Source organism: Mustela nigripes, chromosome 3 (genome assembly GCF_022355385.1).
Source record: "Mustela nigripes isolate SB6536 chromosome 3, MUSNIG.SB6536, whole genome shotgun sequence".
NCBI lineage: Eukaryota > Metazoa > Chordata > Mammalia > Carnivora > Mustelidae > Mustela > Mustela nigripes.
In genome coordinates this window covers 196,895,876-196,961,753 of record NC_081559.1, presented here as the reverse complement: position 1 = coordinate 196,961,753, position 65,878 = coordinate 196,895,876, and the positions used below count along the sequence as shown (strand labels likewise).

Genomic DNA, 65,878 nt, shown 5'->3' with positions numbered 1-65,878 from the left:
CGTCTCCCAATTCCGGGAGCAGCGTGGGGGCTCGAGGCGGCGGCCGGCGGCTCCGCTCCCGCCTGGGCGTCTGGGCGCAGAGCCAGGGCAGGCGGGGAGCGGCGGCGGCGGCGGGGGGCCGCGGATCCCACGGAGGGCGGCGGCCTGGGCCGGCTGATCCATGGCGGCCCCAGAGCCGGCGCCGAGGCGGGGCCGGGAACGGGAGCGGGAGGAGGAGAGCGAGGACGAGAGCGACATCCTGGAGGAGAGCCCGTGCGGCCGCTGGCAGAAGCGGCGGGAGCAGGTGGGCACGGCGGGGCGGGGGGGGTCGGGGAGCGGAGAGGGTGGTCGCCGCCCACCGCCCGCGGAGGGGCCGAGGAGGACACGCGTGGCGACGGGAGCGCTGGGCAATCCAGGAGGCCAGAAATCTCTCCGGGGCCTTGCACAGGCAGCCCCCTAACTGGCCGGCCCTTGGATCCCTTTGGCCTGGTCCCCACGCCCTGCTGAGGGACCCCCAGTTCCCTAAGGTTCAGTCTCCCCCCAGGACCACCTCCCCATGCCTCTGCGACCAGACCCATGAAGACCATCCTGAATACCCTGAAACCTCCAAACCCCCTCATCCCAGCCCCTAGATACCCCTACTTGACTCGTAGAGGCCACCCCTCCTCCAGTCCCCTGGAGGGGCTGAGGGCCAGCCTCCCATGCTTGCTGTCTGCTCCAAGGATGTAGGCAGAGCCCAAGCCCCCACTCTGTCTCCTGACACATATCAGCACACTCATGTCCCCCACCCCCACTGCCAGGTGAACCAGGGCAACATGCCAGGGGTCCAGAGCACCTTCCTGGCCATGGACACAGAGGAGGGGGTAGAGGTGGTGTGGAATGAGTTGCACTTCGGGGATAGGAAGGCCTTCGCAGCCCACGAGGTGAGGCCTGCCCACTCCTTGAGCGACCGGGCCCCACCCCCCCACCCCGTGACCGCACCCCCCTTCCCAGGAGAAGATCCAGACCATGTTTGAGCAGCTGGTGCTGGTGGACCACCCCAACATTGTCAAGCTGCACAAATACTGGCTGGATGCCTCAGAAGCCCGGGCGCGGGTGAGCCACGGGCACTGGGCGCCGGGGCGTGGGGGGCGGGGGCAGCCAGCCGGGGTGGAGGATGGGGGATGGCAGGGACCCACCTGCAGTTGGCGGAGCCCGCCCCGCCCCGCAGGTCGTCTTCATCACAGAGTACGTGTCCTCGGGCAGCCTCAAGCAGTTCCTCAAAAAGACCAAGAAAAACCACAAGGCCATGAACGCCCGGGTATGGGGAGAGGGCTGGGGCTGCATCAGGGGTGTGGGTGAGGGGCAGCTCTGGGGACAGGAGCGGGCGGGGGCCGGGGCAGGGATGCAAGGTGGCTGAGCAGCGCAGGCCCGGCCGCCTCTCCGGACCGGTCCGATGGAATCCATCCGCCACCAGGCCTGGAAGCGCTGGTGCACACAGATCCTGTCCGCGCTCAGGTGAGGGCCTGGGCTTGCCCCTGCCATGCCCCCATGCCCACGGTGCCCCCCCCACCTGACTGCACCCACTCCCCTTCCCTCCTGCAGCTTTCTACATGCGTGCAGTCCCCCTATCATCCATGGCAACCTGACCAGTGACACCATCTTCATCCAGCACAACGGCCTCATCAAGATTGGCTCCGGTGCTGGCGGGGTTGGGGGGGGATTGGTGGGGGAGGGGGGCTGCCGGAAGCCAGGGGCAGAGGACACCCAACGCCCTGTCACCTTGACGCCTATTCTTCCTCCCTGTGGCGGCCTGTGCAGTGTGGCACCGTGTCTTCTCCAGTGGTGCGTGGGGACCCAAGGGGGCTGGCGGGCACGGGGCTGCCTGGTCTGCTCACTGTCTGCTCTGTCCACAGCGCTCCCAGGCGATCTGCGAAGCCCAGTCCGTGCCCAGCGGGAGGACGTCCGGAATCTGCACTTCTTCCCGCCGGAGTATGGCGGTGAGTCCTAAGACTGGAGGCCCCGCTGTTGAGAATCTCCCCTGCCCAGCCTCATCTGTTCCCCCCTTTCAGAGTTTGCTGATGGCACTGCTGTGGACATCTTTTCCTTTGGGATGTGTGCACTGGAGGTACTAGCCCAGGGGCGTCCTGGCCACCCAGCTAGCTCACCCTGCGTCTCTTCTCCATGCCTGACCTGACCCTGCCCCATAGATGGCTGTGCTGGAGATCCAAGCCAACGGGGACACCCGGGTCACAGAAGAGGCCATTACTCGTGCCAGGCACTCACTGAGCGACCCCAACATGCGGGTGAGCAGCTGGCCTTGCCCCCCTACCTGGCTCCAAGGGGTCCCGGGTAGGGCCGGTGTGGTGCTGAGGACAGGCGGGAGGTTCGGGGGTTCAGTGCCGCGGAGGGATGAGCCAGCCCTCCTGCACCAAGGCCCACCCCCAAGGACAGCCTGACGCATGGTGCCTATGGGGTTTCAGACCTGCAGGCCCTAAAGGTCCTTCTAAGGAAGGAGAGACTAGAGAGAGCCTTCCTCTGGGAGTACTCCTGTCATGTTCATCTTGGAGACAAGAGAGAGGCTCAGAGAGGCTCAGGCATTGGGATAAGGGGTGGAGCCAGTGTTCCACTCCGCGTCCCTGGCTTAAAGCCTCCAGGAAGCCAGCTAGAGGTGACGCGGCCGCAGCTTAGGTTGGGGTTGTGGTGGGGAGGGAGCAAAGGGAACGTGGGGTGGAGGGTGTGTGCACAGTCTGTCTAGGCTATCTGACTTGACCACGCGGCCTCGGGGGATCAGGATCAGACGTGATGGGGCCTGGATGGGGCTGGTGAGAAGTGAAGCCAGAATTGATGTGGGGGCAGCAGAGGACATGTGTGGGGGTGCTGGGGCATGGACCCATCAGGGCATCTCTGGATTTGGGCCTGAGCTGAGGCAGCCAAGGGGAGTGTCTGTGGGTTTATGCTGGGCTGCACAGACCTCCAGGAGCCTGGGCTGATCCGGCCCTCTGCCCAGCACCGTCACTCCCCACCCTCCCCACCCTGCCCAGAACCTCAGGGCAGGGGCTGCCGTCCTCCGTCCGCAGTGCAGGCTTCTCTGTGGACTGCAGGTGACCGCACTGACCCCCCCCCCCCCGTGACTTCTGCGAGCGGTGCAGGGAGTAGAGCACGGCCAGCTCTGGACCCAGGGCCTGACGGTCCCGCTTGTAGATGTGGGTCCTGGCCTGGCTGCTAACAGTATGCCCGCCCTCGCCCCTTCCCGCCAGAAGCCTCCCCCGAGGACCGGAGCCCTGGGGTCTGGGGGCTTCAGGGCCCTGCTCCCCTCACTGTGCACCCTCCTTGGCCTCCCCCTCCACACCCCCAGGAGTTCATCCTCTCCTGCCTGGCGCGGGACCCCAGCCAGCGGCCGTCCGCCCACAACCTCCTCTTCCACCGCGTGCTCTTTGAGGTGCACTCGCTGAAGCTGCTGGCGGCTCACTGTGTCATCCAGCACCAGCGTGAGGCCCGACGGGTGGGGCGGCGGGGGCCTGGGCTCTGGGTGCGGGAGGGCCCCTTCAGCACCAGGTGTGCTCCTGCCACCTGCAGACCTCATGCCTGAGAACGTGGTGGAGGAAAAAAGCAAGGCGGTGGACCTGCACGCAGTCCTGGCCGAGATCCCCCGGCCGCCCCGGCCCCCGCGGCAGTGGCGGTGAGCATGGGGCGCCCCCTCCCCCGGGCCTCCCCTCTCCCCATGGCCAGCCCTGGCCAGCGGGGCAGGGGGGCTGCTGCCCCTCACGTGCCCCCCCCCCCCCCCTGCCGGGTACCCGGAGGTCTCCTGTTTGGAGCTTGACAAATTCCTGGAGGATGTCAGGTGAGAGCTGCCGTGAGTCTGGGGAACCAGGCGCTGCAGGGCCTGAGCCTCCAGCCACCCCAGTGTATCCCCAGGAACGGGATCTACCCGCTGATGAACTTCGCGGCTGCTCGGCCCCTGGGGCTGCCCCGCGTGCTGGCCCCGCCCCCAGAGGAGGCCCAGAAGGCCAAGACCCCAACGCCAGAACCTTTTGACTCTGAAACCAGGAAGGTGAGCCTGGGCTCCTGCTGCACTGAGCCCATCCACAGCCAAGAGGGGTCTCTTGCCAGGGGCTTTGAGTGCTTCCCAGCCCAGCACTCCTCCAGGCTGCCAGAAACCAGGTCCTGTTTGACCCTGATGTTGGGGGTAGGAGATGGAGATGAGCTAGGATACCCCCTTTTTCAGAGGCTCTTTGCCCCCTGCAGACCCTTCCCGAATTCCTTGGTGCCAGCCCCCCGGCCCTGCCCGGGTTCCTGTTTGGGTCCAAGCAGCCGCCAGGCGGGAATCTCACCTGCGTGGGCCTCTCTGATGTCCCCACCCCCGGCTTGCTGATTCCCTGACGTCTGTGTCCCAGTGCATCCTCCAAGGCCTCCCAGACGTTGTGTTTCCCCCACCCTCTCCTCCCGGAAGGCTCCCTCCTGGCCAGGGGCCTGCCCCGGTCAGCCTCAGCCCCACTCCCCCTTCCATGTCCATACCTACTGGGTTCCAGAGGCTCTGACTTTGGCCTTGGGTGTGTCTCCGTGGCTTCCACCCTGATCTCGGTCACCCCCATTTCCTACCTGGATGCTGAGCCAGCCACCCACCTAGCCTCCTCCCTCCAGCCAGGATTCGTGTCCTAACAGCCGGAGCTGCCCGCAGAGATGGTGGGGGTCTTCGGCCTGATCCCCAGGTGTCGCGAGGCCTGGCGTGGCTGGCGCGGCCTCTGCTCCTTCCCCTGCCGGCCCGTCCCTTCCGCTGTTCCTCCTTCTCTCCTGACGCAGCTCTGCTCCCCACCTGGGAAAGCCCTGTTTGTCCTTCAGTGCCCAGCCTTGGTGTCCACCCTTCTAGAAGTGTTCCTGAATCGGCCAGGCCACCTGTAGTGAATGTGCTTCTTGGGCTCTCTTTAGAGCTTTGCCCCCATTGCCAGTCCTTACTGTCCCTTCGGGGCCCCGAGTCGGCCTCTGCACGTGCCACCAGTTGCTGAGGCCAGGCCTTCGTGGGTGACCTTGGTCCACCCTGTCCCCAGGTGATCCAGATGCAGTGCAACCTGGAGAGAAGCGAGGACAAGGCCCGCTGGCATGTGAGCAGGGCAGGGGCTGGGGCCCACCGAGGAGCAGGGTAGGGGGAGGCAGCTGGGGTTGCTGGGTGGACTCTGGGAGCCAAGCACACCCTCCTGCCTCCACAGCTGACTCTGCTCCTGGTGCTGGAGGACCGGCTGCACAGGCAGCTCACTTATGACCTGCTCCCAAGTAGGCCAGGTGGGGCACGGGGCAGGGGCGAGTGCAGGTGTGGGCACAGGTGGTGGCCTCACTCCTCTGTCCCGCCCCGACCATGTCCCTGCTGCAGCTGACAGTGCCCAGGACCTCGCCGCCGAGCTGGTACACTACGGCTTTGTTCACGAGGTGTGCGGGCTGCCCTAGCCAGGCTGGGAGGGAGAGACAGCAGAGTCTGCACCCCTGTCACCCCATGCCTCCTTCCCGCCCTGCAGGATGACCGGACCAAGCTGGCTGCCTTCCTGGAAAGCACCTTCCTCAAGTACCTTGGAGCTCAGCCGTGACCTCGCAGCTCAGTCCCCGGGGACCAGCCCTGGCCTCCCACATGGGGAAGCTCAGCCTTGGCCCAGGGCTCAGGGAACCAGGGGCTGACCTCTGCTTACGTGCTTGGGGGCTGATGACCAGATGCTGGCTAGTGAGGAGCTTCTGCCTTCCATGGCCTTCAAGGAGGCCTTGGAGTGGGGTGGGGAGGGTGGGGGGTGGGGGGCCCATCGGGGGCAAAGGAGCCTGGGTTGGGGCTCAGGGGAGTAGTTGGGCCCCACATGTTGTCCGGATCAGGATCTTCCCACCTAGCCCGCTTGCACAACTCACAATTCCTTCTCATATCCTGTTTTTCCTGGCCAAGAGTTCTCCCGCACCCCAAGATATCTGGTGGGTGATCGAGCCTTCAGCACAGGAGAGGCTGCGCTGCAGGGAGCCACCGTGCTGGGGCTGGGGGATCAGTCCCGGACAGATGCCTGCCCAGGGCAACGCTCCACACCCTGTTGGAACCACAGACCCACCCTGGGAACCCCCCATCAAGCCCGTGGTACCATACTTGCAGGCGTGAGGCACAATGCTGGCAGGAGAAGCCGATGGCAGAGACGTTTCATGAGTCCCCAGCCTGACCCGGCTCCTGCACAGCCCTCCAGCCCCTGCCAGGCGTAGACCCACTTTGGAGACCCCCTCTGACTTTCCACTGCTCTGGGACAGGGACCTGCCACACCCTCTGCAGACTGTTCTGGCCCCCCACAGCCCTCTCCAAAGAGCTGTTTTCCCTCCCACACTGCTAGACCCGCAGGCCTTGGGCTCAGGCACCCTCCCTGCTCTCACTGTGCTTTCTCTCAAACTCACTGCCCCCCACGTATAGTCACTCGGCCCTCCTGTGGCAGCTGCGTCCCCGCTCCCGAGGACAGCAGCCCCGACTCCCCGTCTCCCACTCCACTCCCTCCGCCCCTCCCGGCCCTAGCCCCCTTTCTCCCGGACCGCCTCCCCTCTGTCTCCTAGGTTGAGTTAAGCGTTCTTCAACATTTTAAATTGCATGAACTTACTGCATTCAGGTTTCTTTTGAAGAATGTCTATTGTCAAACCAGGAAAGCTCACCACTGTGTTACTTCTCTGTTGTTGCTAGAAGAATTTACCACAAACTTAGTGGCTTAAAATACCACAGATTTACTGTAGTTCTGCAGGTCAAAAGTCTGGTACAGGTCTCTCCAGGCGTTAGCCAGGCTGCATTCCTTTCTGGAGGTTCTAGGTGAGCCTAAAACTATTGCCTAGGTTTCCATTTTCTGCTTCAGGCTGTCGGCCTGCGAGTGTCAGGGACAGCACGGGCACTGGCCAGGAAGTCATCTTGCAACAGTAAGGCCGAGGTCCCCATCTTCTTGCCTGCTATAAACTGAAGGTCGTTTTTGGCTTCTACAGGCACCGCCATTTCTTGGCTCATGTACTCATCCTCCGTCTTCAAAGCCAAAAACAGCCGGTTGAGTCTTTCTCATGATCCATCTGTGGTTTTCTGCAGCCAGGACAGCTTCATGTAATTAGGTTGGGTCCCCCTGAATAATCAAGAATAATCTCCCCATCACAAGGTCCTTAATCATGTCTGGAAATCCCTTTTGCCATGTAAAGTAACAGTCACAGGTTCTAGGGGTTAGGGCATGGACATCCTGGAGAGAGAGCATCAGTTTTCCACCTACTACATTACCCTAACCAAAACCCAAAATAAAGTTACCAAGGTGTATCAAATAAATTAAATGTACAAACATAGTGAATCTTAAGTTGTCTTAAACACCCCAATGCCCTACAGAGTTACTCCTTCAACTTTAACAAATCTACAGTAACATTCAAGTCTCGCTGGAAATCCCGATGCTGTCTTAAACAATTTGAGTGTCAAGTGCATAACAGGTTGTGTACCCATTAAACTGAACTCAAAAGTATCAATACTATCATTGCTTCATTTAGTCATGCTTAATGAGGTTTTCATTTTAACTTTTATCCAAGTTACACACATAACATTTTAAAAGTGGAATTTTTTTTTAAGCCAACAATAAATGATCAATACAGTCTCCAAGTCTGATCCTTCCCAGATTTAACTCTTAGCTATTTCTTCTGGCATGTAAAATCCATCTCTCCCAAGCTGCACATGCTTTTACTACTTCTTATTGGTTTTTCTACATAAGGTGTCCCTGCTGGTGTCCTTGGCAAAGAGGGGGTCACTGGCCTCAGGGTCCTGACCCAGCATCGTCCCGGTGTGGTATGTATTATTACAGCTTCATTACTGCAGGTCTCAGCAGAGAACAAGCTGTCCTAGGGTTATATTTGGTTTCTTGCACAACTTTTTGTTTCGCCTGGAGTTAATCATTGCCTTTTTTGTTTGTTTGCTTAGTTTTCTGTACACATCTCGTTAACTCGTTCTTAGATTCTCCGGCAGACGCAGAGGTGCGAACCTCTCAATACTTGAGATTCATTGCACAAATGGACTGTTCTGTTTCCTCTTTTCCTGGAGCCGCCACCATGCCAGCTCTCTGCCCCAGGCTGTGTATTCTTGGGCCTGTGGCCCAGCCGCCAGCACGAGTGGCTCCTTTACCAGCATCCTGGAGCGCGCCTTTCCTCCTCTGACTGGATCGCTCACTTTCCTCTTCCTTCCCTCACCCTTTGTTTGAAGAAGAACATCCTCCACGTTTCCGGAGAGAGAGCGTGGGAAGTCCGGGAGTCTTTGCCCATTTGTCCTTAGTCTACTCTTACGTCTGCTCGTTAGTGTAGCGAGGCACAAAAGTTTGCCTAAATTGAAAACTATTTCTTCCCAGGATTTTGAGGGTGTCGTGTGATTTTCTTCTAATCCCAAGACTTCCCATGTCTTTCTGAGTTCTAACCGTGGGTGATTCCCTCCCTCTCTCTTCCTGCCCTTTGGAAATCTCAATGATATTTCTGGATTAAAAACTTCTATTTCATCTGTCGTCCAGAGATCCCAACCCTTCAGTTGTAGGAAACTTTGTTTGGGGCATTTTTTGTTTGTTTTTTGTTTTTGCTTATCCCCCCCCCTCGTTTTGTGGAACCTTTATTATTTAGATGTTGGAATTATCTTTTAAGAGACACAATATGTGGTAGTTAAGAGCACAGGCTCTAGGGCACCTGGGTGGTTCAGTGGGTTAAAGCCTCTGCCTTCGGCTCAGGTCGTGATCCCAGGGTCCTGGGATCGAGCCCTGCCTCAGGCTCTCTGCTCAGCAGGGAGCCTGCTTTCTCCTCTCTCTGCCTGCCTCTCTGCCTGCTTGTGATGTCCATCTGTCAAGAAAATGAATAAAATGTTTTTTAAAAAATAAAATAAAATAGCAGTACCCACTTCATGGAATTGTTGTAAAGATCACACAAAGTAATGTTTGCAAGGTAATGAGAACTGTGCTCGGCACCCAAGCACTCTGAATGCCTTATTATATATCAGTTTCAAATCTCATAAGAGAAGCTACTTCCAGAAGGTGGTGCTTGTGCCCTCCGCCCTCTGCAGTGGTGGTGGCAAGTCCCACCACTTCACTTTGTGGTGAAGTCCATTCACTTCATCCATTCCCCCTCTCTTGTGGAGGCTGGTTAGGCACCAGGTCATTTCTAAGCACTGGAGAATACCGCTCAGTGTGACTGATTGCATTTTCTCTTCTCTACTTATCAGGTTTTGTTTTATACATTCTGGAAGATTTCAACTATATCTTTAAACCCTCCATTTAATTGTTCGTTTTCCTCTCATGTTTTTAAGAAGTCTTTCTCAGTTATTGAACATTCTTTCTTTATAGCTTCTTGTTCTTTTTTAAAAGATTCTTTCTTTCTTTCTTTCTTTCATAGTGAGCTAGAGAGAGAGATCACAAGTAGACAGAGAGGCAGGCAGAAGGCGGGCGGAAGCAGGCTCCCTGCTGAGCAGAGCGCCCAAAGTGGGGCTCGATCTCAGGACCCTGAGATCATGACCCGAGTTAGGCAGAGGCTTAACCCACTGAGCCCTCCAGGCGGCCCTCTTTATACCTTATTGTTCTTGATTTTTTTTATGTTTTTATTTTACTTCCAGTGAGTTAACATACAGTGTTTTATTAGTTTTGGGTGTGCACTATATTGATTGTTGTGACTTTGGACGCCACATCCTCTGGGCTATCTCTGAGGATATGGTTTTAGGTGCTCTTCTTGCTTGCTTGCCTCTGCTCCTTCTCAGTCCCTTTTCCTCTTCCGTTTTCGCTTCCTCCCTCCTCCTTAGGTCTCTGGTGATGCGGGGCTGCTCAGCTGCTTTTAAGAGTGATGTCTTACTGGTGGGGCTTATTGCCTGGTGAGCTCTGAGGCCAGGGGTCCAGCCAGGCCACTCTCCTGAGCACCCTCCAACCCTCCAGCTGCCCGTCTTTTGCGCCAGGAGCTGCTGCAAAGAGCAGCTCTGAGGTGCACGGGCGGCGCACGCACGCGGGCGCTGGGCCTGGGGCTAGGGTGGGGGTGGGGAAAGGGCAGGCATCCCGTGAAGTCCCTCGCTTTGGGAGCGGGACCCCGCTTGGGCAGCCCCCACGGCCGGCGGGAGAGCCGAGCGGAGTCCCCCGGCGCCGCAGCCCACGTCCGGCGGGCTGGACGGTGCCCGCCTGCCTCCGGCTGCTCGACACCCCACTTCTGTGCTCCTGGGATCCCGCCCTTCTGCGACTCCCGCGCTCTCCTTCGGAAGGGACGGGCGCGAAGAGGGTGGCCCGCCGCGTTCCCGAGCCGCGTCTGCCTCCCACGGCGCTGCTCCCGGGGCGGGGAAGCGACCCGCCTCGCGGGAAGACCCTTCGCCGCCTCTGGACCGAACATCTCAGCGCCGAGGCCGCGCAGGCGGCCTCCTCGAGTAGGGCCTGGGGCCGGCGCTGAGCGGCGGCCGCCTCCGCGCAGCCCCACGCCCCGCCGCGGGCCGCGCGCCCGGAAACACGGCGGGGGCCTCGGGGGACGCTGAAGCGGGGCGCGGGCGGCGCGTCCCGGCTCCGGCGACGCTGCGGCCGGCGGGGTCCGCACTCGCTCCGCCTGCGCGCGGCCGGGGCCGGGACGTCTTCTGTGGAGGACGCGGGGAAACGCGGCCGCGCGGCGCTCGCTGAGACGACCCGAGGCGGGACCGGCCCCCGCCGGCGGGGAGGCCCGGGAGGAGCGCGCACACGCACCTGGCGGGGACGGCTGCGCGCGCCGCGGCCCCCGCCCGGCCCAGAGCCGCCCCGCCCCGGCCCGGCCCCGCCCCCGCCCCGCCCCTTTCCGTCCGCTCTGTTACGGGGTCTTAACAGGCCTCCCTCACACCGGAAGCTGATTCCTCCCCCAGCCCCACCCCTTCGAAGGGGAAAGAGCCTTTTATCGCGAGACTTCCGATCTCCTTCGGGCTCTTTCGCCGGCGCCCAGATCGCGCGAGACCGCAGAAGAAGCAGGAGCGTGTGGCGCGCGCGGCGGCCGCGACGGACGCAAGATGGCGACGGCGACCATAGCTCTCGTAAGTGAGCCGCCCGTTACCGCGGCCGCCGCCCGGCTGGCGGGGGGCAGTCGTCGGCCCGGCCAGGGCGTCGGAGGCCCCTCGGACCGCGGCCGTCGGTCCCGGGCCCTCGCGGCTCCTGGTCGCGCGGGGCGGGGGCGGGGCGGGCGTGAGGCGGGGGCCGGCCGCGGCCTCAGCTTCCGGCTCGCGGGCCGCGGCTTCCGGCGAACGGCGTCGGGGCCCGGGCGGCGCGCGGGGCGCGGTCCCCTTCGGGAGCCGCGGGTCTGGCAGGGGCGGGCGGCCTCGGGGCGGCGCCAGGCGGCCGTCGCAGCGTTGTGCCGGCTCGGGCGCCCGTGGCCCGGACCGGACGGCGGGGCTCCTGGGACGGATGGCGTCTCCTCCCGGCCGAGCGCAGGGGCCGCCGGGCGTGCGGGGCCCGTCGGCAGGACGCGGGGCGCGCGGGTGCCCTGCGGGGAGGGCTGGCCGGCCTGCAGGGGCTCCGCCCGGACCGAGGAGTGGGGATCGTGCTGACACACGTTCCTCGAGCCGTTCCTCTCGGGCGGGCACGGGTGTCGGGCCACCGTGGGGAGCCGCAGGCAACGCCTGCCCTGCTGGCGGGTCGGGCGGACACGGAGACCACGGACTGCGAGCCCGAGGGACCTGTGCTCGGGGTGCTGTGGGCACCCACGGGGGCCCGCCCTGCCCCGCTCAGGGCTCACCTACTTCTTGGTGACGTCGAGTGAGTCGCTCAGACGGAGAGCCCTGGTGCCGCGCTCCCACGGCGACGTCTCCGCCTCCTCTCAAATGAGTGTCCTCCTGGCCCTTCACGGCGTCCCTCCATCCCGGTTCCCTGCCACCGACCTGCACCCAGAGGGACATGATGGGGCCTGTCTGTGAAGGCAGCGTTGGCAGGTGGCTGCAGGTTGGCAGGATGGGGAAGACTTGGGGTCACAGAGTCTTCGTAGGCTAGAGCTAGGCCTTGGCCAGGCCCTGAGCTGGGGGCTTGCCCACAGGAGGGAGGCTGGACCCGTGTCCCGGTGGAGAGCAGACCCCCAGGGAAGAGAGGCCCCCGGTTAGGGGAGCCCAGGGTGGGATTCGCAGACCCGGCCATCCCCTTTCTGCCACGTCTTCCCGTTGAAGCCCAGGAGCACGGGACTTGGGCGAGGGGCAGTTAGAGAAGAGATGGGGTGGAGGACTCGGCCGCGTCCCACGTAGCGGCCAGACCCGGCCGGGGAAGCAGGCGGCGGCGTGAAGACGGGGCCCCACGCTCCCGGGAAGGTGTGGAATGTGGAGGAGGAAGAGGAGCCGCCGAGGGTGGGTGGTGGGTGTCCCTCGAGCGCGCTCAGCCTCGGTGGCTGCCGGAGGCTCTGACTGGCAGCACCTGCACAGCTGCAGACGGAGGGGAGAGCGGTCTCTGCCGCGCTGTGGCACAGTGCCCGACGGGCATCCCGGTAGAGGTGGGCGTGGGCACAAAGTCTGAACCCTGGAAGCTGGGGTTTGCAGCAGGGCTGTGTTGCCCGGGAGTGCTCTCCAGAGGGTAACCCGTGCACGTGTCTGTGGGTGTGGGAGGCTGTGAAGATCCGGAATCCAGCGTATATCAGGCTCCGGGCGTGGGCTCCCGGCTGTGGCCTGATCCGTTCCTCTTCTTACCTGTTCAGCAGACAGATTTCCAGACAGTCTGTCTTCTTGTCGCCTTCGTTGGGCTTGCTGAGAACCTGTGGCGTCTTGGGGTCCGGGGCTGCTGAACAACGCCGGTTTCTGCCCTCGGACGGGTTTGGGCTCTTCCGGGAGGGTAGAGTGGCACTGAACTGGGTTGTTAGTGATCTGCTAGGGAAGGACACAGGAGGATGCAGAAGTGCTCTGGTCACTCGTGCCTTCCACCCGGTGGCTGCAGAAACGGGCCACCGTCCCTTCCTGTCAGGGACGTAGTCTTCTGGTGGCACACAGCGTGTCTCGGACTTACCAGTCCATTCTTCCCTCCCTGGGACAGCTGCGCTCACTCCTGCTTGGGGGCATTACCCTTGGGTTCCATCTGGCAGGGGCCTCAGAGCCTCTGCCTTCCCTGTGGGCTCTGTCTCTCTCTCCTCCTCCTGAACACCCTGCCGTGCACCCTGTCTCCTCGGCCTCCGCGGCTGCCTAGGCCCCGAGTGCCTCCTCAGTCCCTTTCTTTGCATCTTGTGCTTGATGTTCCTGCTAGTGCTCACGACCCACAGAAGTCCTCTCTCGTGGCTGCCTCTGGGCACCTGTCTCGTCTTGTTTTTGCTGCATGCGAAGTGCCCAGCACAGAGCCTGGCCGTCTGGTAGCGAGCAGGACACCACGGGCAGAGGACTGAGCGGATGGGGAGCGCCCTGCAGCGGCTCCGCTCTGTGGATCGGACTCGGGTGTCACACCCGTGCGGCTGGTCGCGGAGACGGACGGCGCAGGGAGTGACTCACGGAGTCCTCGTGCCGGCCCCCGGGCACAAGGCCTGAGCAGCCAGAAACCTGCGAGTGTTAAGGAATTACTTAACTTTCCTGGTTTTCTGATGGAAATAACCCTCGTTGGTCTGGTGAGCAGTGGCAGTGCTGGAGTTTGGGGCCCAGACTCAAGTGGCTGTGTTGCCTCCCAGAGGGGACTTCTCACCCCTTCCGGCACTGACTGCTGCCTGGTGCTGGGGAGCTTTGTGGTCACAGAGCCTCCTATTTTCATTGCCAGAGGGTGACCGCATGTGACCAGCTGTGATGATAAGTGACAGTTTTCTCCCGGCTCTTCTAGTGTGTACTGAGAATGGAAGCTGAGGCTCTGTGGGACGAGGGACCTGGTCTCTTCTGGAGGCAATAGGATGTCCCGTGCAGCACCTGCTCCTGGACTGACTTTTCCCTAGAAGTCCCTGAGTGGTGCCCTGCCTCAGCAGCGCCCCGCTTCCTGTGCTGGCTGGTCGCTAGTTTGGGAGAGCAGGAAGCTGTTGATGAGTGCGCCCTCAGGTTGGCTGTGTTCGTGGGTCAAGAGACGGGATTGCTCCCCCAGACTGAAGTGGGCCTTGCTGTGGGCCTTGACAGGGCAGCCTCCTCTCCACATGTGCTCCTGGGGTGCCAGAGGACTCGAGGCAAGCCGGACACTGGGCCTGTCCCCAGCTGCCGTATGCCCACTTGGGGGGGACCCACGTCAGAAGGGCCCCGGTCCTCGGCTCTCTCTGATGTAGCAGCGTCGCTGAGCTCGGAGCAGCTTCAGCCGAGGCTCTGCTTGGGCGTCAGCCGCAGCGTCTGTGCCGCTGGCCATGGCTCTAGCACACGCAGGCTTGCGGTGCTGTCTGCTTTGGGGCTCAAAGCCTCAGACACGCTCTGGCCAAGTCCGCCTCTGACTTTGGGGTTCAAAGCCTCAGACACGCTCTGGCCAAGTCCGCCTCTGACTTTGGGTACGGGGCTGATGGAGTGGGCATGGCTGTCCCTGTGTTCCTAGAGAGCTGTAAGTCTTAGAAGGTGGTAGTGGGGTAAGTGTGTTCTGCTCTCAGTTCCGGCCGTGCAGCCTCTGAGAAGGTGGAGTAGGTCTCCAGGCCCTTTGACCAAGTCTCCCTTCCCTGTGACGTGGCCCACCTCCTGCCCTTGGCCTGTCTTTGCTCCTGCCATTCTGCTGAGTTGAGCTGGGAGCTCTTCCTTCCGTTAGGCCGGTGCTGCATGGCCGTGCCTCCACGGCCCCTCTGGGTGTGGGGTATGGCCAGGCTCTCAGCTGCCAGCCCTGGACAGTTTGTCCACTGCGGGAGGGAGGCTGTGCACACAGAGCCCCTGCCTGGCCCTGTCATGCAGAGCGCAGCCCTCCTCAGAAGGGTCTTCACGAGGGGCTTGGGTGTGGGCTTGACCAGAGTCTGTGGAAGGCCTTGGGACCGATGCTGAACAGGGGAGGGGGCGTGCTGCTGCTAGAGAGGTGCCCCGGTCTGCCAGAGAGGAACTGATCTCTTAGGCCCTCAGCTCTGTGGCCGGGGGCAGCTTCCGGTGCAGGGAGGTTGCCTTCCTTGACGTGGGGCGGGAGCTCTCTTATTCTCTGTCCTGTCCTTTCCTGATGACTCCCTGCCAACTCCGGGCTACCTTTGTGCCAGGCCCTGGGCAGCTGCAGGTGTCCTGGCAGAATGAGTGGGGTGTTCAGGAGCCAAGCCAGAGCTGGGCTCTTCCGGTGCCCCAGCTGGATTCTCTTTCTCATCCATGGGCACTTAACCTTTAGCTAGGGAAGGGGAGAGAGGGCCGGGGTGGGTGGTCTTATGACTGTCCATTACAGCATCTCCTTCCTGCCTGCAGCAGGTCAATGGCCAGCAAGGAGGGGGGTCCGAGCCGGCGGCGGCGGCAGTGGTGGCAGCGGGAGACAGATGGAAACCTCCACAGGTACTGACCTCAGCGTCCTTGCCCGCAGGCCCGCCTGCCCGCCCGCCCGCCTGCCTGCCTGCCTGTCCCTGGGCCCAGAGAGATGGGGGTGGGGTGGGAGGAGCCCAGGGGTTCTTCTCTGCCTTCTGGGTAGAGGTGCCTGTCTCCTCCCTCACTGCCCAGCCTCCCGCCTGGCTGCAGCCTCTCCCCATAGCGTCCACCCTGCTTCTGTGGTGGCTCGCAGCCTCGTGTGCCTTCAGACTTCGGGCAGGTGGTGACGATGGTCAGGTGGGGGCTTAGCCAGAGCCGGTGTCAGTTGCCAGCCATCATGCCATTCCAGAGGGCAGCCGTGCTGTTGCAGGTTGTGATGGGTAGTAACAACCAGAAACACAGATTTCCATTTCAAATCTGAAATTTGAATAAAACAACAAAGCAGAATACCGTGCAAGTGAAAGCAGGAGGTCTGTGTGGGGCTTGGGCTGGGCTTCAGAGTGGGCGTGGGCAGATCTGGTCCCGCTGGGGTTGTTCTGCCCTTGGGAGCCTGCCCTATAGGAGGTGGAGCCAGGCCTTGTTGCTGGGTAATAAGGTTCTTTGTGCTTCTCCATGGCAGCGCCTGCCTCCAGTGGATTGTAGTGGGGGCTCAGCGAGGTGGCCTGGGGGCCTGTTGGAGCTGGGCCCTCTTGTGGCCCCCCCCCCCGGCACACTCAGGGGAGCGCTGGCCGTGGTATGCAGCCTGGATCCTGAGAAATTAGGGGGGCTGAAGCAGATGGGCGAAAGGGCCAGGACGTCCCTCTAGCCAGTCCTCCCCTGCCCTGGTTGATGGGAGAAGGGCCTTTTGTTTATCAAGACAAAGAAGAGATTGAAAAGTTTCTAAGAGGCTGGAAGGGGGTTGGCATTGATTACCATGGTGACAGCCTGCTCCGGAGTCACAGCCCCTGGCTCTCAGGGCCTCTGTCCCACTAAGAAGAAGTGGGCTTGGGGCCAGCTGGGAGGGCGGAGAGGACAGGCTTTAGGGGCCAGACTGGGGGCCTCCAGGCCCCTCCTGTCCTTTGACCCTGTGCTGGAAAACCAATACTTGGGCTGGTCAGGATGGTGGTTCTTGGGGTTTGGGTCAGCTGGCCCCTTCCTGCCTCCTTTGAAACTCTGTCCTTGCTCCTCATGTGTGTGCTGGGGATCTGCCTTCTCCGCTGTCCCTCCTTAGGCTGCGTGCCGTTGGCAGCAGAGCACCCCCTCTGGAGGGGGCTGGCGGTGGTCTGTCCTTGCAGTTGCTGGGCGGCGCCAGGCCCTGGGAGCTGGTGGGCAGGCTGGTGTGACCAGCCCCTGGTGCACACACTCTTTGGCTCAGTAGCTGTGCTTTGCTTTTTCCTTGCACGGCTCTGTTCTCTCCCCTGCGGACAGCTTAGAGATGGGTTTTGGCAGAGGAATGTAAACTTAATCCTGGTTGCGTTGGGTCTGTCTTCGGCGGGCTGTGCCTGCTGTACCCCCTCCCCCGGAATATCTCCTGGTGTCCATGCTCGCCTGGCTAGGGTGCTCACAGCCCCACTTTCCTCCGTGGCTGGTCTGCTCCTGGCTTCTCTTCCCAGGGGCTAAGCACAGCCCAGGGAGGAGTTTGATGGAGATGGGGTGTTGTGGCCGGGGAGAGCAGCTCCAGGTTCTCAACATTGCGGGGGTGGGGATGGGGCGCTACATGGAGGTGTGCTGGGAGGGAGACCCTTTCCCTTACTTGCTCCTTGAGTGGTCCCTAGAACTCTGCCCAAGCAGTCCGCGAGCCTAGCTGGGGCTGAGGGAAGGGGTGGGGGGTGGGGGTGGATGCCATGTGGTCCAGGAATGAGGAGTCCCTGCACATCCAGGGGACCATGACCCCTTTGCCTTGTAAAGGATGGCTGGGGCCAGCTCTCTTGCACGGCTCGGGGCTGAAGCTCTGGGCTCGGTTTTGCGACGAGCACTGGGCCCCTCCTGCTTGCTGCCTGTCTTCATAACTCCTGAGGAGGCCTTGTGGCCAGGGCCCTGCCGCTGCTCTGGCTTGTCCCAAGGCCCCCAAGGTACCTGCCTGTCTCAGTGGCATGGGTCTTGGGGGAGACAGGCATAGGACAGGCACGGGGAGATCGTAGAGGGGCCGAGCTGCCTGTCGCTGGGGAATGGGCCAGGCCTGGAGGCCTTGTGCGGCTCTGCGGGGGCGGGTGGGGTGGGGTCCCGGGGGCCGTGTAGGGGAGCTCTCGAGCTTGTTCTTAATGATTTCCCTGCTGCCCACCTGCAGGGGACGGACTCCATCAAGATGGAGAACGGGCAGAGCACAGCCGCGAAGCTGGGACTGCCTCCTCTGACGCCCGAGCAGCAGGAGGCCCTCCAGAAGGTGAGAGCGCACCTCCTGGGGAGTCGCGGGCAGGGCTTGGGGGGCGGCGGGCGGAGGAAGGTGCACCCCCCTGCAGGCCGGGCCCCCCAGTGCCCCTCACCACCTCCTCCCGCAGGCCAAGAAGTACGCCATGGAGCAGAGCATCAAGAGCGTGCTGGTGAAGCAGACCATCGCGCACCAGCAGCAGCAGCTCACCAACCTGCAGGTGAGCCCCCGGGCCCCGCGCTCCGGCTCGCTGCTGGCTCTGCTGGAGGCCGCCCCACCCGCCTGGGCCGGGGAGCCTCCGCCGCCCCTCCCCACCACCTCCGCCTCCTCTTCCTTCTCTTCCTCCTGTGCCTGTGGCCATCCCCACAAGCTGTTGTGGTTCTGTTTCTCAAGGACTCGTTCTTGGGGCGCCCAGGCTCCTCCGTGGGCCACGAGTGGCCCAGCCTTACCCGTCTGCTGAGTGCCCATGGTCCCCTCCCTGCCCTGGCGCTGTAGCTGTGCCCTGCCCCCTGAGTTGGCTCCTCCTCTTGGACTTGAAATTGTTGCCTCAGGTTGCCTGTGCACCCAGGTGGCGGTGCAGCATGTAGGGGCGTTCCTTCCCATCCCCTTGGCCTCGGATGAGAGTGGTCAGGCCCCGACCCCTGCAGTGAGTCCAGACCACCTGAGTTGGGGTCCAGGACAGAGAGGACAGGCTGGGGGCGCCTCCAGCAGCCTCCTGCTCTAGCCCTGTGGCCACAAGCAGCCATGGCTGTGGGGAAGAGGCCAGGGCGAGGCTGACAGGTGCCTGGGCCTCGAGCCCCCTGCCCCCTGGCTCTTCACTGTGCTCCATCTGCACCCTCCTCTTCCTCCTCCTCCTCCACCACCTCCTCCTCCTCCGCCACCTCCTCCCTCCCCCCTCCCTCCTCCCCCTCCCTTCCTTCTGCCCTGCCGGCCAGGCTGTGGGGCGGGGCACCTGGGGCTCTGAGGCCCCCCTGGGCAGGTGCCGGTGGCTGGCCAGTTGGCTGGCAGTTTGGGAAGGCAGGCGGACCTCCCTGGCAGGGCGGGGACTCCGGGCCTTGCCGCTGTCTGCGTGAGGTGTGACAAGAGCGGGAGACTGCTCGGCTCCAACAGACTGAACTCTGTCTTTACTGTCTTTCAGATGGCAGCAGTGACAATGGGCTTTGGAGATCCTCTCTCACCTTTGCAATCGGTCAATAGAAATGCTCACTTCTTCCGGGGCTCATGTCCTTAGTCAGGGCTAGAGGGGGGCAGTGCAGCCCACGTGCTGGGGACCTTGCTCCCCTAGCCGGCCCTGCCCGCCAGCTCGGGACGAGCGCAGCAGAGCGCCAGGCGTGGCGGGGCCAGTGGTGTGGGCGGGCACCCAGCCGGGACCGCCCCTGGGGAGGCCTCCATCTGCTCTGAGGTCCTGCCTTAAAACTAACCGGCCAGGTAACTGCGGAGGGCAGCAGGCCAGGAGGGTAGCTGCCCACGCCAGGCCCAGCTGCATCCGTGTCGCCCGCACGCACAAGGTGCCATGCCTGGGCCGCCAGCTTTGCTGGTCTCCAGGCTGCCTGGGCTCCGGGGTTGAGAAGGGGTCAGGCCCCCGAGGGGAGAAGAGTCAAAACTCCCGGCCCCATCAGACCCGGAGGGAGGATGGTTGGGTGGGGGGGGGGGGGCGGGGGGTTGCCAAGCAAGCAGGAGAGGGAAGATCGAGGACTTGGTCCTCTGGGCCTGGCTGTCCGCAGGGCGTAGGGGCCGTGCAGCCAGGGAGCAGCCAGGGGCTGGGCTGAGCCCAGAGTGGGCCCGGGAGGAGGCAGAGGCAGTGCCTGAGGCCTTGGCTGCCATGGGCGGAGGAGTCTGGGAAGGAGATGCTCCTCCATCTCCCAGAGGCAAGCTGAGGAGGAGGCCAGGCCCTGCTCTGGGAAGTCTGAGGGGGGAAACATGGCTCTTCCTGGGCTCATCCCTGGTGTGCTGCTCTCACAGGAGGTGCGGCCAGACAGACCCAGTGTCTTCTCTGGGAAGCGTCTATCGGGGGCGGGGGGTGTCAGGGAGAGGGCTCTTGGCCCACCTGTTGGGAAGCCCTCACTGAAGCGGAGATATTGCTCCCTCTTGGGGAGTTGTGACCCGAGAGGCATGGGGCTTCCTGTCGGGCTGCCTGGTGCAAGAGGGGACATAGTTCCACTTTGGGGTCCTCGGTCTCAACAGGGGCCTGAGGCGTACTTTCTGGGAGCCCAGTTTGAGGAGGGCAGTCCCATTTGGGGGGGATTCCTAGTTTGGGGGATATGCGGACCTTACTTTTAGGCTCTTCCTGGAGGGAGGGGAAGGCCTGGTCTATATCCTAGATCCGATGGTATCTAAAGAGGGAAACTGGCCTCCGGTTATGGGGGCCTTGTGAGGGTGAGGGGAGCCCCTGTTTGTGGAGAAGTTAGAGCCAGGGCCCCATCTTCTTTGCCTCTCCTGGGTCTGTGGTCTTCCCCAGGGCTCAGCTCCTCCTGGTGGCCCACCGCGTGTGGCTGTGGGGACACCCCCCCTCGCCTCGCACATCGTGCAGAGGGGGCCCGAGTGGGAAGCCCATCCCTGAGGGCGTGGAAAGGTCCCTCGGCCCCGGCTGGCCCTAGCGCAGAAGCAGTGTCTGCCCAAGCAGAGCTGTGGGCCTGCTGGGCCTGTTATCTCCCTACTCCAGGGAGCCCCAGGGCTTCTCTTTTTGGCAGCTCTGCCACCTTCTGATGTTCCTGGGGGCCTGGCCTTGGGGCTGCCGGCGTGAGCTCCAGCCAGCCCTTTTTGGTCAGGTGCTCGGCACACTGAGGGGCTTGCAGAGCGCCCAGCCCCCACCGGAGCAGCTGCTCTTTGTTCTCTCTCCAGTGAGCCCCCATCTGGGCTCCTGACCTCCTCCCCTGGGCTCTCTTCTGGGCAGTAGCTGCCCTGTCTTGTGCCCCCTCTCTTGCCTCCACGCTAGCGGGTCCCTCCAGCCTGGATGGCTTCCCCTTCCCTCTTCTGTCGGAGCACTCGCCCAGGACCCGGGGAGGATCTTCCAGCCCCGCGTGGGGTACCTGGCCCCCAGACTGGAAGGTGGGCGTGGTGGGAGGGCGTGTGGCCCTGCCTCCTGGCCCCCGTCAGCTTTGCTGCCAGTCTGCCCAGGACCTGGGTGGGCCAGGGTGCGTCCGTGTCCTGCCTTTGGGCCTGACCTTCCTTCCTGGGGGTAGGGTGCTGTCGACCCCTGCCGCCCTGACCGCAGGAGCTGGGCCTGCACTGTGCTGCCGCGTGGGGAGCCCTCCCCCCGGCGGAAATGGGTAGGTGGGCCAGGAGGGGAGTGGGCTGCCCAGCCTCTTGCCACCCCCTCACAAGCCGGGGGGCTCTCTCTCCCCTTGTGTCCTGCTCCAGATGGCAGCTCAGCGGCAGCGGGCACTGGCCATCATGTGCCGGGTCTACGTGGGGTCCATCTACTATGAGCTTGGGGAGGACACCATCCGCCAGGCTTTTGCTCCCTTTGGACCCATCAAGAGCATTGACATGTCCTGGGACTCCGTCACCATGAAGCACAAGGTGGGCTTTAGTCTGCCCCTCCCCAGGCCCCACCCTCCCCACCTTGGGCTCTGTTGGCCTCACGGCACGTTCCTATACCCAGGGCTTTGCCTTTGTGGAGTACGAGGTCCCAGAAGCTGCTCAGCTCGCCTTGGAGCAGATGAACTCGGTGATGCTAGGAGGCAGGAACATTAAGGTGAGGGCCAGGGAGGTGGGCCTTGGGGCTGGCACGTGTGTGCTCTGTTCTCAGTCAGCCAGGCGACGCCGAGCAGCCTCTCCAGAAGCCTGAAGTCTGATGTGGCCAGGCCCGTGCTGACTGGGGGCTCTGTGCCCTGCCTCTCTCCCAGGTGGGCAGACCCAGTAACATAGGCCAGGCCCAGCCCATCATAGACCAGCTGGCTGAGGAGGCTCGAGCTTTCAACCGCATCTACGTGGCATCTGTGCACCAGGACCTTTCAGATGATGACATCAAGAGCGTCTTTGAGGCCTTTGGCAAGATCAAATCTTGCACGCTTGCCCGGGACCCTACGACTGGGAAGCACAAGGGTTATGGTTTCATCGGTGAGTTTGGAGAGAGGGCAGTGAGGGTGGGGCCCCCCCCTCACCGTGGCTCCCCCTCACGGTGGCTCCCCCTCACCACTGCTCCTGCCCTGCAGAGTATGAGAAGGCCCAGTCGTCCCAGGATGCCGTGTCTTCCATGAACCTCTTTGATCTGGGAGGCCAATACTTGCGAGTGGGCAAGGCTGTTACCCCCCCCCATGCCCCTGCTCACACCTGCCAGCCCTGGAGGCCTCCCGCCTGCTGCGGCTGTGGCCGCCGCTGCCGCCACAGCCAAGATCACCGCTCAGGTGAGGGATGGCCCAGCCACATAGTTGATTTGTGGGTGACAGCCCCTCCCTCCCTCCCTCGTCCTTTGGGGGCTGGCTCTTGGTGTGGTCTTGAGCGGAGGCGGCCGGACTGGGGACTGAGTGTGGTGATCTTCCGGTTGCAGGAAGCAGTGGCTGGAGCAGCGGTGCTGGGTACCCTGGCCACGCCTGGACTGGTCTCCCCCGCACTGACTCTGGCCCAGCCTCTGGGGGCTTTGCCCCAGGCAGTCATGGCTGCCCAGGCCCCAGGAGTCATCACAGGTGAGCCTGGATGGGTCATGCCTTCCCTCCTTCCCGTGTTAGTCCTCTGGGCATAACCCTGGGCGGGTAGGACCTTGCTCAGCCGTGGCTGAGGGGCGGGGGGGGGGCACTTTCCCAGAAGGGGCAGAGATGGGGGAGCGTGACTGCTGGACCTGGTGGGTTTGCTGCAGGTGTGACCCCAGCCCGGCCTCCCATTCCGGTGACCATCCCCTCTGTGGGAGTGGTCAACCCCATCCTGGCCAGCCCTCCAACGCTGGGTCTCCTGGAGCCCAAGAAGGAGAAGGAAGAGGAGGAGCTGTTCCCCGAATCGGAGCGGCCGGAGATGCTGAGCGAGCAGGAGCACATGAGCATCTCCGGCAGCAGCGCCCGCCACATGGTGATGCAGAAGCTGCTGCGCAAGCAGGAGGTGGGCGGTGGGGGCCTGTGCAGGGTGGTAGCCGTGGGGGGCAGCTGGGGGTGGTGGTCCAGCCTGCTGCAGCGCTCAGCTGTCCCCTCCCCCGCACAGTCCACAGTGATGGTTCTGCGCAACATGGTGGACCCCAAGGACATCGATGATGACCTGGAGGGGGAGGTGACCGAGGAGTGTGGCAAGTTCGGTGCTGTCAACCGCGTTATCATCTACCAGGAGAAGCAGGGCGAGGAGGAGGATGCGGAGATCATCGTCAAGATTTTTGTGGAGTTCTCCGTAGCCTCTGAGACTCACAAGGCCATCCAGGCCCTCAATGGGCGCTGGTTTGCCGGTCGCAAGGTGGTGGCTGAAGTGTATGACCAGGAGCGTTTTGATAACAGTGACCTTTCCGCGTGACCTTGGCCCTGTTGCCCGGACTTGCACTTGCTCCTTGTTTCCGCGGGGTTCTGGAGAGTGATGTGTTGGGGTCTCAGGCCCAGCCGCCCTCGTGGGGATAAAGGTGCAGATGCCTCGGCCCTCGACCTCCTTGTGTGACTGGTCCTGTGCTTCTGGGCTCCCGGGGGCAGGCCTGGGGGAAGGAACAGGCGGGGTCCTTGAGGGCCTGCGAACGCGCCCCTTCTCGGGAGGGGGGCTGGGAGGCGGCCCGCGGGAGGAGCCGGGCGCGGGCGGCTGACCGGCCGCGGTGGGGTTCGTGGGGACCACCCTGGGAGGGGACCGAGGCGCGGGGTGGGGGTTGACGGCCAGGAAGCCTGCAGGACGCCCGCGGGAGCGCGGACCTTAGGCCGACTTCACGTCCCGGCGTGCTTTGCGGACGGGAGCGGGGCTTCCCGGCAGGCTGTGCGTGGGGCAGCTACGGGTTCTCGGAGGCGGCGGCAGCGCGGGGGCTTGTGGGGTTTGTAGTTCCCGGCGGCGAGGGCGGGCCTCGGCTTCCCGGCGGGCTGCGCGGCGGCCGGCGGTTGTCGGCGGGGCAGTCCGGCGGGCAGCGGCGGCTGTTCCGGCTGCGGCACAGCGGCGGAGGAGCGGGCTGGGCGGGATGCGCGGCCGCCGTCGCCGTCTCCCCAGACTCTGAGCGCAGGCCGGGCCGCGCCCACCCGGGCCCCCGGCCCCCGCCTCGGCCCACCGCCGCCCCTCGTCTTGACCCCAGCTCGGGCCGCCTTGGGCCAAGCGTTCCGAGCGCGGCCCGGGCCCAGCGCCGCCGCCGCCGCCGCCCCGCCCCTCCCCCGCCCGGCCGACCCCGGCGCTCATGCGGACCGAGCCCCGCCCCCCGGCCGAGCCCGCCGCCCGAGCCCGCGTCTGAGCCCGCGCCGCGCGCCCGCCCGCCCGCCCGCACCATGCTCAAGTGCATCCCGCTGTGGCGCTGCAACCGGCACGTGGAGTCGGTGGACAAGCGGCACTGCTCGCTGCAGGCCGTGCCGGAGGAGATCTACCGCTACAGCCGCAGCCTGGAGGAGCTGCTGCTCGACGCCAACCAGCTGCGCGAGCTGCCCAAGGTGAGCGGCCGCCCGCACCTGGGCGCCGGCCTCGGCTGCCTCGGGCGCTGGCACCAGGTGGCAGCGGGCGGCGGGGCGCGGCGGGGTCGGGGGGCCGCGGGGGCCGGAACCTGAGTCGCCAGGTGGGGACCCACCTGCCGCGCGGCGGGGGGGGGGGGGGGCAGCCCCGCCTGCTGCTCGGCCTGCTCTCGGCCGGGCCGCGCTGGGGCGGCGAGCTCTCCCCGAGGCGGGTCCGCAGGTTCTCCGCCTCTGCCGGCTGCTGCGCGTCCTGGTCCGCTGGGCGGGGGAGACTAAAGGAAGCAGGTCATAAAAGGATTTCCTTTCTGGAGACAGGGTGCTCGGTGGCCCCGTGCCTGGGGGCTGTGTGCCACAAAGGGTGTGGCCCACCGGGGCTTGGTTGGGGGGGCTCTGTCCCTTGCCGTGTGCAGGAGCCTCCGGGATGACAACCTGTGTGCTTCTCGTTTCCTGCCTTTTTTTTCTTGGTAGTTGTCAAGTTCTTGCCACAGATGCGGGGCAGGGAGGTCGGGTGCTGTGGCAGAAGGCACTGTGGGTCCTGGCGGGCTCCCTTCCTGGGTGGGTAGGAGAGGAGCTCCGGGGGGCGAGGGCAGTCTTGGGGGAGCACACAGGGAAGGAAGAGCCGCCGGCTGGGGAGCAGGTGAACTTCTCAGCTGAGATCTGGGCTCACGAGGTCGGCCATATGGCAAGACGGTGGCAGAGGAGGCATCTGAGGGGACGTCGAGAGACCGGGTACCAAAAGTTAGCAAAGTGGAAGTGTAGCAAGGCATGGGTACAGGCTTTTCTCTTCTTTTCTTGCTGCAGACGGGGTTGATGAGGCAGGACCCTGGGTTCTTGTGTGGCCTGGAGCAGGCAGAGGCCCACGGGGTCCGTGGCTTGTGATTGGTGTCAGCTCTGGAGGGGGCTTTGCTGCAGAGTCCGCCCTCCCCTGACCCTGCTTCCTGCCCACAGCCCTTCTTCCGACTGCTGAACCTGCGCAAGCTGGGCCTGAGTGACAACGAGATCCAGCGGCTGCCCCCCGAGGTGGCCAACTTCATGCAGCTCGTGGAGCTCGACGTGTCCCGGAACGGTGAGGGACCCGACGCGGGGCGGGGCTGCAGCTGCGGGCTGGCAGGAAGGGCTTTGAGCGTGTGGGCGCTCTGCGTGCGTCTCCATGGTGACCCTGTCCTCTCGGTGCCCCTCTCTTCTCGCAGACATACCCGAGATTCCCGAGAGCATCAAGTTCTGCAAAGCTCTGGAGATCGCGGACTTCAGCGGGAACCCCTTGTCCAGGTGGGTGGTGGCCGCGGCAGGGGGCAGTAGTGGGCCTGGGGGCCTCCACAGCCCTGTCCTTGACGTCTGGGATCCTCTTCTCCTGGTGCAGGCTCCCCGAAGGCTTCACTCAGCTCCGCAGTTTGGCTCACCTGGCACTGAATGACGTGTCCCTACAAGCGCTGCCCGGGGACGTGGGCAAGTGGGTGCCCTCCGGGGGGCGGGGGGGACAGGCCCCGCGCCCCCCCCCCCCCCGCTGTGCTTGCTTTCTACACGCCTCACCCGGATCTCTCTTTCAGCCTCGCCAATCTGGTGACCCTGGAGCTCCGGGAGAACCTGCTGAAGTCCTTGCCTGCGTGAGTGGGCGCGGGTCCCCCCCCCCCCCCAGCCTCTGCCTGCGCCTCGGTCCTAGGGCGCCTTGGGCCACGTGGCCCCGGCAAAACCTGCGGTTTGTTCCGCAGGTCTCTGTCTTTCCTGGTCAAGCTGGAGCAGCTGGATCTGGGCGGCAACGAGCTGGAAGTACTGGTGCGGAGAGGCGGGGCCGTGGTGGGCGGGGCAGGGCCACTGAACCTCAGGCCGTCCCTCCAAGCCCGTCCCCTGTGCCCATCTGTTATCACAGCCTGATACCCTCGGGGCTTTGCCCAATCTCCGTGAGTTGTGGCTAGACCGGAACCAGTTGTCAGCACTGCCCCCGGTGAGTGAGGGTGTGGGAGCCCCTACCTGGCGCCCGGCCATCCCCTGACCCTCCGTGCCTGCCCTCAGGAGCTGGGGAACCTGCGGCGCCTGGTGTGCCTGGACGTGTCGGAGAACCGGCTGGAGGAGCTGCCGGCAGAGCTGGGCGGGCTGCTGCTCCTCACAGACCTGCTGCTCTCCCAGAACCTGCTGCAGCGGCTTCCTGACGGCATCGGTCAGCACTGGCCTGGGCACGGGGAGGGGCGTGGCTGGCCATGAACCTCAGGCGGGGGCGAGGGGGGGACCATGACCCCACCTGGGTTCCTAGAAAGGCCCCCAAGAGGGGGAAAGGACGCCAGGGCTCGGGGTCGGGGTGACCGGGTGCCGCAGCTGAGGAGCCGAGGCGTCTCACGGGGGCGGGTGGGGATGGTGAGCAGGAGCGGGCTCGCAGGTGCGCTCACCTGTGCTCTCTGGGGCTGGGGAGCTCGATGGACGGCGAGAGCAGGAGGACGGGGTAGGCGGCAGGGAGGGGCGCTGCCCTCTTCCGAGCTGGGTGCTGCCTGGGTGCTGCCCTTCCCCCCACTCAGCCCTTGGCACCACGTGTCCCTGGCCCCAGGTCAGCTGAAGCAGCTGTCCATCCTGAAGGTGGACCAGAACCGGCTGTGCGAGGTGACCGAGGCTATCGGTGACTGCGAGAACCTGTCCGAGCTCGTTCTCACGGAGAACCTGCTGACGGTACGGCTGGCCTGGCAGGACTAGGGGTGCGAAGCTGGGGTGCCACCATGTGGCGGGAGGCCGCTGGCAGGAGGTGCTCTGCGGGAAGCGGTGGGTGCAGTATGGGGGAGGGGCCGCCCTGGGGGGCGCCCGTCCCCTTCTGAAGCCCAGAAGGTTTCTGCCGACCCCCGGCCCGCCCTTTCCCTGGCCAGGCCCTGCCTCGCTCGCTGGGGAAGCTGACCAAGCTGACCAACCTCAACGCGGACCGCAACCGCCTCGAGGCGCTGCCGCCGGAGATCGGAGGCTGCGCTGCGCTCAGCGTTCTCTCCCTGAGGGACAACCGCCTGGCTGCCCTGCCGCCCGAGCTCGCCCACACGGCGGAGTTGCACGTGCTGGACGTGGCCGGGAACCGGTGAGTGCCCGCCTGCCCTGCCCAGCCCCCGCCGAGCCGACCGTGCCCGCCGGCCGCCGGCGCGCTGACCGTGCCCTCCGGCCGCCAGGCTGCGGAGTCTGCCGTTCGCGCTCACGCACCTCAACCTCAAGGCCCTCTGGCTGGCCGAGAACCAGGCCCAGCCGATGCTCCGGTTCCAGACCGAGGACGACGCTCAGACCGGGGAGAAGGTGCTCACGTGTTACCTGTTGCCCCAACAGCCCCCGCCCAGCCTCGGTAGGTTGCTGGTGATGGGCTGGCAGGGGGAGTGCGGTTGGGGGCGTGTCCGGCCCCAGACAAGCCCAGCCGCACTGACGCTGGTTTCCCGCAGAGGACCCGGGGCAGCAGAGCAGCCCCTCGGAGAGCCGGAGCGACGTCCCGCCCAGCCGCGTCAGCGTCATCCAGTTTCTGGAGGTCCCCGCATGCGGTGATGACGCCGAGGGAGCTGCTGCCGAGAAGCGGGTATGGCGGGGGGGCTTCCTGGGCGGGCTGCCTCCTCCCTGCCCTCCCCTGACCCCTGCCTGCCCCACCCCGCGCCCTTGTGCACGCCGCAGGGCCTGCAGCGCCGAGCCACGCCTCACCCCGGCGAGCTGAAGGTCCTCAAGAGGGGCGTGGAGGAGCGCCGAGGAGAAGCCCACTCCCGCCGGCCGGAGTCCGGCTCGCCCTCGCCCCTGGAGGAGGTGCCTGTGGGAACCCGCTCGGCACAGGGGGGACGCCGGCCCCGCAGGCTCGTACCTTGCGGGAGCCCTGAGCGTCTCGTCACCCTGGGTGTGGGGCTTTGAGGCCCCAGGGTGGCTGGGGGTGCTGTCCGGGGCCGAGCGCCCCTCTCCCACGGGGCGGGGTCGTGTTGCACAGGGGCTGTGGGGGGAGCATGTGGCATACAGATGTGCAGGGGCAGCCCGAGGCGCCCGCGTTCTTGGTGGCCCGGGGGACGGAGAGCGAGGGCCGGGGGTGCTCATGCAAGCCAGCGGGGGCAGGGTCGGCTCTGGCGTCAGGAGCTGGGAGCGCCCGCCCCATCCTGGTCTCTTGGAGGCTTCGGGCCACAGGGGCCGGGATGGGAAGCTTTGGGATCCCGAGGGAGAGCTGGGCTTGTAGGGCAGGTCCCCCTGGCCCGCGAGGCTGCTGTCTGCAGCTTGTTTGCAGTCTCCCGCGCCCGTGAGGCCCCGGACCTTCCCCAGACGGGAGCGCGTCTCCTGGGAGCCCATGGGCCCTTGTCCTTCGGTTGTCCGGGGGAAGGTCTGCGAGGGGCCGTGGCACACAGCTGTTGAGTTGGTGGCGGTGTGGCTCCCCCGCGAGCTGGGACGGCCGGCCCCCGCCTGTGCAGGGCGCAACCCGTGGACTGAGCCGCGCTCGCTCCGCTGCAGGACAAGAGGCTGAGTACCGAGTCCGGTGTGAGCGAGGACTCACAGCCATCTGCCGGCACAGCCTCCCAGGGAGAGCCCGAGGGCCCAAGCCTGCAGGAAGCCGCCCCCGGGCCCCAGGAGGAGGCCGCAGAGGAGAGTTACGAAGAGGTGAGGCTGGCACCGGGGGCCGGGCAGACATGGGGGGTGGGGGCCGTGCGCACGCGGCTGGGCCTCCTGGGGGCTCCTCCCGGCCCCGAGCTCGGGGTCCCTCCTCACGGCCGGCTCTGTTCAGCCCACGGTGCGCTTCGCGGAGGACACGCTGCTGCTGCCTCCCGCGGAGGATGGTGAGAGCGAGGATGCGCCCTGGCCCCTGCCTGGCGGGAGACAGCGCCTCATCCGCAAGGACACGCCTCACTACAAGAAGCATTTCAAGATTTCCAAGCTGCCCCAGCCCGAGGCCGTCGTGGCTTTGCTGCAGGGGGCGCAGCCTGATGGTGAAGGCCTCGGAGCGCCCTCGGGCTGGCACAACGGGCCCCACGCGCCTTGGGCTCCGCGGGCAGAGGAGGAGGAAGAGGAGGAAGAGGAAGAGCCCGAGGAGGAGGAGGAGGAGGCCGTGGAGGCCGAGCCGGAGGAGGAGGAGGAGCAGGCGGCGACCCTGGTGCCCGCGCCCTCTGTGAAGGTGGGTTTCCGCTCACAAACCTACTTGGGCTGGGCTGTGCCAGCTCCTCCTGATCGGGCCGCGGTCCGTGCTGGGCTCTCCGGCAGTTGGCACAGCAGCTCTGGGTCCACGTCCCAGGCCTGGCGGACACCCCCAAGGCCTGCTGACTCCAGGGTCTCCCTGGGCTGCGTTTGGACTGGGGTCCCGGGGTTTGGCAGCCGCGCGTTGCTGCCTGGATTCCTGCTTTGTTTTGGGTCCTCCTCAGAGCTTCCTTTGGGCCACTGTGGCCCCTCAGGCCAGTCCTGTCCCTGGCTGCTCCCTGGGGACATGGTGCCCCGACTCTTCTGTGCATCTGGCGTCGAGCTTACATCCGGAGCACGGGTGTGAGGCTGTGGCAGCTAAGGGGACAGTCAGACACGGCCTCTGCCCGCTGCAGGGTCCCCCACCCCTCGGACTCTGCCCCCTTTGGTGGTGGCGGCCACACTTGGGGGCTGGAGGGGAGGGGCTGGCTGCAGTGGTGGCGGTTTCGTGTGGTGCTTCCTGTCCCTGCTGCTCGCGGGGGGCCGGCTGCAGCGGTGGCGGGCGTGGCTCACTGCATGCTGGTCCCGTCCGACAGGGGGTGTCGTTCGACCCGGCCAATAACCTGCTGATAGAGCCTGCGCGCATTGAGGAGGAGGAGGTCTGTACTCGCTCTCTGCTTGTGCTCCGGGTCCTGGGCTGTGGGCTCTCGCGCCTCCTAACCCCTGCCCCGCAGGCCCGTCCGTGCTGCTGCCCCCCTCCTCGGGTGGGGCCAGGGTGCCCTCTGATGCGGATGGACGGATGGACGTGGCGTTGGGGCCTGGGAAGGCAGCCGGTCTTGTCGGGGTGCCAGGGCGTCTCGGGATCTGCGGGGCTCCGAGGCGGCATCTGGAGGTGGGGGCAAGGACCCCGGCCTCCGTCCGGGCGGTGCCCTGCCGCACGGGGCTCCTCTGCTACTGGGCAGAGCCAGGCCCTCCTCGCGCCGTGCCAGGCCCACAGGCAGCCCCCAGACGGCCCACGTGTGTTCTGTTTGCAGCTGACGCTCACCATCGTGCGGCAGACGGGGGGCCTGGGTATCAGCATCGCCGGCGGCAGGGGCTCTACACCCTACAAGGGGGGTGACGAGGTGAGGGGCCGTACCCTTTTCCCAACATCCCTCTCTTTTCCCCAAGAGCCGGTTATGGCTTTGAGGGTTTTCCAGCCGCCCCTTCAGACCTCCCAGCTTGCTTTGTTCTGGGCCCCTGCCTGCCGGCCCAGGACCAGCTCCATGGCTCAGAGGTGGTGCGGGGCGCTGGCGCTCTCCTCCGCGCTCTGCCTCACTCCCGTGTTCGACCCTGTTGGGTTTGGGGTTGCAGATCGTACCTGGAGACTGACCTGGGCCCTCTGGCTCCGTGGGCCTGGCCGCAGTGAGCCTGGCCCATGACAGCGCTGGCCCATCCTCTTCTTCCCGTGCCCCTGGGCGTCTCTGCAGGCTCCACGGGGGGTTTCCAGGCCTTGGCCAGCTGCTCCCCCAGCAGGACAGGACGGGGCCCTCTGCGGCCTCCGTCCTCCCCCCCTGCTCAGCCCCACTCATTCCCCAGGGTGTGTTCATCTCCCGGGTGTCCGAAGAGGGCCCTGCAGCCCAGGCCGGGGTCCGAGTGGGTGACAAGCTCCTCGAGGTGAGTCAGGGACACGTCTCAGGTTTCACGCAAAGGGCCCCGGCTGTGTTTGGAGCAGATGCTGCCCCTGGAGGCTGGCCAGGGAGGTGGTCAGCCCTCCAGCAAGCTGGGTGGGAGGTTTAGTCCTGCCCCGGAGCCTTGGCAGGTGTGTCGGGAGGGCTCCAGGGAGACCATGTGCCTGTGCTGATGCGGACGCACCAGGATGGAGCCTGAGGATCTGGAGGGGCCCACGGACAGGCGGTGGGACAGGAGCCTCACCGAGCCGGGCTCAGATAGCCAGGGCCCTCGGGTGTCCTTAGTTGCGGGACTGCTTCGATGGGGAATAGGTGGCAGGGGTTGCAGGGCTGGGGACCTAGGTGTGGACCAGCGGGAAGGGCACCCTTGTGTTCCCATCAGCTGGCTCGCGTCCTACCCTGCCCGCACCCCCGGGGGCCGCTCAGGCCATGGGCATGGTGAGCCCACCAGGAGCCTTGTCCGCACAGGGGTGCATAGAGCACTCACGGGGCTGTGGCCCTGTCCTGATGGGCGTCGGGCTTCGCAGGTGAACGGTGTGGCCTTGCACAGCGCCGAGCACCACCAGGCTGTGGAGGCCCTCCGGGGCGCGGGCAGCACCGTGCGGATGCGGCTGTGGCGGGAACGCATGGTCGAGCCCGAGAATGCCATCACTGTCACGCCTCTGCGGCCTGAGGACGACTACAGCCCCCGGGAGTGGCGGGGAGCCGGCCTGCGCCTGCCCCTGCTCCAGCCAGAGTCTGCTGGGGCCCCCCGCCAGCGCCATGTGGCCTGCCTCGTGCGCAGCGAGAAGGGGCTGGGCTTCAGCATCGCCGGCGGGAAGGGCTCCACGCCTTACCGGGCCGGTGACGGGGTGAGGCAGCTGCGGTGTGGGGAAGGGGGTCTTTTGGGGCCAGGGGGCAGGACGGAACTTGGACTCACTGGGCCTGGCTCTCCCCCCCGCCCCCCGCCCACAGGGCATCTTCATCTCCCGCATCGCAGAGGGGGGCGCTGCCCACCGGGCGGGCACTCTGCAGGTCGGCGACCGTGTCCTCTCGGTGAGTGGGGGTAGGGGGGCCTGCTCACTGCCCCTCCGCTCCACTCACCACAGGGCACCCTGACTGGCCACACTCTTGCAGATCAACGGGGTGGACATGACTGAGGCCAGGCACGACCACGCCGTCTCCCTGCTGACCGCCGCTTCCCCCACCATCGCCCTACTGCTGGAGCGGGAGGCCGGGGGGCCCCTTCCCCCCAGCCCTCTGCCACACTCCCCCCCGCCCCCCATTGCAGCCACCACCGCCGTGGTCACTGCCACCCCTGGGGAGTCCGGGCTGCTGAGGCTGGCCCCTGGCCTGCCAGCTGCTGCCTCAGAGGGGCCCTACCCGGTGGAGGTAAGACCCCAGGCTTCTGCCTGCCTGTACCCTAATCCCCCGTAAAGTTTGCTGTGGTGCATCCGCCCCTCAGGTGGGAAAGCGGGTGCTTCTGGGCTCTGCGCCCTCCGCTCTGGGGCCCTGTTTCGTAGGTTGCTGAGTCCCCATGTGGCCTTCTGTGTGCTCGTGTGCTGTGAGGTGGCAGGGATGCCCCCGCCTCCTCAGCCCCCCACCATCCCTGACAAGCTGACTGCAGCCACCTAGGCCCGATGCCCTCTGAGCTGGAGAGGCCCCGCTTTGCTGCTGTAGCGGGTTCATCCCAGCCAGCCCCTCAGGCCCCTTGGTACCCACAGGAGATCTGCCTGCCGAGAGCCGGGGGCCCCCTGGGACTCAGCATCGTCGGGGGCTCTGATCACTCCAGCCACCCGTTTGGTATCCAGGAGCCTGGCGTCTTCATCTCCAAGGTAGATGAGGCCCCACAGGCATTCCCGTGCTGGGAGGGCCCAGCCTGGCTGCGGGGCAGCAAGGCCTCCAAGCCTGCTCAGCATCCCCCTCCCGACAGGTGCTCCCCCGGGGCCTGGCTGCACGCAGCGGCCTTCGGGTTGGGGACCGCATCCTGGCAGTGAACGGGCAGGACATTCGGGAGGCCACGCACCAGGAGGCTGTCAGTGCCCTGCTTCGGCCCTGCCTGGAGCTGGTCCTGCTCGTGAGGAGGGACCCACCACCCCCAGGCATGCGGGAACTCTGTATCCAGAAGGCCCCCGGGGAGAAGCTGGGCATCAGCATTCGAGGGGGCGCCAAGGGCCATGCAGGGAACCCCTGTGACCCCACAGACGAGGGCATCTTCATTTCCAAGGTGAGGCCCCTCCTCGGCCATCCCCGCAGCACCCAGCCGCTCGGGGAGGGGACGAGGGCCCGGGTCCTGGCGGATCCTGGAGCGCGAGGCCCGGTCTCTGCAGGTGAGCCCCACGGGAGCGGCCGGGCGCGACGGCCGGCTGCGGGTTGGGCTGCGCCTGCTGGAGGTGAACCAGCAGAGCCTGCTCGGCCTGACCCACGGCGAGGCAGTGCAGCTGCTGCGGGGCGTCGGCGACACCCTCACCGTGCTCGTCTGCGACGGCTTCGACGCCAGCCCCACAGTCCCGGCCGAGGTCAGTGCGTGTGCGGCTCGGCTTGCGTGATGAGGGACCGTGTGCATGCCGGGGGGCGGGGCGCCGCAGGGTCAGGCTGCGCTCCTGGATGCCTGCGCTTGACAGCACACTGAGCCTTGGGCGGAGTCCACGAGAGCAGGTGTGTGGTTGAGCCGGGCAGCATCTGGGCAGGGGTGAGGGGGCTCTGAATCCGACGCGTGGTGAGGCCGCGGCCCTGCAGGATGGCGCCTTCGGACCCAGCCAGGGACCCCCAGCCTGTCCAGGGCCTGTACCCTGCTGGCGGCTCCTCCCTAGACGGGGTACTCCCTGGGACCGTCTGCCTCAGATTAGCCATTCCGGGTGGGGTGTGGGGGCACCAGTGTCCGGCCCCCCAGAGCCCTGACCCTCGGCCTGGCCTGCATGCTGAGCGGCTCTGGCTTCTGAGCCTCGGCGTCCCCTCCGCGCAGGAGGGCCCCCTACTCCCCACGCAGTCCTTCCTTGCCCACTGCTGTCCCCGGAGCCCCCAGGTGGAAGCTGACGCGGCCACTCCTGCCCGCAGCCCACACAGGCCCCTGAGGGCTCTTCACCTGGAGAGGGACAAGGCGGTCACTGCAGGTTGGCCTGTGGGGGGGTGTTTGGTCCCTGAGGTGGGGGTCACCGCCGACAAGGTTTATCTGTTGTCCTGTGTCCGCTGACGGGAAGGGAGCCCGCGCTCTGGGCCTGGACACTGTGCTGGGGGCCTCGTGCCCCCACGTCCGTCTTCATGGGAATCCTGGTGGTTTCTGGGCCTTGAGTTTCTCTTGGGCCTTGAGGCTGGGCCGAGGAGTCCCAAGGACGCCTTTACCTTTGTTGACCTGTTACGTGTGTTCAGAGGTGTTTCGATGAGCACGTTTGCTGATTTTAAAGCTCTCTCTGAAGAGAAGGAAGAAAACCGCTGCACGGCGGAGGGTGTGAGCCCCGCCGGGTTCCAAGTGGGGTGCACGCACTTGGCTGTGCCCCGCGGGCGGCTGCCGGGGGCTTCCCAGCACAGTGGCCAGCAGGCCTGGCAGCCCACCTTGGCTTCTGCGGAGTTCGTGCGTGCGGGAGGGCGTCCTGGGGACCAGCGGTGGGCAGATCGGCAGGCCTGCCCCGTGTGCCCCCATCCCCGGCCCCCAGCTTGGGCGCCCGCATACGTCTGTCTGTCTGTCCCGTGATTGCCTGTCGGGCTTTTGTCTCATGGGATGCACGTGGTTTTGTCGCTTGTAATTTGTAAGATTGGTTTCTTTGAGGGTTTAGAAATCTGAGTTTTCTATGAATTACGTCTTCTAATCTTGTCCTTTGTGCCTTGTGGACTTGGGGTTTCCCTTTGGAATATCTCCCCGTTCCCCAGGCCCTCCCTACCCTACGCCGTCATGCGCTTCCTTTGTCCTCCGGGACTTGCACTTGGCTGGACGGCTGTGTCACGTCAGCAGTGGGGACCCTGCTCCCGTCGTCCCCGCGGGTTAGGAACATGGCGCCTCCCTCACGTGCTCCTTGGGTCGTAAATACAGTTGCTTTCCTGTGTGCTTTGATCCCTAATTGGTCACATTGCCGGTTTTTCCTATTTTATTTACTTTTTAAAGATTTTATCTGTCTGGCAGAGAGAGACACAGCGAGAGGGAACACAAGCAGGGAGAGTGGGAGAGGAGGAAGCAGGCTCCCCGCCGAGCAGAGAGCCCGATGCGGGGCTCGATGCCAGGACCCTGAGACCATGACCTGAGCTGAAGGCAGAGCCTTAATGACTGAGCCCTCCAGGTGCCCTGGTTTTTGTATTTAAAAAAAAATTCCAGAGAAGCGAGTTCTCTCTGCCAGATGAGCCCGCCGGGTTCTCTGACAAGTCCGCGGGGCCTCGACAGTTACCTTTGCTTTCAGAACACGTTTCCCGCGGGGCCGCGCTTTCCCCGGCACGTCCACGCCTCGCTCTGCTTTCCGTACTCCTGCTAAGCTGCTTGGAAACCCTGCGTCCCGGTCAGGCCCTGCCGGTCGCTCCGGGAGCCCGGTGTCAGGGGACCGTGAGGGCGGCCAGTGGCCCTGCCTTGTGCCGACTTGAAGGGGCCGTTTCAGCGTGCACGTGGCTGTTGGCTTCTGTGTCTGAAGCCCCGGGGCGGGGGCAGGACACTTGTACGGCTCCGCTCGCCGCCCCCCACCCCGGTTCTCCCTAAACTCGTCTCCTCTGCCGGGTTTTTCCCTTGTTGAATGTGAGCGCATCTGACCCTGTAGGAGTCCGGGTTTGCCGAGAGTCTAAGGTCTGCTTGGGTTCGGAACTCAGGGCTTGCCTGGGCAGAACATGTGTGCACTTGCTGGCTCTGTTCCGTGGCCGGGGCCTCCTCGGGCACCTGCACGGCCTCGCAGACCCAGCCGGTGGGCTCGCCTGGGCTCTGTGCCTCCTCTCAGCGCTCCAGGGAGGCTCCGACCGAGGAGCCGCCCCCCGCCCGCCAGCCTGTGCGCACTGGACGTGGGCGCGCTCCGCTCACGTCCTTGGCCTCCGGCTCTCACTGGCCAAAGCGCGTCTCACCGGCGCCCCCGGAGAGCTGGCGCCCCGTCCTCACTCCCCTGCCCTCCTCGTCTCGCGCAAGGGCACGGTGCTCCCCGCGCCTCCTCTGGGCCCCGCTCCCTGCAGGGGGCACCTCCCCCCAGCTTCGCCACCCGGACCTGCAGGACACCCTGGTCCCCTTCATCTTGTCCATGTTCTCGGGACTGAGCTGAGGCCCGGGAGGTCTGAAGTGTTTTTCTCTTGCTGAATTCGCGGGTCTGTATGTTCTGCATGTTGGTGCTCAGTGCCCCCAGGGGGCGTGCAGCTGTCTGTTCAGCCTGACACGTGTCACTTGACAGCTTCCTTGCTCTCCGGACTGCGCAGGTGTCCAGGTGCTTCCTGTCCCAGCCCTGGAGCTGGCCATTTCCAGGGGTCCCCGGCACTGAGAGCCCGGCCGGGTCTGGGAGCCCTCGGAGCCTGGAATGTGGATATTTCTAGAAAGAGAGAAGCCGCTAGTTTGTACTGTTATTTGTCAAGTAGGCTCCATGCCCAACGTGGGGCTAGAACTCCTGACCCCGAGATCAGGGGTCACAGGCGTCTCCAACTGGGCCAACCAGGAGGGCAGGGTTTTCACTAACTTGTGATTCTTATGTTTGTGTCTCTTTTTCTCATACTGAAGTTCTTTCCAAGTAACGTGATCCTAACTAACAATTCAAAGTGCAGTAGCAACGTTACCGCTAAGGAGGCCTCTGAGAGCGAGGTAAGGTCCCGTGTCCCTGAGATTTATTTATTCACTGGGACGCGTCACCAAAATACCGAGTCTTCAAGTCACGTGAACTAGCTCTGTGTGTTACGGCACCAACTTGGTATACAGTCGGCCTTGCTTGTTTTCAGGTCTTAAGGATGGTTTCAAAGATGGGTTTTGTGCTGGAGCGCGCCTTTACGTGGTCCCAAGCCCAGACCACAGCCGGCTCTTGCGAGGAGTCCGATGGCCATCCCCACGCCCCACTCCGATCCGTCGTGGGGTGCGTTTGGGGTTCTCTTGCCGTTGTTGCTTTTCTTTTAAGATTTTATTTGAGAGCAAGAGAGCAGGAGCAGGGGGAGCAGCAGAGGGGGCGGGGGAAGCAGGCTCCCCGCTGAGCAGGGAGCCCGATGTGGGGCTCAATCCCGGGACCCTGGGATCATGACCTGAGCCGAAGGCAGAGGCTTCACCATTTGAGCCACCCAGGCGCCCCCCATTCTTTGTTTTTGCAACACACAAATACATAAGATGACGTTCACCTTGGAGGAGAGCGGTACGAACAGGCCGCAGACTCCCTCCGAGGCCTCGCGCACAGCATCCCCTCGGGCCGGGGGCGCACGACCATCTGGCTGCCCCGTCTCCCTCGTCTGCCAACCCTGACCGAGTGCAGGGTCCCCGGGCCACACAAGACAGGCTTCAGGGGCGCAGCTCTGCTGGGATGACCGCCGCCGCCTGGAGCCCACTGACCGGGCGTACAGGTGGCGGTGTGTCCCGTCCTCAGCGGCCTTCACGGGCTGTCGCCCTATTTCCCACCGCAGAGTGGCTCTTTCCCCTGTGAAATCCGTGTGGTGTTTTGTGGGGTTCCCCATCCCGTTTCCCTCACCGGTGCAAGCAGCACGGTGGCGGCCGCAGCCGGGTTCTGACTCGGGGCTCCTTCCCCACGCTGAGGGGCTTCCCCGTTGGCTGGTGTGGCGCCTCCCGGGGCCGGTGTGGCGCCATGGCTGCTGGTTCTGTGTCCCTGGCTCGTGCCCCGGTCTCCCGCACAGCCCCACGTCCTGCTTCGCCAGGGAGCACTGGCTCCGCTTGGAAAGTGGTCTTTAGAAGCCAAGGTCTGGGCCTGGGGCCTCCGCGGCCTGAGGCCAGGAAGCGGGAGCAGCTCCCACTCGCGAAAACCAGAGCGCACGCCCTGCCCCGCGGGACAGCCCTTCCCTGTGCACGTGCAGCCTTCCCTGACGAGAGAAACCGGGCGGCGGCCTCCTGTGGGTGCTTTCCACTCGGCTGGGCTGCGCACCTTGTCCTCCCCGGACCGAGGGCCCCACCACGCCAGGGCCTCCGTGCAGCCTTTTGCCCAGCATATTCCAGAAGGTGGGAAGGTGGGTTCCTTAGTGTTGTTGAATTTGCTTCCATCAGAATCGCGGCTGTCCCCGCTGAGCCCTATCTCTAGGGTCATTGTCCACAGCTCACGGCGGTCGCACCCCCGCAGGAGCAGCCCCATCTGCCGCGACTATCCCCATGTCTGCTCGATGCCTTCAGCCTTGGGCTCCCTCTCCCCAGCTGGGGGCCCTCCTGGCCTTGCTTCCTGGGGTGCCACCACCGCGTTCTCTCTCGCACTCGGCCTTTCTCAGTGGCCGCCGCACCGGGTCTGTGTCTCAGCCACCCCGTCCGTGGGGGCCATTCCCGTGGGGGAGGGGGTCTTCCATGCCGCCCCCCGCTCTGGCTCCTGCTCTCAGCCAGGCCGAGATGTCGCCCTCGTCTGTGTGTTCGTCACCCGTGATCACTTTCAGGGTTCGCGGTCACAGCACAGTTTGTGGGTGGGACACGCGGCCTCCTTCCCTAGCCCTGGCGGCCGGACCGCGGGCTCTCCCTGCTTAGAGCCGCCAGGCTTCTCCTGCATCACAGCCTTTATTTCAGAGTCCTTTCTGGGTGCTGCAGATTCCAGAAACAGCCACCAGGCGCCCACGGCTCAGTGTCCACAGTCGGCCTCCCTGCTCTGCCCCGTGCTGGAACGGCCCCCAGTGCCCGTGACGTGCTTCTGTGACCCATAGCCACCCCGTGTTGCAGACAGGGTTATGGCCAGCGGCACCGCTCACAGACCTCCCTGCCCCAGCGGCCGCCACGGCTGGGGCTCCAGCCAACAATTGGAGGGGACCCCGAGACTGGGGTCCCCGCCCTCAGCCTGCTCCTCTCCTCAGGTGTCCCCAGGCGTCATCGCCAACCCCTTCGCAGCAGGCCTCGGCCGCCGGAACAGTCTGGAAAGCATCTCCTCCATCGACCGTGAGCTGAGCCCGGAGGGCTCCGCGAAGGTCAGAAGCGCCTGCAGCTGGCAGCCCCGGGGCTAGGGAGTCCGAGGCCAGCAGCCCCTGACCGGCATCCTCTCTGCCCACAGGAGAAGGAGCTGCCGGGACAGACGCCACCGTGGGGACTAGAGGCCGTGGTGAGTGTCTGGCTGCCCCCCACCCCCCAGCGAAGAACCGCGGGGCCTGAGGGCGGACACAGTGCGGCGGGCGGCAGGTGGCTGCAGGCCAGTCTTGGTGGCATCCACTAGCCCCCCGCGCGGGTGCAGGCCCAGCCCCTCGCAGCACTGTGGATTCTGCCCCCCAGGGCCTGAGCTCGGAGAGCCTCAAGCTGGACTACCGCACTCTCGCCGCTGTCCCCGGCGCCGGCAGCGTGCAGAGGGTCAGTGTCTGAGTCACGTCCCTGGCCTGCTGTCCACCTCCCCATCTGAGCTCTGTCCTGCCCCTGCCCGAGCCCCTGCTCGCCACTGAGACCCTGGGCCATGGGGCTTGCAGGCAGGGCCTAACAGGGGACACACGACATGGGCGCCCACGCCGGAGCTCTGCCTCCTGATCTGGCCCAAGTCCCTCTTCGTTCTGGAGCCAAGCCCTGAGGCAGCAGAGGGCTCAGCCCGGGTCCCGGGAAGCCCCCACCTCACCCCAGACTCACCGAGCCGGCTGCAGAGTGGGGAACACGGGCAGCCGGAGGCCCCGGCGGCCTTTGGGGGGGGTGGGTCATGGTGGGCTTGGGCGGGAACAGCCTGGAGCAGCTCCAAGAAGCCAGGGAGACCAGGGCCAGGGGTGGGGGCGGCAGGCACCGGGCAGGATGGATAGTTGGGTCTCATCCCTCCCCCATGAGCTGTGAATAGCCCTCCCAGAGGCTGTGTGCAGCCGGCTGTCCTCCAGAGGCCTTCAGGGAGGCGAGTGGCCGCCCACTGGGCTCTAGGAGGCACCGCAGGGAGGGTGGGGGCTGTGCGGGAAGGGCCGGTGGGCTCCAGTGCATCCTCCAGCAGCCAAGTGGGGAGGCCGGGGAGGGCTGGGGGCCTACCTCTGGGCTGGCAGAGGGCAGTCGGGGCCTCCCTGGCTCACCCCCGTTATACCTTCGGGCGGGTAGCAGGGGAAGCTGCTCATGGAACAGCTGCCCCCCCCGCCGCCCCCTGTGTGGGGAGAGCCTCTTTCCTGTCTCCCTCGAACAATCGGGGCAGAGGGGAGCCTGGCGGACTCCAAGTCCCTTAGGGAAAACAGTTTCATGCTGGCTGACCCGTGGTTAGGCCATCGTGCACCTGCTCTGGGCTGGGCTTGGGTTGGGGAATGGAGCAGCAGCTTTGGGCAAACACCCCCTACCCCAAGAGCTCTTCCTCGTGGGGCCCCAGCCTTGCCTGTCCCTCACCCCAGCACTGCCTGACCCCTGCAGGTACAATCTGGGGCGACAGGAGGGAAGACGACCGAGAGCCACTGCTCCCCCAGCTGCCAGCAGGTGCGTGGGGCGCCCCCACCCAGGGAGGGGGCGCCAGGGGACGGCCCCTGCCCCCCAGCTGCCCCTCCTGTGAGGGCACAGCCTGTGAGCACTCCCCCAGCTAGAGGTGCCTGGCAGGGTGGGGGCGGGGGGGGGGCCGGCTCCCTGTGGCTCCTGGACAGAATAGGGGCTCAGGGCTGCCTCACCTCTACCTGCCCACTTGTGCCTGAGTCCCTGGGGGCCAGCGTGGTCCTGCTGAGGCCCCCGGGTCTGCTGCATGGGAGGGCCAGGCCAGGGCACTCCCACTCTTACTGCCCGTGGTGGGGGGTAAGCACAGGCAGGCTGGCAGCCTCTGCCCCTTCTCAGCAGACGGCAGACTGGGGAGTGTCGGCCCTGTGCCCCTGGACACCCACCCCGGCCGCCGCCCCTCTGGCCCCGCACCACCCCACCCCCCAGCCCTTTACCAGAACCCCAGTGCCACCTCCTGGTCCCCGCCCCTGCCTGTTGCTGAGAAGCCTGGCTTGGGCTTGACCCAAGGCTCTGGTCCCCAGGGATAGAGGGGACCCCACTTTGAGGGTATTCGGGCCCACAGGGCACGGCAGTCAGAGGCAGCTGCGGGGACAGCTGGCCTGGCCCTGCTCGGCTCACGTGTGGCCCCTCCCCAGCCCCCAGCCCCACCCCCCCCCGATGCACTGCCCACCAACGTGAAGCAGGCCTACAGGACCTTCGCCGCTGTGCCTGGCCCGCACCCACTGCAGGACACCCCCACCCAGGTACGCAGCAGGCAGCCCGCCCTTCGGCCGCGAGGGCCTCTAGGCCGCGTGCCCGGAGGCGCCAGGTCTCAGGACCCACTTCCCACAGCCCCCCACTCCCGGGGCCACGGCCTCCCCGGAGCAGCTGTCTTTCCGTGAGCGGCAGAAGTACTTTGAGCTGGAGGTGCGGGTGCCCCAGGCTGAGGGGCCCCCGAAGCGCGTGTCCCTGGTGGGTGCCGACGACCTGCGTAAGATGCAGGAGGAGGAAGGTAGGTGGCAGGTGGGCGGGCAGGAGGGCGGCCACGTGGGCGGGCAGGAAGGCCCGGGCGGACGTCCCTCCTGACGCCCCGCACCTCACCCCCCCCCCCCCGCCGCCCGCAGCCCGGAAGCTGCAGCAGAAGCGGGCGCAGCTGCTGCGGGAGGCCGAGGAGGCCGAGGCCGGCGGGCTCGCCCTGGACCTGGATGGGGAGGAGCAGGAGGAGCCAGCGACCTGGGCCAGTCCTGCCGCAGGGTAAGCTGAGCTGAGTGGGGGGGTCCCCGCCATCTGCCAGGTGACCTGTGCTGGCTGCACCCCACCCACCGGCCCCTCCCGCCCTGTCTCCCTTCCCAGGCTCAGCCCCTCGTCCCCCCAGCCTCCCGGAGGCAGTGCCCCGGTGCGTACGGCCAAAGCCGAGCGCCGCCAGCAGGAGCGGCTCCGCGTTCAGAGCCCGGAGCTGTCCATGCAGGTGCCCGATCGGGCTCTGTCCCCTGCCGAGCGGCGAGCCCTGGAGGCCGAGAAGCGTGCGCTCTGGAGGGCAGCGAGGTGAGGCCCTGGTGGCCCTGTGAGGCCGAGCCCAGCCCCACGGTCACACCACCGGCCCACCCAACACCGCCTCCCCTTGGCCCGCAGAATGAAGTCCCTGGAGCAGGACGCCCTCCGTGCCCAGATGGTTCTCAGCAAGTCCCAGGAGGGCCGGAGCAGGCGCGGGCCCCTGGAGCGGCTGGCCGAGGCCCCCTCGCCTGCACCCACCCCGTCACCCACCCCCGTAGAAGGTCTGTGGCCGGGCAGAGGCGGGGGGCCCGCCCCACAGCTCAGACCTCTCCCAACGCCCACTTCTTATCCCCTCAGACCTTGGGCCCCAGACCAGCAGCTCCCCTGGACGTCTGGTGAGGAGCCACAGCTGTTGCCTGCCCTGCACCCCTCCCCAGACCCCCCTCTTCACGCTCTCTGCCTTTCTCCCTCACGCTGTCCTTCCAAGGCCTTGTCTGGGAGGAAGTTTGACTACAGGGTGTTCGCAGCCCTCCCTTCTTCCAGACCTGTCCATGACCTGCAGGTACCAGGCCCGTCCGCAGGACAGCCGCGCGCACCTGCTAGCCTGGCCCGTACCCCTCTCTCTGCCTGTCTCGAGGCCTGTGGGCGCGGGGACCCCCACTCAGGCTCTTGGGGGCGGGGGCGGTCCTGACCCCACCCTTCTCCCCCTCGCAGTCCCCAGACTTTGCTGAGGAGCTGAGGTCCTTGGAACCGTCTCCCAGCCCTGGTGAGTCGACTGGTTCGGCCCCGGGGCGGCGCTCAGGCTGACCGCCCACCCCCATCACTCACGGCCTGCCTGCCTTGCCCACCAGGCCTACAGGAGGAGGCTGGAGAAGTGGCCGTGGTGCTCCTGGGCAGACCCTCGCCGGCCACCGCAGGCCCCGAGGAGGTGACACTGTGCAGCAGCCGGCGGCCCGTGAGGCCTGGACGCCGTGGCCTGGGCCCTGTGCCCTCCTAGAGGCTCCTGGTGCCTCCTCTCGACTTGGGGAGGGCCCTGCCAGCCGCACCGCCACCCTGACCCCGAGTCTTTTAACCTGGGTGTTAGCGTTTTCAAGAGACCCAGCGGGAGTTCCAGCCGCTGACTAACCGCCCCTCCCCGCCGGGACCCGTCGGCAAGACTGTAACTAGTGACGTTTGTACAACCAAAGACTCTATTTTGTGGTTTAAGAGGAATAAAATTGACTACATTTTACTTCCTGTCTATCCCTCTGTCTGCCGCCACAAGGCTGGGCCCGTGCCCCGCTCAGCGAGCTCCCGAGGCCCTAGAGGCCCCCGCCGGGTAGCAGCACCCGCACGGGGAGAAGCACCTGCAGCTGCTCCGTCGGCGGCCACTGGGCCTTGGTGACGAAGATGACGCGGAAGCGCCCCAGGCGCGCGGGCTGGAACTGTGAGGGGCTGTACTCCGGCCCGTCGGCCGGCCGCAGCAGCGACAGGTAGCGTTCCTGCTCCAGGAGAGCCCCGCCCAGCAGCTCCTGCGCCAGGCCCGGCCGCACGGCCTCCAGCTGCTGCTGCACCACGGGGAACAGGTCCGCCTCGCACAGGTCGAACACCAGCGGCTTCCCGTACCTGCCGGGCGCGCAGTGGGTGAGGTGTCCGGCCCGGGGGAAGCCCTCCCAATGCCTCCGGCCTACCTAAGTGCCCCCAGCAGCGCCAGCCGGAGCCTCTCTGGCCGCAGGTGCGCCGGGTTCACCGCAACCACATAGTTGGTGTCCTGGTAGCGCAGGAAGGTGGCCGCCTGGCCCGAAGGGTCGATAACAAGCGGCCACCTGAGAGTGGTCACCAGGTCACTGCTGCCCACCCAACGCCTCTGGCCGCCAACCCACCCAGCCACCACCACTGACCGGCCGTCGGCGCGGATGCGGCCACCCACGTCCTTCATGAGTACGTCGTGCAGCTCGGGGACCTGGCATTTCAGCCCGGGCATCTCTTCCTCCCCGCCTATGGGGGAGTCACAAGTGGGGCGGGCCACTGACGGGAGGACCCGACGCCCACACCCCCTCCCTGGGCCCGGCACCCTGCCCACCCTCCTGCGTCTGCTCCCGAAGCTCCAGCCTGGCCATGGCCAGCGCCTCCGCAGCCTCCCGGGCCTGCAGCCGCAGCCTGTCCACTCGGGCCTCTGCATCCTTGATGGCCTGCACGAGAGGAAGGGCCTGGCGCTCCGCTCAGAGTGAGCCTACGCCCCTCCAGGTGGGGCAGCCCAGACGCCCCCAAAGGCCGCTGCTAGAAGGTGGCGCCCACGCTCTGGAGGGGGACGCAGGCAGGCAGGCCAGCCGTGGAAGCCTGGGCCCGAGAGGGAGACCGCTCACCTGCAGGGTGAGCTCGGCCCGGCGCGGGTCCCTCCATCCGCGCTCCTCGTGTTCCCTGGTCCTCCGGTTGAGCTCACAGTAGGCCTGCTGCAGCTGGACACGAGGGCCCAGGCGGGGCTGTCGCGGCATCCTCCAGACCAGCTCCATCCCACAGAGGCCAGAGGCCAGCGGCCTGCAGGGCATCCCCCCACCCCCCCCCACCTGTCCCCACCTCCCGGGGCCTGGGCCCGCTCACCTGCGTTTGCCGCTGGTGCTGTGCCTTCGCCAGCTGTTGTACGTTGAGGTTCATGCTGGCAGGGAGAGCAGCCCAGTCATCGGAGGCCCTCCCCGCCACCCCCCACCTCTCTCTCTCCCCAGGGCACACCGCCTGGCCTCTGCCTCCTCCTGCTGCTCAGCCTCCCGGGCCTGGCGTTGCCTCTCAGCATCCATGCTCTGGAGCATGGCATCTGTGAGGTCCAGGTCCCACGACTGCAGCACACGGGCTACAGTGTCCAGGGAGGCCACCTAGGGATGGGTGACACTGGCCAGGAGCTCAGTGCCTGGGCTCCAGCCCCCCCCTCCCAGTTTACAAAAAAGGGCCCCAACTGGCAGAATCACGCCCCCAAAGCCATGACCATCACAGCACAGCTGCCCCCAAAATGAGATACCCAGGGGTCCTCTGGGCCTCTCCCTGCCAAGACCACACAGTCTCCACGTCCCTCTCCGGACCCCTCCTCCTCCCTCCTCACCCTCGCGGGCCAGTGCCCCAGCCCCCCTGCAGGCAAGCCGGGCTCTGAGCCTCAGCCCAAGCTGCCCATGCCCTGCCCGGGCCGCGCTCGTGCGCACACCTGCTGCGGGGTGCTGCCGTCATCCGCGTACACCCGCGGGTCCGCTCCGAGCCTCAGCAGCACTTCCACGGCCTCCAGGTGCCCCCCGAAGGCTGCTCGGTACAGCGGCGTCCGGCCGAAGGCGCCCTGCGCGAGGGGCTCCTGAGCCTGGCTCCGCGGGGGGCGGCCGTGGCGCGTGGCCCCCAGCCCCGGCCCGGCACCCACCTTGCTGTTGGGGCTGGCGCCCTGCTCGGCCAGCAGCTGGATGGCCAGGGGCTGCCCGCCGGCCGCCGCCTCCGACAGCGGCGTGTTCCCGCCAGCGTCCTCGCTCTCCGCTCTCCACCAGCGCCACCCGCCGCCGCCGCCGCTGCGCCGCCCCCGCCTCGTCGTGGCCCAGGCCCTCGCGGGTCAGCAGCTCGTCCGCCTGCGCGCGGCCCGCGTGAGCGCGCGGGAGCCCGGCCGCCCCGCCCCGCCGCCCCCGCCGCCCCCGCCGCCACCGCGCACCTCCCGCAGCACCGCCCGGATCTCGCCCAGGTCGCCGTCGAAGGCCGCTTCCCGCAGCCGCGCCCCGCGCCGCCGCTCCTCCCGCCGCCGCCGCTCGGCCGCCTCCGCCGCCGCCCGCCGCCGCCGCGCCGCCTCCTGCTCCCTGCGCACCAGGGCCACGAAGGCCTGCGGGCACACGCGGACCGAGGAGCCCCCACCCGCGCGCGCACCGGCCCCCGGGGTTCCGGGCGTCCCGGCCGCCCCCACCGCCGCGCGGCCCGGCCTCACGTCCCGCTGCAGCTGCTCCATCCGCTGCCGGTAGTCCCGCCGCTCCCGCCGCCGGCGCGCCAGCTCCCTCCGGGCCAGCAGCCGCCGGAAGGCGCACTGGATGACGGTGGCCGCTCGGTCCTCCGCGTCTGGCCCTGGCGGGGAGAGGGGGGCTCAGGGGTCCCGGTCCCCTCCGAGCGGCCTCCAGCAGCCACTGGGGCCTCCCGTTCCAGGCGCGCCAGGTCTCCGGGTCCACATGGCACGTGCAGCGCGCATCCCACCCAGCCAAGGGCCAGACACGGCCTAAAACCCACAGAGGCAGGGGCGCCCGGCCAGCTCGGGTGGTGGAGCCTGCGACTCTCCATCTCACGGTTTTAAGTTCGAGGGTGCCTGTGGGGTGGGGGGGGTCAGTTGTTAAGCATCTGCTTTGATCAGATCATGACCCGAATCGGGCTCCCTGCTTGGTGGGGAGCCTGCCTCTCCCTCTGCCTGCTCCTGTTCTCTCTCTCAAGTAAATAAAATCTTAAAAAACCAACCAACCAACCTCAGGGAGGTAAGTTCAAGCCCCACATTGGCTGCAAAGATTCCTTAAAAAAATAAAATCTTTAACATCTACACCTCAGGCCACGCAGCAGAGAGCAGAGGAGGAGGTGTGAGAACTGAGCCAGGAGCACAGGCAGGCCCAGGGCTCCTGACCTTCCCCAGCCCACGGCAGCGACCCCTGGAGACCCCAGCTGCGGAGGTCCCGCTGGAGAGCCGACAGGGGACCTGAGGCATGGTGAGGAATGTGGCCCCTGGCAGAGAAGCCCCGGGCACCCCCACAGGACCCTTCCCCCCCAGAGCCAGAGGCCCCCACAGTGTTCAGGCACCCGTGTGCCAAGGCTGGGCCGGCCAGGCCGAAGTGGGGGGTCTCTGCCCAGCAGCCCACTGGGACTCAGAAGAGAACACCCAGGTGTCACCTCCCCACACACCAGCCCCAGCGCAAGGTCTGAGCGTGAGGTAGAGCTCTGGGCACCGCCTGCACCAGCCACGGGTCTGCACCAGGCCCCACAGGCGCTCTGCCCACCTGAGGTCGGGTTGGTCAGCTTTTGGGCTTCTGTGTGCCTTTCTTGGAAACAGGGCACTGGGGGCAGTCACAGCCCACAGGCCTGTTCAGCTGTCTGATCCTGGAGCCTCGCGGGCTCCGGAACCATCCTAACTGCTCCGCGCGCTGCTGCTGTCCTCCGGGCGTCACAGGGCCAGTGACCGCTCTCAGTGGGAGAAGGGCCGGGCCAGGCGGCAGGGACCATAGCGGACGGCACGGCGACCCCACGGAACCAGTCCACGAGGCCCCCCTCCGCAAGCCGTGGCGGAGCCTCAGTGGGACTCAGGGAGACAAGAGCTCGGAGACAAGGCGAGGCGGCGCAGATGCGGCCGCGGAGGGAGGGGCGCTCGGGGGGGGCGCTCGGCCCACGCACCAGCCGCGCCGCACCAGCCGCGCCAACTGGGCGGTGACCATGGGGGACGTGAGCAGACGTGCGCAGCAGGGGAGACGGGGCTGTGAGGATAATTAGAGACGAACTTCAGAAAAATTACCTGGGGCCTCTGGGGGGCTCCGTCGGTGAAGCCTCCGCCCTCAACTCCGGTCATGATCCCAGGGTCCTGGGATCGAGTCCCGCATCGGGATCCCTGCTCGTAGGGGAGCTGCTTCCCCTCTTCCTGCCTCCTGGCCCTCTTTCTTTCTCTCATGAATAAAATTTTTTTTAAATGTTCCTGATATAAATCTTAAGGGTGACAAAAATGTACAAGGAATCAGGAATCCTGACACCACTCGTGCCCCAGCCAGGCCGCTGAGCCTTAGGAAGACAGAGCAGTGCCGGGCACCCAGCCCGAGGGGGACGCCACGGCGGGGTCTCCTGGGACGCTTCGCCTGCCACGGCAACGGTGAATGTGGCAAGCCGGTGTCCGCGGGATTCTGACGGGAAGCAGCTGGAGACCACCCGGGGCTTCTCCTCCAGCCTCCCCACTGACAGCACCAGAAAGACGACACAGTGACTCCGTGTGGAGTCCGCGTGGAAGCCACAGGGAGTGCAGGAGGGAGGGCCCTGCCCAGGAAGGTGGGCTTCACCCCGGAGCACGCACGGTGGGGGACCCACAGCCGAGGCCCGGGCAGACCACCGTGCCCAGCGGGCACCACCCGCGTGCCAGCCGGAGTGCTCAGGAAGCCCTGGGTTTGGGCTCGCCGAGCTGAGCTGATAAAAGTACAGAACGCAGCTTTGTATGCACACACGCGAAAAGATTTGTTGTTTATCTGAAATCCAATGTAAATGCGCACCCTGTGTCTTATCTGGCGGCCAGATTGGGTAGAAATCCTGAAGAACTCCGTTTCCGGGAAATGACCGCCCTCGTGGGCACAGACGGCCCAGCTGCAGGCCACTCAGCCCTTGATGGGGGCAGGGCGTCGTGCAGGAGACTGCGCCCGCACCCGTCGGGGGCTGGGAAAAGGGAGAGGAAGAGAGGGAGTCCCAAGCGGACCCCCAGCTCAGCACAGAGCCCGGCACGGGACTGGATCTTGACCCTGAGCTCACGAGCGGAGCCGAAGTCGAGAGTCAGATGCTTGACCGGCTGAGCCACCCAGACGCCCCCCAAAACGTTTACTATGTAGCGTGCAGCACCCTCAAGATAACCAGGCAAGTGCAGAAACACGTCTGACCCAAACACGAGGAAGACGGACAAGAGGAGACCCGGACGGACGGAGCGGACGCGCCGCTCTCGGAGGCCGACTTCAAGGCACGAGTTCAGGGAATTAAAGATTACAGTTTGGGCGGAGCACGGAAACTGAAGAACCGATGGCAAGTTCAAGAACGTGAACATACAGGAGCTGGACGGGTGAACCTGGCGGCATCAGACGCGGCCGCGCTCAGACGCACGGGAGCCCCGGAGCTGGAGCGCGAGGCCCGTGGGGGCGTCAGGTGCGGAGGCCGGGACCGGTCGGAGGCACAGGGGACTCGCACCGCACAGGGAAGAGGGCGGGAGTGGAAGAAACTTCTCAAAACTTGCCGGCGCCAGGTCACAGCGGTGAGAAACGCTACCAGCAAAATGGCTAAAAACAGAGCACAGCAGCGAAGTCCTTCCTGAGTCGGGAGGGCGCCGGGGGCTCCGTCCGCCCAGCGTCCGCGTCTCGTCTCGGGCCGGGATCTCAGGGCCTGGGGTCGAGCCGGCCTTGGGCTCGGCGCTCCGCAGGGAGCCTGCGGGACGCGCTCGCCCTCTGCCCCTCCCCCACTGTCAGTGCGCCTTCCCTCTCTCTAAAGTGAATAAATCCTAAAGAAAATAAACTGCTTACAGGAGAAAAGATACATTACCTCCAAAGGGGTAAAAAACAAAATTAAGGCGCACCTGGCCGGCTCAGTCGGCGAAGCCTCTGCCTTCAGCTCAGGCCATGATCCGGGGGTCCTGGAACCGAGCCCCGCGTGGGGGGCTGCTCAGCGGGGAGCCTGCTTCTCTCTCCCTCTCCCTCTGCCTCTTCCCCATCTGTGGGTGATCTCACGCTCACTCTCAAATAAAACTTTTTTTTAAAAAGTTAAGGCGAAATAAACCCACCTTTGGGCAAACAGAACCTAGAGGGGCCTGGGCAGCTGGCCTTGCTGGGGTCATGAACAGAAAATTTAAAAAAAAAATACGCTTTTTGAATATAGCTGGACTAAGCTGAAAATAAAATAAAAAATTAGAGATACCCATATATTTAGAAATCCTGACGTACAACTTACAATAGCCCACGTGTCAGAGGAGAAAGGAGGAAGGACTCGGCCACGAGCGTTCGTGACCACGCCCCGCGGGGAAGCCGAGCGCGGGGGGCTCGACCGTGCATCCGGCCCGGGGGGAGATAAGCTCCTCTCTACTTTTTTTTTTTTAATTTATTTATTTATTTTGCAGAGGGGCAGAGGGAGAAGGAGAGTCTCCGGCAGACTCGCGGCTGATTGCAGAGCCCGACGGGGGCTCAGTCCCACCACCCCGAGACCACGACTTGAGCCGACACCACGAGTTGGGTGTCGGACCACTGCGCCACCCAGGTGACCCTAAGCTGGTTCTCTTAAAGCAGGAAGCGGGCACTGGAGACCCGGCCCACCCGGACCAGTTCAGACAGGGGTAGTGGAAGGCAGGCCACAGCGCGGCAGGCCCCACGCGGGGACAGGGCCCTGGGCTCCAGGCGGAGGCTGGGGACGGCCGCCCCAGGAGACCTGCTGAGCCGTCGGGGTCACCCTCCGGGACAGACTGAACCTGTAGCTCTCGGACATGTGGCAGGAACGCAGGTGCGGCCACAACCGGTGGTGCCGGCTGTTTCCAGTGAGGCTCTTCGTGAAGATGCGCGGGTACCCCCCGCCGCTCCGCGTCCGCGAGTCCCAGGGCCAGGGGCCGGAAGCCAGGACCCTTCGAAATGGCAGAGTAGAGGGACAGTGGCCGAGATCCGAGGGCCGTGTGCGCTGGAACTCCGCCTTGGCGGAAGACGGTCCAGCGGCCGCAGCCACGTCCCCTCCGAGACGCAGACGCCGGGGCCGGCTCCCCGTCAAGCTCGGGTGCCCACGGCCCACCGCGGGGGGAAGAGAGAACCAGGAGACGACTCCCAGCACCGCCAGCAGCGGCTCCCGGCGCGTGGAGCCACCTGCGGCCGCGTGACTGCCACGAGGCCGTCATCCCGCGCGCCCCTGCCGGACGGCGAGACGACGCGCGACCTTCGGCATGGCCTCCCCTTGTTACGAGGAAACGGGCTCGGGGGCGCCGACCGGTAACTGCGCCCCCTTCCTGCGCCCCCGCCCCCGCTGCTGCTCTTGCCACCGGAGCACCAGATCGGGACATGCAGGTTTCAAGAACGGTGGGGCTCTTGGAGGACCGCGGCCAGCAAAACACCCTGAATTCCCGCGTCGGAACCTGGGGAGCTTTTTGTGACCTTGTGACAACAATCTCTTAGGTGTTAAAGATGCAAGACTGAGACAGATGAACCCAAAATCGAGGTGTGGCCGTGCACGTCGGGAAATCAGCATGCGAGCCCCCAGAACAGAGAGAACCGGCCACCGGCTTCCCAGGGTGCGGGCTTGGGTTTTGGTGTTTTGATTCATCAACACAAAATACTTAGGATGGGGTGTCGCCTACAGTAAGCGCTCAGCAAGTGTTTGTTGTAAGAAAGGCCAAGTGGAAGAGCCATGAACTTCCCACCAAAAGAGAAAATCAAAGGAAAAGGGCGCCCGGGGCACTCAGTCGTGAAGCGTCGGCCTTCGGCTCAGGCCGAGATCCCGGGGTTCTGGGATCGAGCCCCGCATCGGGCTCCCTGCTGGGTGGGGAGTCTGCCTCTCCCTCTCCCACTCCGCCCGCTTGTGATCCCTCTCTCACTGTCTCTGTCAAATAAATACAATCTTAGGGACGCCTGGGTAGCTCAGTTGGTTGAGCAGCTGCCTTCGGCTCAGGTTATGATCCCAGCGTCCTGGGATCGAGCCCCACATCTGGCTTCCTGCTCAACAGGGAGCCTGCTTCCCCCTCTGTCTCTGCCTGCCGCTCTGTCTGCCTGTGCTCACTCTCTCTGACAAGTAAATAAAATTTATAAATAAATAAATAAATAAATAAATAAAATCTTAACAAAAAAAGGAAGAAAAAGAAAATCAAAGAAAAGCACGCGGTTCGGCGCCTGTACGGATGAGCAGCCAAGGACAGAACCGGCTTCTTCAGTCTTTGGAGGGACTGAACTGTTGTGACTCCGATGGCAGCTGCTGTCCCCGGGCGCTCTCCTCAGTGGGACAAAGCCACACAGCATCTGGCACCGGGTATGCGCCTTGGCTCTTTGGCTGGGCAGTTGCTTACCCTCCCTGGGGAAGCTCCTTCGGTGACATCACAATCATCGGTTCTCCAGCAGCCCCTGCAGGGCTCAGTCAGAAGGACGAGCTGCTCTCAGTCTCAGGGTCATGAGTTCGAGCCCCATGTGGGGTCTAGAGATTACTCCAGTAAACAGACTTTATTTTTTTTTTAAGATTTTATTTATTTATTTGACAGACAGAGATCACAAGTAGGCAGAGAGACAGACAGAGAGAGAGAGGGAGGGAAGCAGGCTTCCTGCTGAGCAGAGAGCCCGATGCGGGGCTCAATCCCAGAGCCTGAGATCATGACCCAAGCTGAAGGCAGAGGCTTAACCCACTGAGCCCCCCAGGCGCCCCAGACTTTACTTTTTTTAAAGATTAATTTGAGAGAGAGAGAGTACGAGCAGGAGAAGGGGCAGAAGGAGAGGGAGAAGCAGGCTCCATGTTGAGTGGGGAGACCGATGCGGGGCTCATTCCATCCACAACCCTGAGATCCTGACTTATGCGAAAACCACGATTCGGACACTCAACCGACTGAGCCACCAGGTGCCCCTACTTCAATACATTAAAAAAAAAAAATCCAGTTGTCTCGAACTCAGTTGTCAAATTGGCATATCTCATTTAAGAATGTGATACTAGGGGCACCTGGGTGGCTCAGCGGGTTAAAGCCGCTGCCTTTAGCTCGGGTCGTGATCCCAGGGTCCCGGGATCGAGCCCCGCGTCGGGCTCTCTGCTCAGTGGGGAGCCTGCTTCATCCTCTCTCTGCCTGCCTCTCTGCCTACTTGTGATCTCTGTCTGTCAAATAAATAAAATCTTAAAAAAAAAAAAAAAGATACTATGGGGTGCCTAGGGTCCCGGGATCAAGCCCCGCGTCGGGCTCCCTGCTCAGTGGGGAGTCTGCTGCTCCCTCTCCCTCTGCTCCCCCCTGCTTGTGCTCCCTCTCAAATAAATAAAATCTTTTTAAAAAATGCAAAACTATATTCCTCCCTGCCCATTTTAAAGTTGACATTTAAATTTTTTCATACCAAGTTTAAATAGTTTGTAAAGGATCCGATCTCTGATGTAACGATGAGACTTTGAAGTAAAACCCCTGCTGCTGAGCTCCCTGCCCAACAGGAAGCGAGCCACCAGGAGCCCATGTGAGAGACGGGACCACCGTGACCCCATCAGCACCCGCGGATCCCTCCAGGAGGCAGCCAGCAGCCCGTCCCAGGGTGCACAGCCCACCTGCCTCCCAGGCAGCCCCGACCGCTGACGCGGGTGACTGTCCCTGGAGGAAGGCATAGCCAGACTTCAGGGACTAAACACTGGGGGCCCGGACACCGCGACGCCCCCCACCCCCAGTGAGCGCGGGGACGTCTCCTGGGCAGGAGAAGGTGGGACTCGGGCCGCAGCTCGCAGACCCGCCGTCTGCAAGGGTTGCCCGCAGGGTTGCTCCCCCAGTCCCTGAACGTGTCGGACACCATCAGACGCCCTTGGGAGAGGCCCACGTGGTGGGACCAGCGGCCAGGAGGAAGCAAGGTTCTCACTCCACCGCCCACAAAGCAGCAAACCCTTCCCCGGTCAAGCCCCAGGATAAGGCTGCAGCCTGAGGGAGACCCCTGTGGGCTGTGCCTGGACGCCCCACCCAGAGGACTGAGGGGCCACCAGAGCCCCGTGACGTGGGACGCACGTGGCAGCCACTGACGACCAACACGGGCTGCTCCCGCCGCAGCCCACGAACACCGGCCGGTGACCAGGAGGCAGAAGAAGGAGGGGCTCCTGTCGCCATCAGCCCAGGGACTCACCCGCAGAAGTTCTCCTCCTCCGCAGGGCTCTGGGGTCTGCCAGGGCGCAGGCTGGCTCCCAGCGAAGGTTTCCTCCGGGCGACAGAAGTATGGCCGGAACCGCGGACGGCGCCCGCTGCCCGAGCTCAGACCTGACCAACAAGGAAGCCAAGTGCATTTCTACCCAGCCGGGGTCACACACTCTGCCCCCGGCGTGGGCTGGCCGTCTGGTCCTCACAGGCACCGGGAGCACTGTGTCTGGACGCTGGGAGGCGAGAGCCCATGAGGGGTCACACCCTGCCAGGAGAGACCCCAGCCCCGGGGACGCCCCAGCTGAGGGAAGGGGCGGCGGGGGAAGGTCTGAGCAGCAGCTCCGGCCGCGACGGGTCCGGGAATAAGCGTAGCAACAGGCACAAAGCTTCCTCCGCATTTGTTCTGTGTGTTTGCACAGATGAACTGATATCTTCTACTCTCTTCTGGTCTCTGCTGTTTTCTTACAGAATTTATTTTAGAAGGAGACAGAGAGAGGGCAGGGAGGGAGGCGCAGAGGCGGGGACAGAGTCCCCAGCGGACGCCTGCGCAGCGCGATCCCAGCACCACGGCCTGAGCGGAAGCCGAGAGCTGGACGCTCAGCCGACTGCGCCCCCCAGGCCCCCTGGTTTTCCCATTTTTTATATACGACTCGTGGATACTGGTAAACTCTACCCCAAGTTCCGAGAGGCAGGTGAGCGACTCGGGCGGACAGCACACCGGAGGACGGACGGGCACGCCTGCCTCCGCACAGAAGACGCATCGCGTTAGGCTCGGGGACGTTCATGTTTGCGCGAAGGGCACGTGCCAAGGGCCTGAGCAGGTCCTCCTCTGCGGGGCTCGGGATCGCGGGGCCTGCGCCGCACGGGCCCTCGGCCGGCTCCCTGCCGTGTTCTGCCGATGGCGCACGGGAGGGGAGACAAGGCAGGACGCGGGAGAACGCATTTCCTCTTTCCTGTCTGCTGGTTCTCCCGCCACCCCAGCCACGGCCACGCAGTGGGCTCTGCGCCAGGACAAGGGCGGTGTTTCTGAACCTTGTCACGACCTCACCTGAAGCAGGGGCCCCTGTCGCCCCTCCTGGCACCAGGACAGGAACCAGAGTCCGGGGTCAGAACAGATGCAGAGGGAAGTGCAAGTCGGCTCCAGGAAGAAGGAGCTGCTTCCCGGAAGCGGTTCACGGTAGTCTGTAAACCCTCCGCCTGACTAGGGTCCTTGCCAAGGCTCAGAGGGCAATCCCTTCACTAGGACAAGAAGAAAGACACTTGCGAGTGAATGCAGAGCTCACTCTGGGAGGAGACGGCCGGATTCTGAGAAGCCGTTCAGCAGCTGTGAGACCGCGTCTGCGGTCGTGAAGGGCCGCCAGCCAGACTGGCAGTTGGGACATTCTGGCCTGGAGCGGGGCGGACGGGCCATCTGTAGGGGCCTCTAGGTTTGTAAACCCAGAAGGACACCAGGCTTGGCCCATCAGAAGTCCGACGGCAGCCGTCAGAGTCCCTCGCGGCTCCCAGGCGAGCGCCAAGGTCAGACTCACAGCTCTCAGATTGGGGGGAAGCCGCTGTCCCTGAAGGAGGGTCCAACAATGCCGCAGTTCTCTCCCGACACTGGGTGCTCTCCCTGTCCGTCCTCGGGGGGCCCGGTGCTGCTGACCAGGATGAACTGCGCCCGGGGGGCAAGGGGACTGCACGGACTTAGGACTCGGGCACAGGATGTAAACGGACACGGCCCATGTGGATTTGTGACAGCACCAGAGGCCTCTGTGTATGCACTGGAGGCCAATCAGAGTAGGCGCCTGGCTTGAGTCCACCGCCACCAGGCACGGGTCTGTGGGGCCGTCCGGGCAGCTGAGACGGGTATGCTCAGCCGCCTCAGAATGCTCTTGTCGGGTCCTTAACCAATGGGGTCGTTGCGGCAGGAGAGCCAAGTGGGAGCCCAGGGAACCCCCACGCCCACCAAGGTAGGGGGCAAGATGGAGCGGTACTTTCCTAGAGGAACTGCCGAGATCCACGGCGACCCCCAGCCCGAAGGGCCCGTGGGAGCACAGCCAGCGGGTGTCTGAAGGAGCCTCCGTCCTCCCCAGTAACGGTGGAGGAACAACCGCCATCCCCAGCAAAAAAAAAAAAAAAAAAAAAAAAAAAAAAAAAAAAAGTTGTGAATCCAGACACACACGTTACATCCTATACAGAAATTAACTCAAAATGGGTCATAGACCAGCGGCGCGTAGTGGGCCAGTTCTTGATCTTGGGCCTGTGGGTTTGAGCTATAGACAGTACCTTAAAAATGAAATATTTCTTAAAAAATGGGGGCATCTGGATGGCTCTGTCAGTTACGTGTCTGAGTCTCGGTTTCGGCTCCGGTCACCGTCTCGGGGTCGTGGGATCGAGCCCTGTGCTGGGCTCTGCGTTCAGCGGGGTGTCTGCGTGAAGAGTCTCTCCCCGCTCGTGCTCTCTCTCTCTCTCTCTCAAGTAAATCAATGTTCTCAGACAACGGATCACAGACCCAAATGTTCCGCGAAAGGCTAGGCGGCTCCTAGAAGAGCGCGGGGAAACCCTGGCTGGCCTCGGGCGTGGCGACGATTCGCAGATACAACAGCAAAGCCGGCATCCACGAAAGAAAGAGCGGACGGTCTGGGCTCTCGCTCTGCAGCAGCCGCGGTCAGAGAGCGAGAAGACGAGCCAGCCGCAGACGCGAGGAAATGTCTGCAACAGGCACGTCCAGAAAAGACGGGCTGCCCGGACTGACTGCGGAGGCCTGACGCTCGACAGCGAGCACACAAGCGGCACCGTTAGGAAGCGGGCCGGAGAGCTCGCCGACGCGTCAGAGAAGAGTACAGAGGGCGAATGACCAAATAAAAGATGCTCCACGTCACGTCATCGGGGAGATGCATCGGGGAAGCGAGATCCCACGACACACCTGCTGGGATGGCCAAAATCAGAGCACCCACGGCACCAGGTGCTGGCGAGGACGCAGGGCAGCGGGGACGGGCGCTCCCGGCAGGCGGGAGAGCAGAACGAGCCGCGCGGCTCCTCCGCTGTTGCCCTGCACCACTCCGGCGGGGGTGGCGGGAGCTGGGGAGACTGCACGGGAGCTGGGCTAGGGCTGCATGGGAAATCACTGTACTTTCCCCCAACTAAAGGGAACCTAAAATTGCTCTGAAAATAAAGACCTGGGGCACCTGGGGGGGCTCAGTCGGTTAAGTGTCTGCCTTCGGCTCGGGTCGTGGCCTGGGGTCCTGGGGTCGAGCCCCGCACCGGGGTCCCTGCTCTGCAGGGAATCTACGTCTCCCTACTCTGTCTCCCTGCTTTTGTTCTCTCTGTGTTAATAAAATCTTAAAAAACAAAAAAAGCCTTAACTGAAGAAAAAAATAACCAGACAGACAGGTTTGAGGAAAGCAGGTGCAGAGGTTCCCATCAGGCCTCTGTTGAACCCGCCGGTCTCGCCTTCGCAGAACACAACTGAGTAATGGAAGCCGGCAGACGACACTGAACCTGGGCAGTGGCAGAACCGGTCAGAGGACCACGCGGGAGCAGAACCACCCAGCCGCTGGCACTCCGGTGCAGAATGACGGGTCTGGCAAACGCCTTCCTCTCAGCATCCCTCACTGGGAGGATCCGGAGCCCCCGGCCCCCCGATCTGGCCAGGACAGCTCCACGTTCGCCGCCTTCCTCAGGACTGCCGCCACGCTCGCTGTTCCTGAGAGACTAAGGCTCATGGGGCCACACGAGACAGAACAAGGGTCCCCCAAAGATGTCCACGTCGTGTTCCCTGGAGCCTGAGCACGAGCTGTGTCACACGCGGGAGGGAACGGGCTATGCGATGGAGCCCACGGAATCACACGGGTCCCTGAACGTGGGACAGACAAGGAAGAGCCCACTGGGGCTGTGACCTGGACGGAGGTCAGGCAGACACGACACCGCTGACCTGGAAGGCGGCGAGAGGCCATGGGCCAGGACACAGGCACTTCCAGAAGGTGAAGGACAGGGACACGGAATTCCCTCGAGAGCCTAAGAAAGGGTCACAGTCCCCAAGGCGGCCCCTGTAAGCCTCTGCGGCCCGTGTCGGTCTTCTAGCTCACGGGACAGCAAGACGACGAGCCTGCAGTGCTTCCGGCTGCCCGACCAACGCGCCGTGGTTAGAGGCTGTGGGGACCAACACGGGGACTGACACGGGGACCGACACAGGAACCAAGATCGTCCTGGCAGCCCGCTGACCCTTCCCGATGGGTGGAGACAAAACCACCTGTCGGGGACACTTTCATGGTGCGCAGACCTGGGACTTGCCCAGACTTCAGGAGATAAAAAATAAGTAGCTGTGCCTCGTACCTCCTTGTAGCAGGACAGCGGCCCGGTGGCTGCAGGCAAGCCCGCCAGGACTTTGGAGCAGCGTCGCGAGGCTGGGAACACCGCCCACCCCGGGTCCTGGGAGGGCCAGCAGGCTAACGGTCCCAGCAGGGCCCGGAGGCTGTGGCTGAGGCATCCGCGGGGTCCAGCAAGCTGCAGGCATCTGTGGGGAGAAGGGGGCCCCGCAGAGCCGCCGGCGAGCCTCCCTTCCCCCGCAGAGGTGCGGCTGTGCCTTCCACGGCAGGATGCTGGTCTCGGTGTGGAGAGCCTGGTGGAGGCCAGGGGTCCCCCCAGGGCAGGAGAGCATGCTGCCGAGGAAGCTGGCATGACCTGCGCTCCTCCTGCAGGGACCCCTGCCACGGAGCAGACATGGCGGGAACCCGTCGCATGAGCCAGAAGACGTGAGCCTCCGCGACACAAGCCGCCGGGGCACGCTCTCCTCCTTCCCCGGCGTCGACGCCGCTCGCTCCTCCGTCCACAGCCACGGCCTCCTGCGAGGCGAGCCCCGACCGCCGGTCCCTGCGATGTCACACGTGCAGCCTGACCCGGGCTGCCGCCACCCTGCTACTCCTCTGTCGGGGGCCCTGTGGGCAAAGGGGCCGCAACCTCCAGGGCACCTGCTCCTCTGCTCCCTGCGAGTGGGAAGGGGGCCCAGCAGGCTGAGCAGGGGTGGGGAGTGGGGTGCCCGTGTGGGGCCGGCTCTGCCTCTCACTGTGCCGGCCCCGGAGAGGGGCCACCGCAGAAGAGCCACCGGACACCCAGGTGGACATCACAAGTGTCCTGTGGATGTCGGCCGGCCTCTCTCCTCGGCTACCCAGAGCTGCTCTGATGGCCAGTGCAGAGTGGCCGAGGCGACAGGGACACTGGGGCACTTGGGCCCCACAGCATGAGCCCCGCTTGTCAAGGCCGATCAGACACCGTCCAGCCCGATGGCCTCCCCGAGGCCGCCTCCTGTGCTCTGGCTGAGGATCTGGACAAGCAATGGGAAACGGGCGTCGTGGCGAGGACACTGGGGAGGCGACGCCGTCAGAAGGGACTTCTCGGAATAAAGTTGGATTGTGAGAAGCTTTCCCCGTGTGGTGCAGACCCGGTGGCTTAGCAAATGGACACAGACTTGTTCCCAGAGCTCACGGGCCACACGGCTGCGGCGGTGGGGGCGGGGGCGGCGCATCCTCAGCCTCCAGGTGCCTGCGGCCCGAATGCGGCAGCTGGACGGACACCGTCTGCGCCGACGTGGTTCCTGGTGGGGTTTCCTACTGGCTCGGCGGTTCGCACCCGCACCTGCCAACCCCAAATGCCCAGTCAGAGCCCCCACCTCGCAGCAGAGAGGCAGGGCAGTGGGCCCGCCCAGCTCACTCCGCCGCCCAGAACAGCCCGTCTTAGGGAAAGAGGGGCCGGGTAGCTGGAGGCTCGGGACCCCCACCTGGGCAGCCCAGGGGCGGTTCTGAGGGATTTGGAGGGAACCTCTGCCCACTACAGAAACTGAAACGGGGGCCTGGGGACAAACGTCTGTCTCTCCCTCGCCGACAGGGCGAGCGTGTTGTGACTGCGGACGGCTTGGGGATTGAGAGCCGGCCAGGGGCGCAGGAGGAGAGGGTGGAGGGTAGAGCCCGCCCTGGCTTCTAGGGACAGACGGGACATCCTGCTCAGACTCCTCCACTCCCTCCCTCTTCTGCCTCTTTCCCAGCCCAAACCTCCTTCCAGCACATTCTGTTTCTGCTTAAACGGCAGAGCCGCGGCCCACTAGGCCTAATCCAGAACCACGACTAATGCGTCGTGCACATGTAACTTCTCTAAAACCAGCGCCTGGGACTTTACAAACCTTCTGTGGTCCGGCCCTGTACTCGGGACAAGGTCAGGCTCCTGTCGCAGCCCCCAGCGTGTGCGAACGGTGCTGGGGGCTCATCCTGGGGCAAGGGCAGCACCGCCCACACAAGACCAAGCTTGCGTGAGGGTTGAGACCAGCCACTCTGTGGGGGACAGGCCAGGAGCCAAATGGGGGTTAGGAGCCTGGGAGGGAAACAGAACACAAGGACCTGCCTGTGGGCACGAGGCCTCGGCACAGGGTCGCCAGGGTGCGGGCTTTGGCAGACCGGACAGCGGAGAGGAATGGGAGGAGGGCCCGCACTTGGACATGGGGAGACCCGGCTGGGGGCTGCGGCGGAGCATGGGCTCCAGGCACAGGATGATGGTCTGGTAAAGACGCGGCTTGGAGGTCAGTGTCCAGAGACCCGGTGGAGGATGGCCTCCCTGAGAAGATGGATTGGGGGCGCCTGCGGCCGCGGTCGGTCAAGCGGTAGACTCTGGACTTCAGCTCAGGTCAGGATCTCGGGACTGAGAGATCCAGCCCGACCTGGGGCTCCCCACTCTCCCCCTCTCTCTACCTCCCCCTCCTCCACCGCCCAAATAAAAACATCTTTTAAAAGGGCGTGCTGGCACCCAAGAGCGAGGAGAGGTACAGGGGGACACTAAGGTGGTGCCCCCTCCAGTCCCAGGACGCCCACCAGCCCCAGCTGACAGGGATCCAGCGGGAGGAGGGCGTCCCCCCCCACCCCCGCAATCGCGGGAGCAAGGCTCCGAGGGAGAGGGACTCCCAGGCAGGCCGCGCCCCTGGAAGGCGGGCCCCGGGCCAAGCCCGCCCAGCCCCGGTCGGGCAAGCACGGAGCACCGCGGTGGGAGAGAGGGCCGGTCCGCTCCTCCTGCTCCAGGAAGCGCCACGCGGCTCCGCGAGCGCACACCCTCCCATGCACGCGCACCCCGCGTGTCCCGGCCCGTGGCAGCCCCCTTCCCCCGCCCTCCCCCAGTCCCGGCCATCCCCCGCCCTCCCCCAGTCCCGGCCATCCCCGCCGCCCGAGAGCGGACGCGGGGCGCGCAGGCTCTCACCTGCGGGGGGCCTCTGGGCGCTCAGGGTCGGCGGGCTGGGCCGGTCTTTGGCGGCGGCTGGCGTGTCCCTCCCGGCTTCCCTGGGGGAGGGGCGCCCCTTCCCATCACCTCCCCCCCCCCCCCCCCCCCCCCCCCCGGAGGCGTTTATGGGTTACGTGGAGACCAGGTGCTTCTTGGCTGTGAGAGAGCGCCCACCCGGGGTGTGTCCTCCACGGCAAGCCGGTGTCGCCCCTGGGGTGCCGCGGGGGGGGCGCCGGTGAGCCCAGCAGGCCGGACCGCCGGGTCCCAGCTCTTGAGAACCCAGGTGTAGCCAAGTTCCCCAGGGCGCGCTCTGCCCCACCCCCACCCCAACGCATCTGGTGCCCTTGTCCGTGTGCGTCTCCCTGCGCATCCCGGGGGTGGCCTGCGGTCTACCTCCCCCTGAAGCTTCGGGGACGAGGGCTGAGTGGGAGGAGGGTGCCCCGGCAGGGCTGTGCCAGGCAAACCAGTCAGGCCTGTGTGGCGGAGCGGGCTGGGATGGGGCCCTGGGCGTGGGTGTGAGTCAGCAGCCCCGGGCTGGGGAAACGCTGGGGAGGAGACTGTCTGGGGCCTCCTCCCAACAGGAAGCCCGGGGATGCCAGCACTCCCGCTGGCCCTGTGCAACAGCCCCCCAAGGTCCTCCCCCAAAGGCCTGTGTTCCTTGGGCCGGGGAGCTGGACCCCCAGCCGGCAGCATCAGGAGCACCTGCCCCATGCTAGGACGGGCCAGGCGGGGCCCCGCTGCCCCATCTCAGTCCACAACAGGCCATCTGGGCCTGAGACTCCGTCTCCTCCACCAGCCGCTGGCAGGAGGCCACCAGGCTAGGCCAAGAGTTGTGTCATCTCCACACAGCCCCCCGGCAAGCTTGGGCCCCCATGGAGCTCAGAGGAGCCCACTGGCTGGGGGGCTCGCAGGCTAGTTGGGCTGGGGTCGCCCGTGGCTGTGAGGGTCTCCCCCGGATGGTCAGTGTGACTGGGATGCAGCTGTGGACCAGGGGCGGGGCGGGGCCAGGGAGGAGGCTCTGGGCGGCCCAGGGCAGGACCAGACTCGCAGCTCCTCACAGCCGGGGATCTGCTTGCCCAGAGTCACCTCCTCCAGTTTCTCGGTCTCCCTCCCAGTCTGGCCAACGAGGCCTGTGGCCTGTAAAGTCCTGCACCCTTTGTCAGCACGTTAGTCAGCCCTCGCACCCGGCTGAGCCACCACGCCGCCGAGTCCCTATAAACTCCCCGGCGTGGCCCAGCCCAGCGAGTGGGGCCCGGGAGGCCCACAGGCAGCGCAGGGCCCGGAGCCGCCAGCCACAGGCACCGGCCCAGGGGCAGGGCAGGAGCACAGGGCCCGCCGTGGCCCCCCAGGGATGCCCCCTGCACCCGCTTGATCACGGCCGGCCCGCGATGAGCCCGGGCCCCCAGGAGGCAGACAAACTGGTGAAAGGCGCCGGACCAGGGCCATGTCGGGGAAACGAAGTCGGGCTCGGAAACCCCGAGGCAGGAGGGCGGGCAAGGCACAGCAGGCCTTGGGTCAGCAGGACCCTGAGGCCCAGCCCCCGCCTCCCGCCGCAGGGGGCCCTCAGGACGAGGTGGGGGTGGCCCCTGCAGAGCACGTGACCCGCAACACGCAGGCTGCTCGGGGACGCCCCAGGGTGGCCGAGCCAGAGCAGCCCCGAGCAGCTGAGGGGCCGGTGCAGGCCACTGCGCTGGGGTCCGAGCCGGTGGCGGTGCCCGCTGCGGACATGGAAGACTGTGGGGCAGGGGGCCTGCCAGGCCTGGGTCCCGAGCTGCTGAGGCTCCACGAGGTCCAGCTGTGCCTGGCCCAGGAGCAGCTGCTGCTGGAGGATCGGCGGCGGCAGGTGCAGCTGTGGATGCAGCTGTGGCAGGAGGAGCAGCTGTGGCAGGAGGAGCAGCTGTGGCGGGAGCAGCTGTGGCAGGAGGAGCAGCTGTGGCTGGAGCAGCTGGAGCAGCAGCAGGCCTGGGTGCGCGTGGAGGGGCTGGAGCTGGCCCTGGCACTGGAGCAGCTCCGCAGCGAGGGCCTTGAGGTGCTGCAGACCCAAGGCCAGGTAAGGGGGCGGGGAGGCCCCGGACAGCTGCGGGAGTGCGGGAGCTGTGCGAGCATCACACAGATCCCTGCTGCGGCGGGGCCGGCTGGGGGCTGACTGGGGGCTGACTGGGGGCCAGCTGGGGCTCGTAATCAGGCGCGCGAGGTGGGTGCCCACCGCACAGGACACTCCAAGAACCATGTGGCAGCCAGTCCGCACAGGGTGGCCCAAGGCCGCGCAGGGAGAAAAGCGCCCAGAGAGGACACTCATTCGGGGACACTGAGGCAGAGTTCCTACAGAGGACCCAGGCCTCCTGGCCCAGTGAGCCAGCGCACGGAGCTACCAGAGCATTCGGTGGCAGTGTGCGGGGCGTGTGGGGAGAGGGTGCAGCAGGACCTAGGTGGACGGTCGGCAGGTAGCAGCAGCGAGGGACATGCCCACCCTCTCCCCACCCCAAAAGGGCTTCCTGCCTGGCCGCCCGCCCACCTCCACTGTTTACTGCAGGCTGTGTCCCCAGGGCTCGAGATCACAGCAGAAGCGTGCGGCCCTGAACCCGTCATCCTCATTCCAAAAAGGCTGCTTCCGCAGACGCCGCTGGGGCTATTTTGGGAAATTAGGGTCTAAACCCAGCTTGGCGTGGAAGGTCACAGCCACCCCAGCAGGGCGCATGTGCTGCAAGCCCTCTGTGCTCCAGGGACTTGGGTCAGCCCCACTCCAAGCAGAGGGGCTGCATCTGGGGCACAGGGTGGGTGGTCCGTTAGCCAACGCAGACTCCGAGGCAGGCCCGGGTGCTTAAAGGGCCCAGAACTGCAGCAGGAAGGTGCTGGCGGTGTCACAGAGAACTCCCGAGTGCCAGGACAGAGAAGAGTGCGACTCAGGGAATGGAAGGGCCGTGGGGGAGGGGAGGGATGAGAGGAGGTGCCCTTCCTGACCCCCGCGGGACGGAACCAAGGGCAAGCTGTTGCCATTCACTCTGGGGGTGGCTATGCGTAGGGTGACCTGAGAGAGCAGCTGCACGCAGGGAAAAACAAGGGGACGGCCCAGGGGGGACAGAGGGTCAGAGTGGACCACACTTGGCCTGAGAATCCCTCACACGCATGCTAAGTGAGCTCTGTCTCAGAACCTGTGCCCAGTGCACCTGGGCCTGCGTCCCATCTCCACGGGCTCTAATGCTGTGCTCCTCCGAGCACTGCCCGGGAAACCCGCCCAGGGGTACAAGTTTCACGGTCAGGGTCTGGAAAGGACGTCTGAGCTCCGAATCCTGTCGGCTGTGCCCAAGCCCAACTCAAAGATCCCCTGAAAGTCACTGTCCAAGGGAAGGGTCTTCTCAGAGCATCCCCGGGGGCCACAGCATGGGTGTCCCAAGTCAATGGGCAGCGACGGAGCACGGGTGTCCCAAGTCAATGGGCAGCGGCGGAGCACGGGTGTCCCAAGTCAATGGGCAGCGGCGGTGCTCTAGAGGTCAGATTTACTTACCAGCCACAGCTCTCAACCCCGCCGCAGGGGAGTGCGTTCGCCGCTTCCCTGGTGCAGCTTTGGGCCCCCGTTTCTTGCTGCTCATCTTCCTGTGGGGGAGGGAGGAAAGGTCACAGAGAGGCCTGTGTGCACTGACAGCCTCACACCTCCCCCCCAGACCCCCTTACCCCAGCTTCCTGCAGCTTCTGGGTCCACCAGCTTGGTCCTGCTTTGTGGCCTGAGGTGCCAGCAGCCCCCCGGGGTGGTTTTGAGGGCCTCTGGCCCGGCTCACCCCTTGCCCTTTCACACCTGCTCTACTCTCTGGTCCGCCCGTCCTTCGGTCCTGGACCCTGACAGAAGCCCCAGGCTGGGGGCTTCAGCCCGCTCTCGAGAATGCTCACTGCCCCCCACTGCCCACAGCCCACCCGGGACACCGACGCTTCTGGGCCCCCAACCCTCTCTTGTTCCAGCCTAGACACGTGTTGTTGTCAGGGCCTGGAAGCAGGGCCTTCCTCCCCAGCCCAGGCGGCTGACTCCAAAGTCTGTTTCCCTTGGGACAACTCCCTTGGCACAAGTTGGGTTGTGCCTCCCCCACGGCACAGGTACGGCACTGGTGTGACCCTGTGCCTGCGTGCCCACCCCCTTCTGGTGGTGGGGTGTCCCAGAGTGTTTGCGGAAGGAATAAACGAAACGGAGAGCAACCTTAGCAACGGAGAAGACAGGGTCATGCGGCAAGAGGAACAGGAGGAGGGTGACCAGAGACCCGCAGGAACAGGATTCGGGCATGGACTGGGGAGGGAGAAGCCTGGGGCAGGGCACTTGGCTTGGACACATGGTTGACCATAGGGCAGGCCCTAAGTGGGACCTGATGGGGAACTGGGGTTCTGAGCAAGGATCGGAAGTGTCTGGGGACTAAGGACTTCTTGGGGGGCAGTGTGTGCTCACGGGACCCGTCGACCACGTGGAGTAATGCTGGCAGCAAACCTGCTGAGAGAAGGACTGTCAGCGTGCGTGTGGGGTCCTGCGCATCGCCAAGCTGCTGTGCGGGGAGGGTCCTGGTGTGCCGCGGGATCCATGAATGTGGGCTTCCCTGCTGGGGTGTGGAGTGTGCGGTTGCGGTGTGAGCCCTTCCAACGTGCGTGCGGGGTCTCTTGTGTGCGCACGCGGTGCTGTGCATGGAGGGTCTGGTAAGTGTGCAGGGGTCCCTGTGGTGTCCCAGGTATGGGGACGGGCAGCCCCGGTAGGTGCAGGGTCCTCCGTAGGTGGACGGGTCGGCGTGTAAGGAGGCAAGTGCGTGTGGCCTCCCTCGTGTGCGCCGGACGCCCTGTAGAGTCCTTGTGGCCGCGCCTGTGGGGTCCGACCTCCGCGGGGCGGTGGCGGGGCACCGTCCTGGAGGGGAACTGGGGTGTGGGAAGGGCCCGCGTGCGCGCAGGTGCGCGGGAGTCTGTGCGCGCGGTGTCTCCGTGTGCCAGCGGGGTCCCAGGAACCGGCGAGTACTGTGTGCGGAGGGCGGGGGTCCTCCGGGAGGGCGTCGGGTTGGGGGGGGTGCCCGGTGTGGCGCGGGACCCCCGGTGCTCGCGGGGTGCCCAGGCCCGGGGCCGCCCCCGGCTCGGCGCCGCCCCCGCGGCCTCACCTGCCTCACCTGCCTCACCTGCCGCCCCCGCTCGCCGGCGAGAAGCCCCGCCCCCTCCGTCGGGCTGGCGGTTTCCTAGCGACGGAGCCGGAACTTCCGAGTCCCCTCGACTTCCGGGGCGAGGGTCAGGGGTCAGGCATA

General features: G+C 65.2%; 4 protein-coding genes across 7 annotated transcripts in view; 3 read left to right on the top strand and 1 right to left on the bottom strand.

Moving 5' to 3' along the window:
• Positions 1-7,574, top strand: part of NRBP2 (nuclear receptor binding protein 2) — a 7,614-nt gene extending 40 nt beyond the window's left edge. Inside the window, exons 1-19 of the mRNA XM_059395325.1 lie at positions 1-283; positions 780-902; positions 973-1,074; positions 1,190-1,279; positions 1,436-1,476; positions 1,564-1,658; positions 1,780-1,803; positions 1,875-1,958; positions 2,031-2,086; positions 2,169-2,264; positions 3,317-3,449; positions 3,538-3,639; positions 3,751-3,802; positions 3,877-4,012; positions 5,007-5,060; positions 5,166-5,229; positions 5,327-5,382; positions 5,469-5,668; positions 5,879-7,574. The exon at positions 1-283 is cut by the window's left edge and continues 40 nt beyond it. Coding sequence (XP_059251308.1) covers positions 161-283; positions 780-902; positions 973-1,074; positions 1,190-1,279; positions 1,436-1,476; positions 1,564-1,658; positions 1,780-1,803; positions 1,875-1,958; positions 2,031-2,086; positions 2,169-2,264; positions 3,317-3,449; positions 3,538-3,639; positions 3,751-3,802; positions 3,877-4,012; positions 5,007-5,060; positions 5,166-5,229; positions 5,327-5,382; positions 5,469-5,537 — 1,500 coding nt within the window. The 5' untranslated portion in view covers positions 1-160 and the 3' untranslated portion in view covers positions 5,538-5,668; positions 5,879-7,574. The remainder of the gene's footprint in view (positions 284-779; positions 903-972; positions 1,075-1,189; positions 1,280-1,435; positions 1,477-1,563; positions 1,659-1,779; positions 1,804-1,874; positions 1,959-2,030; positions 2,087-2,168; positions 2,265-3,316; positions 3,450-3,537; positions 3,640-3,750; positions 3,803-3,876; positions 4,013-5,006; positions 5,061-5,165; positions 5,230-5,326; positions 5,383-5,468; positions 5,669-5,878) is intronic.
• A 3,286-nt stretch (positions 7,575-10,860) lies between these two features.
• Positions 10,861-23,176, top strand: PUF60 (poly(U) binding splicing factor 60). The gene is given in 13 exon segments (XM_059395323.1): positions 10,861-10,969; positions 15,218-15,301; positions 17,538-17,633; positions 17,749-17,838; positions 18,757-18,807; positions 20,979-21,140; positions 21,223-21,315; positions 21,467-21,680; positions 21,776-21,870; positions 21,872-21,967; positions 22,111-22,246; positions 22,417-22,652; positions 22,752-23,176. Coding segments are annotated over 13 exon segments (1,677 nt in total). The 5' UTR covers positions 10,861-10,945; the 3' UTR covers positions 23,052-23,176.
• Positions 23,177-23,967: 791 nt separating this feature from the next.
• Positions 23,968-43,091, top strand: SCRIB (scribble planar cell polarity protein). 4 transcript variants are annotated; one of them, XM_059395318.1, is made up of 37 exons: positions 23,969-24,145; positions 25,112-25,229; positions 25,354-25,432; positions 25,524-25,613; positions 25,711-25,767; positions 25,873-25,936; positions 26,031-26,105; positions 26,174-26,318; positions 26,700-26,818; positions 27,010-27,209; positions 27,298-27,464; positions 27,559-27,689; positions 27,782-27,907; positions 28,592-28,738; positions 28,863-29,249; positions 29,845-29,907; positions 30,283-30,372; positions 30,827-30,904; positions 31,446-31,769; positions 31,873-31,953; positions 32,035-32,289; positions 32,622-32,732; positions 32,831-33,124; positions 33,228-33,416; positions 38,821-38,931; positions 39,015-39,062; positions 39,230-39,304; positions 40,316-40,378; positions 41,023-41,130; positions 41,219-41,378; positions 41,491-41,620; positions 41,720-41,911; positions 41,999-42,141; positions 42,218-42,255; positions 42,348-42,422; positions 42,575-42,626; positions 42,712-43,091. In XM_059395318.1, the coding sequence occupies exons 1-37, from the start codon at positions 23,987-23,989 to the stop codon at positions 42,855-42,857; spliced, it is 4,890 nt and encodes a 1,629-aa protein (XP_059251301.1). In that variant the 5' UTR covers positions 23,969-23,986; the 3' UTR covers positions 42,858-43,091. The 4 variants fall into 4 exon arrangements, with proteins under 4 accessions (XP_059251304.1, XP_059251301.1, XP_059251302.1 ...); XM_059395321.1 differs by lacking the exon at positions 39,230-39,304 and having other exon boundaries at positions 23,968-24,145; XM_059395319.1 differs by lacking the exon at positions 29,845-29,907.
• A 68-nt stretch (positions 43,092-43,159) lies between these two features.
• IQANK1 (IQ motif and ankyrin repeat containing 1) lies at positions 43,160-64,215 on the bottom strand. The gene is given in 14 exon segments (XM_059395324.1): positions 43,160-43,465; positions 43,531-43,665; positions 43,741-43,837; positions 43,923-44,031; positions 44,206-44,298; positions 44,441-44,495; positions 44,570-44,709; positions 45,033-45,158; positions 45,237-45,353; positions 45,355-45,435; positions 45,516-45,916; positions 57,699-58,997; positions 59,539-59,726; positions 64,126-64,215. Coding segments are annotated over 12 exon segments (1,983 nt in total). The 5' UTR covers positions 58,024-58,997; positions 59,539-59,726; positions 64,126-64,215; the 3' UTR covers positions 43,160-43,161.
• Between the last annotated feature and the right edge of the window lie 1,663 nt (positions 64,216-65,878).

Excerpts from the sequence above, each read along its gene's own strand:
- SCRIB (XM_059395318.1), top strand. The coding sequence starts at position 23,987 with ATGCTCAAGTGCATCCCGCTGTGGCGCTGCAACCGGCACGTGGAGTCG. Across the intron at positions 25,230-25,353 it reads GCTCGACGTGTCCCGGAACG|ACATACCCGAGATTCCCGAG; the intron begins GTGAGGGACCCG and ends CTCTTCTCGCAG. Across the intron at positions 33,125-33,227 it reads AGGGCATCTTCATTTCCAAG|GTGAGCCCCACGGGAGCGGC; the intron begins GTGAGGCCCCTC and ends CGGTCTCTGCAG.